The sequence below is a fragment of the Cornus florida genome, unplaced genomic scaffold (genome assembly GCF_030987335.1).
Source record: "Cornus florida cultivar Cherokee Brave unplaced genomic scaffold, ASM3098733v1 CherokeeBrave_3.0.0_Hap2_Chr09, whole genome shotgun sequence".
NCBI classification, from domain to species: Eukaryota; Viridiplantae; Streptophyta; class Magnoliopsida; order Cornales; family Cornaceae; genus Cornus; species Cornus florida.
Genome location: NW_026775579.1, coordinates 89,771,509 through 89,843,597, shown reverse-complemented (window position 1 = coordinate 89,843,597; position 72,089 = coordinate 89,771,509). Strand labels below are relative to the sequence as shown.

General features: G+C 35.4%; 2 protein-coding genes and 2 pseudogenes across 2 annotated transcripts; all 4 read left to right on the top strand.

Annotated features, from left to right (window-relative positions):
- Positions 1–11,628: 11,628 nt before the first annotated feature.
- On the top strand, positions 11,629–16,290 carry LOC132275036 (cellulose synthase A catalytic subunit 7 [UDP-forming]-like; annotated as a pseudogene).
- Positions 16,291–19,492: 3,202 nt separating this feature from the next.
- LOC132273124 (cellulose synthase-like protein G2) lies at positions 19,493–31,785 on the top strand (annotated as a pseudogene).
- Positions 31,786–32,203: 418 nt separating this feature from the next.
- LOC132275035 (cellulose synthase-like protein G2) lies at positions 32,204–36,589 on the top strand. The gene is made up of 8 exons (XM_059776411.1): positions 32,204–32,844; positions 33,196–33,300; positions 33,714–33,842; positions 33,938–34,150; positions 34,247–34,346; positions 35,238–35,416; positions 35,517–35,864; positions 36,016–36,589. Exons 1-8 carry the CDS (start codon positions 32,245–32,247, stop codon positions 36,568–36,570), a joined length of 2,229 nt encoding a protein of 742 aa, XP_059632394.1. The 5' UTR covers positions 32,204–32,244; the 3' UTR covers positions 36,571–36,589.
- Positions 36,590–40,893: 4,304 nt separating this feature from the next.
- On the top strand, positions 40,894–46,422 carry LOC132275033 (cellulose synthase A catalytic subunit 4 [UDP-forming]-like). Its single transcript, XM_059776410.1, has 8 exons — positions 40,894–41,885; positions 42,992–43,078; positions 44,170–44,298; positions 44,412–44,624; positions 44,764–44,863; positions 44,993–45,171; positions 45,272–45,619; positions 45,732–46,422. Exons 1-8 carry the CDS (start codon positions 41,286–41,288, stop codon positions 46,287–46,289), a joined length of 2,214 nt encoding a protein of 737 aa, XP_059632393.1. The 5' UTR covers positions 40,894–41,285; the 3' UTR covers positions 46,290–46,422.
- Positions 46,423–72,089: the final 25,667 nt, after the last annotated feature.

The following is a 72,089-nucleotide window of genomic DNA, read 5'->3' as shown; positions in this document are numbered from 1 at the left end:
TGTTCGGACTGAAGGTTGTGTTTTGCGAGTCGGACCTGGCCCATGTCATCCGGGGCCTCCTCAACTGCCCCCATAATTGCCCCTTATTTAATAAGGGGTAATTATTGATGGCGTCTCATCATGACGCTGACGGCTCGAGATAACCACGTGGGGGAGCGAACGGTCAGATCCAGAATCAATGTTCCGGGGCTCGAGGGATTTCTTGCCTTCCTGACGCTTCGGCCCTCGGGCCCCCTTGCCTTTATAATGCTCTAGAATTCCACTTCACTTCCCTTTACCGTCTCCATCATCAGCCAAATCTCCCTCTTTCTAGAACTGTGCTAAGCCTTTTCCGGTGAAATCCTTCGAGAGTCATTCTCCCAGCGATCTTGCAGTCCTTCGAGGTTAGTTTCGTTCTTTTTACTTTCGGCAGGCTTCCATTTTTCCTCTTTTAGATTCTTCTTGCACTTCCACCATGGTTGTAGATCTGGGTGTTCTTCGTATGAGACTTAGACTTCCTGACAACATCGAAGTTAGGGTTTGCCCCCAAGACGTTAATATTACGACCGGCGCCGGCCTCCTGCCCGGCGAAGTCTTATTCACGAACCTTCAACTGAATGTTGTTAGGTTCCCTCTGCACCCTTTCTTTAGTTACGTCTTCAATAGATTGGGGATATCCCCTCTGCAGGTCAACCCCAACTTCTTTAGGATTATATCTGTTATGCTCTTATTGATGCGTGACAGAAATCTGGACCTTGACCTCATAGACCTCCTTCTGTGCTATAAGGTCAGTAAGATCCGTACTAACGAGCCCTTCTACCACCTCTACCCGTTCGAGAAGATGTCCATATGCACTGACACAATAAAATCTGAAAAGGGTTGGAGGGATAGCATAGTGGGCATTAGTGGGGCTTGGTCTTCGCCAGCTGCAGAGGATTACCCAATCCCGAGCGCCTTTGGTGTCTGCTCTGTCTCCTCCTATAAAAAATTCAAATCCCATAAACATGACTGCCCCTGTGAAACATGCGTTCCTCGTTTTTGCACTTACTTATGCCGCTCCTTGGGAATACCTTGTGATGACTTGAGCTACAGTGTTTGCAGGGATAGGAGTAACTACTTGAAGAGATACGTTCTGAACGATATTCCTTCCTGCTCAGACCTCCTCACTTCAGACAACCTCTTTGCGCTCTCATCACTCGGCTACAATATGAGCAGACTGCAGATTCCCTCTTTTGGCAGGAGGAAAAATACTCCCCCAGCTATTCCTGCTGCTGGGGCGACCTCCTCTCCAGCGTCGGCTTCTTCTTCAGCCACCATATTTGACACTGTCCCGAGCGCAGTGGCTACTAACCCTGTTGCCAGCGCCCCTGCTGCCAACCAGAACGCGCCCTCCCCAGCTACCATAGCTCCTGCTGCTGCGGGGGGCGGTCGGGACAAAGAGCGAGGCAAAAGGCCTCATCCTGACAGTGAAATCGATCCTGAGGAGGAGCCTCTCATTAGAAGGACCCGAGTCTCTGGGCCGGGTACTCTCTTGCACCGAGCGATCAGAGCTCCTTCTCCCTCTGGGCCTCCTGCAGCTGGTGGCTCTGCTTCTGCTTCAGGCCCCCCTTCTATCCCCAGCTTACCGCCATGGGCCCCTCGGTACACCCGAACGGATGGGACGTTCGTGAAACCGAACGAGACCATGCTGAAGGATGGCCAGACCGCTATGGCCTACTACAGGAGCATGTGGACTCCGAAGGACATTGAGGCGGCAAAGGGCCTTTCCCAGAAGGACGTGTTCAGTCGCTTTCCCCAATCTGCTATGGAGGTGACTTTTATTTTCTAACTCATGAATTCTCTTATATTACTTGGTCTTGCCTTCGCCCGTTCTGACTATTGGTTTAACCGTTCTTATTGTGCACCTATGCAGACATTGTTCTGGATGATGGCCATGCAGAAGCAGGTGGAAATGGGGAACGCCAGGGCCCGAAAGTATTCTGACAGCCTGGAGGTGGCTAATAAAGAAAACGACCTCCTTGCCATGAAGAATACCGAGGTGCTGGTTCGGCTTGACAAAGCCGAGCAAGAGAGAGATGTCCTGAAAAAGGAGAATGATTCCCTTCAGGATGAGAAGGACGCCCTCCAGCTTGAGAAGAGCGTCTGGCAGACTGAGCAGGAATCACTCAGAGAAGAGAAGGCAGAACTCCAACGCCTTCTAGCTGATGAACAGTCTGCTCGGATGGCTTTTGAAAAAAGAGCTCTGGACGAGCGTACCGCTCTGATCGACGCTATCAGCAGAGTGGGTGGTGGGATGCTGGCCCTTCACGCTCGGTTCTCCAGGGTCGGTGCTCTTCGGTATGCTCAAGGATTCCGGGAAGGTTTCGCCGACCGGGTTCCGGATGAGGGACAGACCAGCTTCACTCCGGATGAGGTAGACAAGGATCTGGGGATCGAACCTCTGGGGGTCTATGTCGACCCAGAACCCACCGAAGCGGAACGTATATTTGATGAGTGCCAGGACATCGCATCCTCAAGGATCATCACAGTTCCTCCTACCGCTCTGCCACTGACCGCTCCCCAATCGTCAACCGTGGCTCCCTCTGTAGCCACTGCTGACGCTGAACCCCAGCCGAACGACTCAGTTATTCACCTGGATTCCCCACCTCATGAAGGTGAGGCGGCTGATGGGGCCGCGGAGGCGAGTCGGCAAGACCAGGATGCTGTTGGTACTGAGGCGTCTAGCTAGGGCTCCTTCGAATTCTTCCAGTTCATATCTTCTTGTAATGATGGACATCTCTCTTTTGTAAACTAAATGTTCAATATTAATGAAATGGCCGAACTCTTTTTCTCTATGTGTTGTGCTCTGTTCAACTTATCTTCAGTACATATATATCTTTTCTCTCTTTTTCTTTTTATATTAGCTTCGCTGTGTGTTTGTACGGCAAGTGCCTGGCGCTCGGCTAGAATGCCACTTGCCACTTGGCTTTAAATTTTTAGCAAGTGTCTGGCGTTCGGCTTATAGTGCCAGCTGCCACTTATCTTGCTTAAGTGCCTGGCGCTCGGCTAGAATGCCACTTGCCACTTGGCTTTAAATTTTTAGCAAGTGTCTGGCGTTCGGCTTATAGTGCCAGCTGCCACTTATCTTGCTTAAGTGCCTGGCGCTCGGCTAGAATGCCACTTGCCACTTGGCTTTAAATTTTTAGCAAGTGTCTGGCGTTCGGCTTATAGTGCCAGCTGCCACTTATCTTGCTTAAGTGCCTGGCGCTCGGCTAGAATGCCACTTGCCACTTGGCTTTAAATTTTTAGCAAGTGTCTGGCGTTCGGCTTATAGTGCCAGCTGCCACTTATCTTGCTTAAGTGCCTGGCGCTCGGCTAGAATGCCACTTGCCACTTGGCTTTAAATTTTTATAGTCGACCATTGGAAAAGAAAATTCTTTTTTTTGTAAATTCCAGTAACTTGCTCATTCATACGTATTTGATTGACAACAAATAACATCCAATTAAAGCCAGAACTTAGCTTCTATTGGTAGTACCTCTTCAGAGACGTGGCGTTCCAGGGCTTGCTGACCAACTTTCCCGCCATGGTTTCCAACGTATATGCCCCTTTGCCAATGACTTCTGCAATTCTGTATGGGCCTTCCCAGGGTGGCATCATTTTTTTGACCATCCCCACCTTTCTTTTCAGAACCAGATCGCCCGGGGCAAAATCCCTGTGTTTTACTCTCTTATTGTGACTATTCGCCAGCACTTGCTGATACGATGCTAGCCTTATAGCCGCTGCGTCCCTCCTTTCGTCTATCATGTCGAGGTTCAATCTTAACATCTTGTCGTTCTGATCCCGACTCCATGCTAAGCTTCTGATAGTGGGGACTAAATGCTCAACCGGTATAACTGCTTCGGTACCATACGCCATTGCGAACGGGCTCTCCCCAGTCGGCCGCCTTGGGGTGGTTCTGTAAGCCCATAGAACGTTCGGGAGTTCATCCAACCACTTCCCCTTATGATCTTCCAGCTTCTTCTTAATGCAGGCGAAAATGGTTCTGTTTGTGATTTCTGCTTGTCCGTTAGCCTGAGGATGACTTACTGCAGCCAACTTCTGGTTGATTCCATACTCCTCCAGCAGCTTTCTTACTTGCCTGCTGTCGAGTGTGCCATTGTCCATGACTATTGTTCTGGGAACACCGAAGCGGCAGATAATGTTGTTCCAGATAAATCGTCTCACCTGAGTCTGAGTCACATTAGGATACGGTTCTGTCTCCACCCATTTAGTGAAATAATCCGTGGCCAGTAACACATACTTGTTCTGAGCTCTTGCAGTTGGCAGAGGACCGACCACATCCATCCCCCATTGCGCGAAAGGCCAAGGCGAGGCCATTACGTGCAATTCCTCAGGTGGTTGGTGGATCATTGGTCCATATCGTTGGCACTTATCGCACCTTCGAGAGAACTCCTCCGCATCTCTTGACATGTTTGGCCAGAAATACCCTTGTGTCATTGCTTTATGCGCTAACGATCTTCCCCCAGAATGATTGCCACACACACCCTCATGAATAGCTTGCAATACCTGCTGCGACTCCGCGGGGGTGACACATTTCAAGTACGGGCCAGAATAGGACCTTCTGTACAGCTGGTTCCGCACGATGGCGTACTTGGCAGCATTCTTTTTGAGTTTCCTAGCTTCATCCCTTTGCATAGGCAAAACGCCATCTCGAATATAGGTAATGATTGGGTCAATCCAACTCGGTTCATACGGTATGACGTTGACTTGCCAAGGGTCCGAGTCCATCGGTTCTTCGAAAATGGACGGCTGGGTCACTATTCCCACTGGAATCACCCTCGCCAATGTTTCACCGCAACTCGAAGCACTGCATGCTAAACGGTCTGCATCTGCATTCTGTTCCCTCGGCAACTGTATGAATTCAATCTTTGCAAAGTCCTTGGCTCTACGCAGAACGGCAGAACGATATGCCCCCATCATGTCATCCTTGGTTGCGTACTCACCATTTACCTGTCGAACAATCAGCTGCGAGTCACTATACACTGTCAAACTTTCGATCTGTAGCTCTCTGGCCAACTTTAATCCATTTAGCAACGCCTCGTATTCCGCTTCATTATTGGTGGCTCGGAACTCAAGTCTGAGTGCTTGGCTCAAGGAAGTACCCTCTGGGGTTTGCAGTTTGATCCCAATCCCAGCCCCCATCTGGTTAGAGGAGCCATCCACAAAAAGTTTCCAAGAGCCACTTCTAAGGTCCTCTTCCGTATCTTCGGCATCACATTCTAGTAGGAAATCGGCCACCGCTTGCCCTTTAATAGCTGTTCTCGGCTCGTACGTTATGTCAAATGAACTCAACTCTATGGCCCACTTTGTCATTCTGCCCGAGAGCTCTGGCTTGTGCATGAGCGTTCTGATTGGGAAAGTTGTTAGAACAGCTATGGGGTGGGATTCAAAATAATGCCTTAACTTTCTTTTTGCATTTACAAGTGCAAGTACCACCCGTTCGGCCTTTGAGTATCTTTTTTCTGCCTCCATCAGTGTTTTGCTTACATAAAATACCGGGTATTGCACCCCTTCCTTGCAACGAATCAGAATGGCACTCGTCGCGACACCAGATACTCCAAGATATAGAAATAACTTTTCTTCCGGTTCTGGGGCTGACAGGACTGGTGGATTCTGCATATATTGCTTCAAATGAGTCAATGCCTGTCGTTGCTCATCCCCCCAGACCTGCCTTCCATGGCTCCGAATCGTGTCAAAGAATGGTTTGCAGTGGTCTGACAACTTTGAAATAAATCGACTTAATGCAGCTATTCGTCCTGTTAGGGCTTGCACCTCTCTGATCGTCTTTGGCTCGGCATTCTTAATCAAAGCCTCTGCTTGAGCGGGGCTAACTTCGATGCCCCTGCGGTTGACCACGTGTCCCAGAAACTGCCCGGAACTCACACCGAACGAGCACTTGGTCGGATTGAGCCTCATCCCATATCGCTTTAGTACATCAAATACCTCTTGCAGATGCTTCAGATGATCATCCTTTTTCCTACTCTTTACCACCATATCATCAATATAGGCTTCGACAGTCTTACCCATTTGATTCTTAAAAACTTTGCTAACAAGTCGTTGATAAGTTGCTCCCGCATTCTTTAATCCAAAAGGCATAACTTTGTAGCAGTATGTTCCTCGCTCGGTGACAAAAGAAGTTTTTTCTTCATCTGCGGGGTCCATAGGAATCTGATTATAACCTGAATATGCGTCCAGAAAGGTTAAACGCTCATACCCGGTGGTGGCATCCACCATTTGATCAATCTTAGGCAACGGGAAGCTGTCCTTCGGACAGGCTTTGTTCAAATTGGTGAAATCAATGCATACTCGCCATTTCCCATTTTTCTTCTGGACCACAACGACGTTGGACAACCACTCAGGGTAGTGCACCTCTCTGATAAATCCCGCATCAAGCAGCCTATCGACTTCTTCCGTTATGATCTGATTACGTTCTGGAGCAAATCTTCGCTGCTTCTGTTTCACTGGTTTGAAATTAGGATTGACATTCAGGGAATGACAGGATACGGAAGGACTAATTCCAGGCATGTCGAGGTGACTCCATGCAAATACGTCGACATTGTGGGACAAGAAATCCACTAGCTCTTGCTGCTCTTCTCTGGTCAGTCTTATACCCACTCTGGTAGTTCGTTCTGGCCTGGACTGATCGATCTGCACATCCAGAAGGGGCTCCTCGGTCAAGTCGGCTGACTCATCCACCCTATTCTGCTCGAGTGGAGGTTCCTGTAATTGCTATCTGGGGCTTGTCGACCGGACTGGCGCCTTTCCTTTCCCAGCATGCTTTAGTGTGACGGAATAACACTCTTTGGCTGCGACCTGATCCCCCCGAATGTCTATCACTTTATCTCCATCGGGCCCGAGGCACCTCATGACCTGATGCAGAGTTGAGGGTACACCTCGGACTCTGTGAATCCATCCTCTTCCCATCAGGAGATTATACGAGGGGTGAATTTCCACAACCACAAAAGTTTCCATAAGAGCTCGCTCTGCAGCTTGAACTTCTACTTCCACCATCCCGACGGGTTCCACCCTCTTCCCATCGAACCCTAATAAGGGATTTCCGGTGGGCTTGAGCCTCTCTGGTTTAATGTCGAGCCTGTCAAATGTGTCCCTCGGCATAACATTCGCACTGCTCCCAGGATCGATCAAAACTCTGCGCACCAAGCAATCTGCCACTGTCAAACTGACTACCAACGGGTCGTCATGAGGCAGTTGAACACGCTGCAGGTCTGTCCAGTCGAACTTTATCTGCATTGACGGGCTCTGTTGGTGTAGAGTGGTCACATTGCCGACCCTTTTCTTCATCTGCGCCTGCCGCAGGCGCACCCGTAGCAGCTCATCTGGCTCTTCACTAGGCTCGGGTCGACCATGGATAGCATTGATTATACGAACTGGTTGCGAATTGTGGGAGCTTTGTTTATGACTCCTTTTTATTTGTTCCACTGGTCGATTCTGCTCCATCGCCGAGCCTTGAACATAACTCGCAAACTCCCCTCTAGCTATCAACATCTCCACTTGCCTCCTCAGGTTCCTGCATTCGTTAGTCTGATGTCCGAAATCAGAATGAAAAGCACAATGTTTAGTTTGATCCCTCTGTTCGAGGGGTTGTCTAATTGGCAGTGGTGGATGAAACTTGTCCTTGTTCTCCTGATACAACCTCGCCAGAGTGACCTTCAGCGGAGTAATCAACTCTTCCTCCCTGGACCTTTTTTCGGCCTTCCAAGTGGTCTGACGTTGCGGCTGAGCCTGCTTCTGCCTGATCTTTGCCTTGGACTTTTCCTCGGTCGACACAAGCGACGTTGTCCGAGCATTAGCTGCCTCCTCTTCTTCGAGGCGCACAAAGCCATCGGCTCTCTCATTGAGTTCATCCATGGTAGCTGGCGTATTCACTACCAGACTGGTGTGAAACGGAGTTCCGCGTGTCATGGCTAACTTGAAGGCTTGAACTGCCGTAGAGGGATGGCATTCGATTACCATACTCTTAGTGAGATTAAACCTGGTAAGAAAGGCCTGGAGCCGTTCGTCCTTGTGTTGCCGCATCGTGAACAGGCTCGAGATGTCCTTCGGCGGGCGTTTGTTCCCATAGTACTGGCTTATGAACCGATCGCACAGGTCCCTGAAACTGCCAATGGAGCTCCTAGGCAAGTTTTTGAACCAGCTGAGCGCCGGTCCGGCCAGGCTTGTAGGGAAGCATTTGCACATTAAAGAGTCGTTTTCCGTATTCAGGGCCATTTTCAACTGGATATGATACACATGATCGATCGGATCGGTTGTTCCGTCAAACAGAATAAAGACTGGCATAGCAAACTTCCTTGGATGCGGCGCATTCAAGATCTCGTCGGTGAATGGTGAATCCACCGTCCGAGCTGCGGATCGGAGAGCTTCATTCTCTCTCTGGAGTCCAGCGGTAGCTCTGTGAGTTACGGTTCTGCCCTCCGAACCGTGATGAGTGACAGTAACCATGGAGGGCCGGTAAGACGGATCGAACGACCGTTCCTCTATGAACTCTCTCTGCCAAGGCGACGCTACTCGACGGCGATCTACCTCCATCACTTCCTCTCGGTCAAACCTTTCCCGCTGCGGATCAACGTGAGTCGAGCCTTCGTGATCTTCAACTCGACGAACATTTGGCGGCAAATTGTCCATCATCCTTTCATCACGGTGGTGAGCTGACTGATTGTTCTCGTTCTGATCGCCTTGATGCGCGATACTAGATGGAACACCTCCTTCTCCGACCGGAAGCGGATGCGAAACTGCGGGTATTTGCCGATGCTGCAGTCCAGCTTTCAATTCTGCATTTTCTTTTCTGAGAGCTTCAATCAAGTTCATCAACTCTTCAAGCTTTGTTTGCTGGACAGCCTCCATCGGATTGGAGCTTTCACCTATCAATATTCCCGAACGGAGTAAAGGCATTAATCTCAAGTTCGCGAGTAGATCTGAGCTTCGTGAGTAGGAATTTTTAGATCTGGCTTCTAATTCTCCGAATTATGCTCACTGTTTACAAGATCTGAATTGTCTGAACTCTAAATCCGTCAGATCCTGCCACAATCGAGCAACTCGTGGTTGCGTAGATCTGAAGTCACTCCTGCCAAAGCTTCAAGCATCGTAATTCCTCCAGAGTAGGTCACAATCGCTCAGATCTGGATTCAAATCCGCAAGATCGAGTCTCGATCAACCGAATTGGTTTGAATCCATTCGATACTCCTCATTGATCAACCAAACTTTCATGCGTTTCCCACAGACGGCGCCAATTGAAGATGCAAGAAACTCCTTCTATTCTTTCTCTCTCTAGAATTCTTACACCTCAACCCCCCAAAAAGATCCCCCTCCTCTTCATTCCAACTCCTATTTATAGATACTTACAAGATATTTACAAGATATTTACAAGATATTTACTAATTGCTGGACCTGGGCCTATTCCTCTGTAAGCCCTGGTCACCCTTGATGGGCTTACTCCCGCTCGGTCCATATGGCAGTGTCTTTCTATGGGCTGACCCAGCTGTTCAGACTGAAGGTTGTGTTTTGCGAGTCGGACCTGGCCCATGTCATCCGGGGCCTCCTCAGCCACCAAGGAAGATATGAGAGGAAGCCACAATTTTTTTTATCACTACCTCTGTCGGTTACTTTTCTTTCAGTTGAACAGGTCTGTTAAAAGGTCCCAAAATGGCTTTTCACATGTGGATGGAACGGATTTCAATCTCAATTCCATTCTAGTCTGTGAATCCAACAACTCGGATGCAATTTAACAATTTGTTAGCAATCCAAATTTAATCATTGGTTAACTAAATAAACCTAAAGCCGATAATAAATTGATCTCATATACTAAATATATAATACTCTATAAATATATAGTATTATCTAATACTTTAATATATACAAATTATTAAAATATTTTTTATTATTCTTTTTTTCATATTTTCCTTCTATTGTTTTTCTTTAATAAAAAAGTCAAATACAAAATTTCTACTTTTCTTTTATTTACATTTTATTTTTCTTCTCCAACTCCTCCTTTTTTCCCTAGTCATTTGCTAATCTAATTTAACATTAAATTTTTAATAAAAAATGACTTCTTTGGGGGATTGAATTATGGGATCAGATATCCTGTTAATAGGAGTATACATATATGGATTTATATTGAATCCGATCTGATATTTTTACAGTTCTACATATATTGATTGTATTCATCAAAAATATTTCACTCTTCTTCTTATATTTTCTAACCAGTAACACCTAACCAGTGTTTATATATATATATATATATATATATATATATATATATTAGTAAAAGGTACATGTCATGCACGTGACGAATGTTTTCTAATTTATATAATTTTTATTTTTATATATTTTTTTAATTGTTTATAGTTTTATAAAAAAAATAGACAAAACAGTTTCAGGCCTAGAGTAATAATTGTCACACTTGATCTTAGCCAAAATGCCCAGAAATGTGTGATTATTATTTCTTTAGATCTATATTTTATAGGAGGCTTCTATGTAATCATTTTTACTTAAAACCAATGTGGGACAAGAAAAATAAATTTTATTAGGTAATTTGTAATTTGAATTAAACTCTTTAAATTAATTTTTATAAATTTTATTAGGTAATTTGTAATTTGAATTAAATATTTTAAAATAATTTTTAGGTAATTTTTTGTTTATAAAGACTCTTTTTTTATATTAATAAATAAATACTGAAAGTCAAAAGGCCAAGAAAGTAGTATTACACTCGATCTTAGCCAAAAGACCAAGAAAGGTTAGCCAAAAGACAGACCCAAAAAAATTTAGTATTACACTTGATCTTAACCAAAAGGTTGAGAAAGGTGTGATTATTATTTCTTTAGGTCTATAGTTTTATAAGAGGCTTACATGTAATCCTTTTTATTTAAAACCAATGTAGGACAAGAAAAATAAATTTTATTAGGTAATTTGTAATTTGAATTAAACTCTTTAAAGAAGTACTACACTTGATCTTATAAAAAAATTTAGTACTATATTTGATCATAGCTAAAAGGCCGAAAAATGTGTAAATACTGAAAGTCAAAAGGCCAAGAAAATAGTACTACACTTGATCTTAGCCAAAATACCTTTTTGCCAAAAGACTGACCCAAAAAAATTTAGTACTACACTTGATCTTAATCAAAAGGCCGAGAAATGTGTGATTATTATTTCTTTAGGTCTATAGTTTTATAAGAGACTTCCATGTAATCTTTTTTACTTACAACCAATGTGGGACAAGAAAAATGAATTTTATTTGATAATTTGTAATTTGAATTAAATTCTTTAAATTAATTTTTATAAATTTTATTAGGTAATTTATAATTTGAATTAAACTCTTTAAATAATTTTTAGGTAATTTTTTTTTTTATAAAAACTCTTTTTTTATATTAATAAATAAATACTGAAATACTAAAGAAATCCTTTGCATATTTAATAATTGTATAGATATAAATATAAATATAGATATAGATATGTAATATGTGCAAGACCGAGAGCTAAGAGTTTATTGCAGGGAACCTATTTTACCTATGATAAAATACTTTATCTTTTATCTTTTCCAAACAAACCTCAAGAAAATGGGGTCACAACTTATAACATGGGCGAAACAAAACTTGGGCAACAACATTCCAAGGCCTGCCTCAGTCCCTAATAAATCTGCGTACTATATATAAGAAAATTTGTATAAAGTAAGATTAGTAAATAAGTTGTTAATTATTTTCTGCGGTATTGAAAACCAAAACAAATGGAGCCTCTGCCTCTCCACCACTGCAGTGTCCACAAATCAACCACCATCATCAACCGATCACACGCCTTCTTTCACTGCATGGCTTTAATAGCCATGATTTACTACAGAGTTCTTCATTTCTGTACCCTGAAAACACCCAAACACTACACTTACCCTTCTTGCCATGGCTTCTGCTCTTTTCTTCAGAGCTGCTTCTCTCCTTTTTTTGGCTCCTCAGACAAGCTTTTTTTTGGCAGCCCGTTACCAGAACCGTCTTCGCTGAGAGGTTGCCCGGTGACGAAGAACTTCCAGAGCTCAATGTGTTTATATGCACTGCAGACCCCAAGAAGGAGCCACCCGTGGGAGTTATGAACACTGTTTTATCAGCCATGGCTCTTGACTACCCACCAGACAAGCTTTCTGTATACCTTTCTGATGATGGTGGTGCTTTAGTGACTTTGTACGCCATGAGGGAGGCTTGGGGTTTCGCGAGGTTGTGGTTACCATTCTGTAGGAGGTATGGAACCAAGACGAGGTGCCCAGAGGCTTATTTTTCATCGGTAGTACTTGATGATGATAATCATGGTGGTGACATTGAGTTTAATAAACACAGAGACAAGATTGAGGTTTGTTCATTGACCAACTATATATATATATTTTCATCTTTTCCTTGGAAAACTTCATAAAAAGTAATTAATTTGTTCACCATACTTGTCACCAAAATTTATGTCACTCCCACTACTACCCACCTCAAGGTTCGAAATATTTCTATATCAATAGGAGTAATTTCTTTTAAGAAAGTCTTCTTAAATTTAATCGAAAGAACCATGTGATGAAACTAAATATTTAACTTCAATTGTTTTACAAGTTTCATACCATGAATCATGAAGGGAAAAAAAAAAGTTACGACAAAAGCTGCGAAATAAAAACATTGGGCGCATCTGTCCCAAAACTCTATCTCGATTTCTCTTTAAAACCGGCTTTGGATAAGCGTCTCTCATTACATACCTAAATACTACATGCCCTTATATATGTATGTATATACATACACTGAGTTACAAGAGAGTCTACATCCAACGTCCATGAAGAGAAAAAAATGAATAAAAAAACATTGGATCCACAACTTACTTTTTTAAGAAAAAGTCATTTTGCACCTATAATATAGACAAACCATATATAAGTTTCTTTGGAATTCATAGTTTTTTTTTTTTTTGGTAAAAAACACTGAACCTGAGATAGTGCAAATAATATTTATGTTACATGTGATAATTACTTGCGTGTAGCTCTAGGTCACTTTTAGCCATACATGTGATGCATATATATATATATGATGATGGTGTTTTTTAGGTGCTAGTTTTGTAATAGTAAGTAAAATTTATGGTATTTATGAGAAATTGGAAATAATAAATGGAAAGGAGAAATTTGTATATGCAGAGGAAGTATAAGGAGTTCAAGGAACGCGTGAGATTAGCTGGACAAAACGTTGCCAATAATGCTCAAAGTCACCCACCAATTATTGAGGTAATATGTTCTTTTTGGAATTTGATATATAGTGTGTGTACATACATATATTAGCCCATAAAGTAAAAATAAAATGATTCTTATAGTCATTTCTAAATGAATGCATGCATAGATATTATTTGGCATTTTACTATTTTCAGCTTTGATCCCTTTGACTGGTTGTTGGCTGTCGTTTTGAGGGAGGCCCACCGTCATCATTTGATGAATCTCTCCTGTACCTCAGAACACATTATTTTTATTTTTATTTTTTATCACAGCAACATGTCTCAATGAATCTCTATTATTATCATACCAAGGGCCTGCCCTCTGGGCCCATGCTGCTTGGCTCCGTCCTGATCACGTCTCCCTCCCTAGTTTGCAACCAGAAAAAAAACAAAAACAAAAAACAAAAAATCATTGTTGGTGGGACCCATGTCGATCCCCACTCACATGAACAAAATAACACTGTTGAACTCCATAGGACCGTATCATGGTCACGACTCTTATAATTATAACCATATTTTTATTTTTTATTTTTTTATGGACTTCAAATTGTCTTAAGATTGGCTTTTTATGTAGTCTAATAAATTATAAAAAATAAAAAAAAAAGCTTTTAGAACATTGCCTTTGCATTTCTTTGGTGACAGTCCTCAATTGAACAGTGGGGTCAAAGATATATAGTAGCTCTAAATTAAAGGACGGGTTTGTATACAACATTAATTTTGATTTATGTTGTATATAATATTTTCAGAATTATTTAATATTTGGGTCACTTTTTTTTTTTAGTTGAATATTTGGGTCACTTTTTCGCAGGTTATAGGCCACAATAATGTTAAAGTAGTGGAGTCTGATCAAGCTGAGATGCCTCTTCTTGTATACGTTTCTCGTGAGAAAAAGCCTTCCCATCCTCATCATTTCAAAGCTGGAGCCCTTAATGTTCTTGTATTTCTCTCTTTCCCTCTCTAGTCATATGTATCTATATGCAAATAGTTATATATGTCTATATATATATATATATAAACACAGAAATCATATATTATTACAAAATGTTGCATGCAGCTGCGGGTCTCTGGCATCATAAGTAATGCCCCATACATATTGATATTAGATTGTGACATGTACTCCAACAATCCAAAATCTGCTCGTCAGGCGATGTGCTTCCATCTTGATCCCAAACTATCTCCCTCGCTTGCATTCGTTCAATTCCATCAGAAATTCCACAATGTCAGTCAGAATGACATCTATGATAGCGAGTTGAGATCAACATTCATGGTAATATATAATAAATGAAGGATTATATTATAAAATTGTTGTTTTATGTGGTTTGTGTTACAGTAATGTGCAATGTTTAGTAGTTAGAGGAGTTACTTGCAGAATTATGATAGTTTTTGTGTTAAATATTTCAGATATTGTGGCAAGGTATGGATGGGCTTAGGGGACCGTTACTTTCTGGTACATGCTTTTACATAAAAAGAAAAGCATTATATGGGAGTGATATACACAACGGTACGTTCAATACTATTTTGTCATGTTAAAATGTGAATACTATTAATACGCCTAGTCACTCTCATATAGTATTTCTAAAATCGAAGCTTAGAGCAAATCAAGCATGAAGTTTAGAAAGAGTCACAAGTGTTTATACATATTGTTTCGGTTATGTTATTGTTTATGCAGGTGTGGATATCCCTCAACTAAGACAATCTTTGGGTCCTTCAAATGAGTTCATGGGGACACTTGGAAAGAGACAAGCATATAAACATCAACGATGAAGACTTATCAAATAAATTGGTACAACATGCCCAATTTCTAACCTCTTGCGCATACGAGAAAGAAACACAATGGGGTAAACAGGCAAGCACTATTTTAACTAAACATTGCGTATCCATGAACGTTCAATTAGGCGAATTAAGAAATTTAACACTTCGGAATGATCTTGTTGGCTCAATGGCAGATTGGTTTCTTGTACAATTCTGTGGTAGAAGATTACTTTACAGGGTTCATGTTGCACTGCAAAGGGTGGACTTCTGTTTACTGCGATCCTTCGAATCCAGCATTTTTGGGCACCGCCACAACGAATTTGAATGACACATTAGTTCAGGGCACCAGATGGATATCTGGGCTGCTAGAAGTTGCATTCTCAAGGTTCTGCCCCCTTATATATGGACTATCGCGAATGTCCATCCTCGAGAACATGTGTTATGGATTTCTTGCATTCTCGCCCCTCTATTGCATCCCCCTGTGGTGTTTAGCTACTATACCACAACTGTGTCTCTTGAGTGGCATCCCAGTATACCCCAAGGTACAAACAAATTAAATGCTCTCTCTCTCTCTCTCTCTGCGCACTTGGTCAATTTATGATTTTATTTTGTGCTAAGAATATGTTCTAAAATTACTTCATATTCTCTAGCAGGTTTCAAGTTCGTGGTTCATTATATTTTCACTCATTTTCTTTTCCTCCCACTTAAAACTTTTCTGGGATTTCTACTCCATAGGAGGATCAATTCAGAGATGCTTGAATGAATGGCGTATTTGGATGATAAAATCTGTTACAACCAATTTATATGGAAGTTTGGATGCTATCTTCGAGTTAATTGGTATGAGAGAAGCTAATTTCATAACAACGAATAAAGTTGCTAGTGACGAGCAAGTTAAATTATATCAAATGGGGATATTTGATTTCCGAACATCAACTATGTTTTTGGTACCAATGGTCAACTTGGTAATCCTCAATATGGTTTCTTTCACTTGGGGAATGGCTAGAGCAACCTTTGAAGGAGAATGGAATCAGAATTTTGCACAAGTTTTCCTCTCACTTTTTATCTTAATTGTGAATTACCCTATAGTTGAAGGGATGATTTGGAGGAAAGATAAGGGAGGCATTCCCCCATCCATCACATTATTATCAGTCACATTTGCTTTGATTTTCTTATTCTTTGGTACAATTGCTCTTACGTATGTAAGATGAATTTGAAGTTTAGATGGTGTTGAAATATGGTTTTGGACTTTATTTTTAAACATGAATTTTATAAACCACTGTAACATTACTGTGTCACATTTTCTTTGATCTTATTGTTCTTTAGAACAATTGCTTTAATGTCCGTTAGATGAATTTTTAGTTCGGATGGTGTTAAGATATGTATAAGACATCTTTTTTGAATTTGAATGGTACGAACTAATTAAGGTTGTATTTTAAATATAACTCTCTTTTGCTCAAAAGTATCATATTTGGGTACCAGCAAGAGGAAAATATAAATAGTGTGACTCGACTCGCCAAGTGGGATGTGGGGACCTCTAGTGTTAAAAATGGTTGAAAAATCAATCTATCTGATTTGATAGATTGTAATTATCAATTGCCCATGGCAACTAATTAGGAATACCAAAACTTATTGCTCAACAATTTTACTTGTGAAGTGCATTTCAATTTCACTTTAGTTATAACTCCAAATTCTTGAATTCAAAATAATTACCAAATAAATAATTGGAAAAATACTGAAAAGATAATCTTGGATAGACATGTCTCATCCAAACATTTATTCGCACATTTTGTTTATATGTGCTTCCCATTGCCAAATCTGGGAATTTTTTTTTTTTTAAAAATGTATATGCACAACAACCATCCCAAATATTCAGGCCAATGTCCAAAAGATGAGGAAACCATGTCACTGCCTTTTATAAAACTATGAGGGTTCGTTTGGTTAGCTGGAAATTGATGATGAAAAGTAAAAGGAAAAAAAAGTGAAGTAAAAGAAAAGAAAACTATGTTTCTATCATGCATTTGGTTAGCATGATTTTTTGGTAAAAAATTTGTGAGAAAATGTTGTTTCATTAGTTTGGTTAGCAAGAAAGTGAAAAGAAAATAATTTATATACCAAAATTACCCTCATGAATTCAATACTAAGTAAAATACATCATGTAACAAGGATAAAAAAAAATGTAAATAATTGTTTTATGAATAAAAATATGTGCGTGCATATATATATATATATATATATATATGTATGTATATGTATATATATATATAGTCCTAATTTAAAAAGTCAGAAAATTGTAACTTAATTAGGAGTCCTAATTTATCAAAAAGAAGTCACTCCTGAGTCTAAAAAGAAGGAAGAGAAATAACTACCGAGGGTATAATTGGAAACTAACACATGATGATACAACTTTCACGCGAAACTGAAATTTTCGCGTGTTTTATAGAGGAAACATTTTAAGGAAAATCAACCAGTTGTGGGAATATTACTTTCCTGAAAATTTTCCCTTTCTCGCTAACCAAACTACCAAATAATTTAAAAAAATTCCGTTTCTTTTCCTTTCTATCTAGTTGACACTAACCAAACTAATCCTGAGTGGTTACTTACCCCGGAAAAAGAAAAATAAAAAATTACGAGTGGTAAAACCAAAAAAAAATTAGTGTTCATTACAATAACCATTAATGAACACTAATTTTTCTGGTGAAATATATATGTATATTATATATCATCCCAATTCCAAATTATAAGACCATTTCCAAAAAGCTTCTCCAAGCCCATGAAGATTTAGTTTCGAAGAAAGTTGAATGAGAAAAGTATTTTTTTAAAAAAAAGTAATTGTCAGTTTGCCCAAGCAGCCTCCATCCTTGCTCACCAAGCATTCCTCCTTGTAAAAGTTAAAAGTTTAATGGGGTTAAGTGCAAAAAAAACACCCTTCAAGATTTGTAAGAAACACTTTCATACTAAAAAAAAAGGTGCATAGAACCCCCCTGTATTATTCATCTTTGAGCAAATTATCCTCTAATCATCAATTTTGATATCTTTAAGCAAATTGCCCCAAATCATTAATTTTGATCAAATATTTTTATAAAAATTTCAAAATACCCTTGAGCAATAATTTTATTTTATTTTTTCTTTCCATCCTTTCTCTCTCTTCAAAACCGTCAATGTCCACTCAAAAAAGGAGAACTCGGTCGGCGATGAAGCTTGCAGTTGGAGTTCAGAACTTAACCATCATCGGATTAGCCGAAATCGCGACACCGGTTCGCCATCATCGGATTAGAAGCCATTTGCAGCCGGAATATCCCGAGTTTTTCGGTCGATTCGGAAAACGGTCACCAAGCTCATCATCACTGCAGCTTCACCGTCGATAACTTCAATCCATACTTTCCCGTTGTTCGTCATCGGTTCTGTCCTCGCATATTTGCCAGAGTTCATCCTAGCTGTTATTCCCTGCCACCGCTTTAAGCTCACTGTTCTCCATGTTTGCCGGTAAGAACATTCTATATTCTCACCGGTAAACTCAATTGACGGAACTGTTTGTGCGCTCGCCGAAATGAGCTTGCTAAACTTGGATACTTCTCGTCACTTGAAGGTTTTGCAGTCACCGGAGATTCAATGGAACTCTTTGTTTCTTTAGAGCTTCACTGTCACTGAACAGTAACTCAACGGAGTGTTGACACCCATTTTGGTAAATTTTGAATCGATGACGTGGCAATAGAGAAGGGTGATATTTCACGTAGATTGAAGTTGAAATTGCATGCAAAGATAGGAAGAGTATTTTAAATAAGTTGTGGATAAAGATAATTGTTTTAAGACTTATCTTTTAGTTAGTTTTAGTTGCATAATTATGTTATCCATATAATTAGTTTATTTTGAATTAATAGTTGATTAAGTGATAGAGTTGTAATGCAAGTAAAATACTTACAAATAGGAGTTTGTTTTACGTAGTTTTCTATAAATAATGCTATAGGCATGCTTTGTAAGAGGTCCAGCACTCTCATAATCAATTTATTTATTTATTTGCTTTTTCAAGCACTTTCCCTAAATAACATCCTTGCTATCTCTATCTTTCTCTTTATTTCAGTCTCGTTCTATTTCTCTCCCTATATCTCAGTCTCTCTATCTCTTCTCCCTATCACCTTCTATATCTGTTTTTCTCCCATTTCTATTCTCATATTGTTACTATAATTTATTCACTGGTAAAGTCCTTTTAACTAAGGCAATATTGAACTCATTTAGGAGTTTATTTGTTCTCTATCTCCTATAATCGCCTGAAGTCAACATTCCTTAAGAGACTATAAGTTGACAATTTACAATCGAACCACCCAAGTGGTTCTAGCACGCCCGCAACTCATTAATTTAAGATCGGCTCTAGCCAGCCGATTTTAGGGTCAACATTTTTGGCGCGCCCGGTGGGACCCCACTAGGTGAGTGATTTATAGTAAAAATATGTAGTCGACTTCTCAACCGACATACAAATATTCTGATTAGTCAAATCAGCCGATGTACCAATATTCTAATCAGCCATATAGTTGGCCAGACAATTATCAGCAATCAGTCGCCGATTATCGGCATGTTCCAGAAGTCGCTGATTATCGGCATCTTACAGAAGTCACTGATTATCGGCATGTTCCAGAAGTCGCTGATTATCGGCATGTTCTAGAAGTCGCTGATTATCGGCATGTTCCAGAAGTCACTGATTATCGGCATATTCCAGCAACCGATTATCGGCAGACGCCAACAGTCGCTGATTATCGGCATGTTCCAGCAATTAATTATCGACATGTTCCAGCAGCCGCCGATTATCGACATGTTCCAACAGTCGATTATCAGCAGACGCCTACAGCCGCTGATTATCGGTATGTTCCAACAGTTAATTATCGGCATGTTCCAATAACTGATTATCGGCATGTTCCAGAAGTCGATTATCGGCAGAAGCCAACAACCGCCGATTATCGGTATCTTCCAGTAGCCGATTATCGAAATCTTCCAGTAGCCGATTATCAAAATCTTCCTTTGTCCTGTGTTCTGTGCATACCTAGATGTCTCTAGGATTTTAATTGAATTTTAATCTAATCTGGCATGCGAAATACATGTCAAGTTGATTATCAGTATGTATATGGTTGTTTAAAATAATTCTTGAATGACTTGTGTTTGGTTTATTTTAAGCTTACAGATTGGTTCTGTTTTAATGAATGATTTAATTCGTATTGTTATAAACAAGGGATTGGGATGTCATGGAATATATATAGGATGGTTAAGATCAGTTTTGATTATCTGTATATATTCTAGTATTACCTGTAGTTATGTCTACAAATCGAAGATCAAGTTGTATGTTAACGTATAAGGAATCGGTAGAGGTTTTAAATCACTGTAATAAATTTCAATTGTCGAAATAAACCATTGGGATGCTATTTGGTATTAATAAGATCCTTAGGATCAGTTTTAGAAACCAACTGAAGGGTAGAAAGTGCCTGGGGTCGAAGCAGATCATCAGAAACGAAGAAGGAAGCGGAACAGTGGGGGCTTTCCCTTTTTGGAGGCGGCTCCAAACACTTTGAGCCTGCTCTATTTTTTTTTAGAGCAGGCTCTTTCCATTTTGATGCGTACTGTAAGTTTTCAGAAACTGTTTAGGCTCTTGGGGTTTCTGAACAGTTTTAAAACTTTAATGGGGGTTTCAATAATTAATTTAGGATGTAATTAGGGTCTTGTATTACATAAAATACCCTCTTTGTATTAATGGAATTAACAGTGCGCTATTTAACAACTTGTGCGCGGTTAACTACTGGAAGGAAATTAAATTGTCTAATTTTAATTCGACAATTTAGGGTGCTATAATATGATTCTAAATTAAATTTTAGATGTATGAGGGAGTCTTTTAATTAAAAAATTGGACTTGTAGCATATTTTATGGCTCGGTGCTAAAACAATAAAATAGTATGCAAAGATGCAACCTAGCATGCAATTGATGGATAAAAGGAACTGAATTGCTAGAATTAATTTTAGCAATTTCTTGGACAATATTATGATTTTAAAACTTATTTATATGCATGATAGAGTTATTGATTTATTAAAACTGATCTATTCATGCTCTGGATGTTAGTCGTTGAACTGTTAAATAATACATGGTTTAACTCTTAGATTTAAATTGCTGAACCTTTAAACATCTTTCTGCAATTATTTGGGTTATAGTTTGGACTTAGATTGCTGAACTAATACTTATGTTCTGTTAATCCTAGAATTAATTGAAGAATTAATTATATATATTTTCTGTCAATTACTTGGATGGATGCTGGATAATTAACTTGATGAACTATTAAACCTTGTCTTGTTAGTTACGTGGATGGATTTTGGATTATAGATGATGAACTATTTAAATTCTGTTTATTATCTATTTGGATTATATGGATGTGTTTGATGTACTGCATAAAATGTTGCATCATTTACGGATCATTTGCATGTATGTACCGGTATGGGACGGTGACATACAGAGGGACGGATTAGATCAAAACGCTAATTCCAACCCAATCATACATACGGAATGGATTAACTAAAATAGTTAAATCCTACATGGATGCATGTCCTGTCAACTAAAACAGTTGAACGATATAACGGATGGTTGTTTATATTTTCTGTTAGTAGAATGGATTGGGATTTAATTAAAATATTTAAATCCTAATTTTATGTCGTGTCATGGCAACGAACTGTTGAGCGGCACTACGTTGGTTTGGATGGAATTTATATATATAAATTATGATACCGCGATCTGAGCTTGAGTCTCATAGTCGACGGTTAGGGTGCATATATGCAGTAGGATGCGTAACTAGCTATGTTGGTTGAGGTATACCCTGTTAGGCTCAGGTAGTCATGCCCACTCAGGTGCGTATTGCATGTTACCTTCTATTCAGGTTGAGACCCTCAGCATAGTTCAGTGAGAGTCCTGTAGTGTGGATATATATTTATCTATTACGGACTATATAGATATGGTTGAGACATCTAGGATGTATCTGCGTATCGGGTCTCTGTTTGGATTGTAGTTAGGATAGAACTTGTTCGTGGGCCTGACCCACTATTATTTTTCAGGTAACGGACGGTTCCAGGTCTTATATCTTGTTCATGCTGAGCAGAGACAGCTTCTTATTCTTTCGACGATGTAGGAGCTTCTTCATGTTTTAGCAGTGGAGTTTTTCAGTTGATGATTTCAGTGTTGGAGTTTGTAGGGGTCCACCAGATGGATTCCCAAGTTGTATTAGAAATGGAGAATTTGGATGTATCAGAATAATTCTTTATTAATTTAGTTTTATTCTGAGGTTTCAATATTTGGATTATCATTCTAATTTCTTTTCAGCAAATTTTTATTTATTCCTATTTCCTTATTTGTATTATGTGTTCGTTTATTGCTAATTGGTTTGATATCCCCGGGTAATCGGGCGTGGGCCTGGCTAACCCGCATCCGAAAATCCGGGGGTATCATATGTGATTACAAACCCCCAACAAAAGTTAGTTGATTCATACCTTCTTCTTCAGCCTGCCGATTATAGTGAGATCATGTTTGCCGATCAATGGACTTTTAGGCATAATTCAATCCTGCCGATTGAGCTGAAGGCAAAATCGGCTGAAAGACAATCGGCTGAAATGAAATCAGCTGGAAGGAAATCAGCTAAGACAACTCCTTACTGGCACAATGTCATTCATCTAGTAGAAATAATAGGCAGATCGGCTAGAATAACGCTTCACAATAATTTAATTCATGCCGATCATGATCATGATTTGTTATTGGAGTTAGAAAACGTATGGTAGGCAAGTCCTTCCTGGGTTTTTGGGCAAATGATATCGGTAAACTTTCTGAGAACCTAGCAAGAAGCCTAAATCGGCAGATGTTGCTAAATAAAGATCATCTTAGGGGTGATTCAGAAGGAATAAAGTTTTGGAGCTCGTTGATTTGCAATCTTATTCCAATTGATTAACTTAAAATTTCCTTCCAATGTATTTTAAAATTTCAAATATCTTATCGGCTTGGGCGACCGACAGCTGATAAGACATTTAAAATGGGGGGCATTGTTGACACCCATTTTGGTAAATTTTGAATCGATGACGTGGCAATAGAGAAGGGTGATATTTCACGTAGATTGAAGTTGAAATTGCATGTAAAGATGGAAAGAGTACTTTAAATAAGTTGTAGATAAAAATAATTGTTTTAAGACTTATCTTTTAGTTAGTTTTAGTTGCATAATTATGTTATCTATAGGATTAGTTTATTTTGAATTAATAGTTGATTAAGTGATAGTGTTGCAATGCAAGTAAAATACTTGCATATTGGAGTTTGTTTTACGTAGTTTTCTATAAATAATGCTATAGGCATGCTTTGTAAGAGGTCCAGCACCCTCAGAATTAATTTATTTATTTGTTTGCTTTTTCAAGCACTTTTCCTAAATAGCATCCTTACTATCTCTATCTCTCTCTCTATTTCAGTCTCGTTCTATTTCTCTCCCTATATCTCAGTCTCTTTATCTCTTCTCCCTATCACCTTCTATATCTGTTTTTTTCCTATTTCTATTATCATATTGTTACTATAATTTATTCACCGGTAAAGTCCTTTTAACTAAGGCAATATTGAACTCATTTAGGAGTTTATTTGTTCTCTATCTCCTATAATCGCCTGAAGTCAACATTCCCTAAGAGACTATAAGTTGACAATTCATAATCGAACCACCCAAGTGGTTCTGGCACGCCCGCAACTCATCAATTTAAGATAGGCTTTAGCCAGCCGATTTTAGGGTTAACACGGAGCAGTACTGTAATTTTTTGAAATGGTGCTCGCCGGTGCAAACTAGTTTTGCCGAAGCTTGGAGCTCACAGAATTGGGTCTCTAATGTTTTCTTCGGTGCCGTTGGTTTTTCTTCGCCGTTTGGATCATCTATGTGGACATGGGTGTCGCCGGAACTTGGAGTGCTGACGCAAGCGTGTGAGCTTGTAGTTGCCGAAGCTTCAAGCTTGGAGGTTGGAGTTGTTGTTGGTTGTCTTTGCCATTTGGATTAGCTAGGTGGGCATGGGTCTCATGTAGAGCTTAGAAGCTCACTGTTGGTTATCTTCCGAAATGGTGATTGATTAATAGATCGGAACTGGAACTGAAGCTTTGCTGAAGTGGGTTTAGTTTTTTATTTTCCTATGAAGTGGGTTTAGTTTACTCAAGGCTTCGCGCGGTTCAGGTTGTTCCACTCTCTCTCTCTGGTGGTGGTAGTTGTCGGTAAATATGAAAGTGACCGGAAAAAATGTTCCCGGAAAGAGAGGGATACAGGGAGAGAAATGGAAGAGAGATAAAACATTTTGTATATTTATTATTGTTTTGCTTATTTCTTTTTGGGGGTTTTTTAGACATTTCAGTTGTTAAATTGATATAATATTCTTATTTGCACAAATTAAAATAATAAGGGGTTTCTTGCACATCTTGTATTGAGATGTTTTTTTTGCACTTAAACAAGTAATTAAATTTAACATTTTACTATTGTTAGCTCTCCAAGTCTTTTTATTGTATTCCTCTAAAATATTTCATTCCTTTCTCATGCGGCTCTCTCTCTCTCTCTCTATATATAATATTATCTGTATACTATAAAAATCTGTCCTTGTAAAGGAAAATATGTATGTTGGGTCCGTTTCGAAATATATGATGGTTTTGAAAACTGTGACTCATATTTTTGTAATTCATAATTTCCAAAGCAATCATCAAATTTGGGGCAGAGGAGTAGTTTGTTATGTTTCAGTGTTGAAATCCCAATTACATACCAATAACAAATGCCAAAAGAAATGGAGCCTCTGCCTCTCCACCACTGCATGCACTGTCCACAAATCAACCACCATCATCAACCGATCACACGCCTCTTTAATAGCCATGATTTACTACAGAGCTTCTTCATTTCTGTACCCTCAAAACACTCCAACACTACCCTTCTTTTGGTCTTTGCTGCAGAGCTGCTTCTCTCCTTCCTTTGGCTCCTCAGACAAGCTTTCCAATGGCGACCGGTTTCCCGAACCGTCTTCCTGAAAGGTTACCGCCTGACGAGCAACTTCCAGCTGTCGATGTGTTTATATGCACTGCAGACCCCAAGAAGGAGCCACCTGTGGACGTTATGAACACTTTTTTTTATCAGCCATGGCACTTGACTACCCACCAGACAAGCTTTCTGTATATCTTTCCGATGATGGTGTTGCTCCGTTGACTTTGTACGCCATGAAGGAGGCTTGGGGTTTCGCAAGGTTGTGGATACCATTCTGTAGGAGGTTTGGAACCACGACGAGGTGCCCAGAGGCTTTTTTTTTCATCCGTACAGGATGATGAAAATCGTGGTGGCCACATTGAATTTACTAAAGACACAAAGAAAATTGAGGTAAAAAATATATATATATATATATATATATATATTGTTACAGTGGGTTATACTCGTCCCAAATTAAATATCCCAATTAAAAAGTCAAATTATTATTTTTTATAATAGTAATTTGACTATTTAATTTTTTTTGCTGGAATAGTGGGAGTAAATTTTTTTAAAGTGTCCTTAATTTCAACCCTGCTAAATATACAAGGTCGTATTCAGACCATGGATTCTGAAAAAAATTTCATTTATGCACCAATAAAAATACTATTAAATTCTTTTTCTTTTTATTCTTCTTCTCCATTTTTTTTTATTATCTTCAAAAAAAAAAAAAAAAAAAAAATTACATTTTCTTTCTTCAATTAAACTAACTTTTTTTACTTCAAATTTTTTTTTTATATTTTTTTCTTTTTAATGAAAAATTTATTCTATCATATATTAATATGTCCCCTGAACCAATGTCCCAGCTTCAATAAATGAGGTCATTCCTGTTTATAATTAGAATTTGGAATCAATGGAAAGGAGAAATTTGTATGTGCAGAAAAAGTAAATGGTGCCATTAAAGATGGTACCATGATTGGTCAAACTCCACCATCAATAATTGAGGTACACTGCTGCTCTTTTTCGGAATTCCATAAATAAAATTATTTTTAAGCTACGTATTCTGCATAAAATTATTACATGAAATTTATTTTTAAAATTAAAAATTTAAAATTAGAATTGATAAAAAAAAAAAAAAATTTAAAAATTTAAACCAATTTCATCAATTCCAATTTCTAAAGATAGTTAAGTAAATAAGTTCATTTGGATCGGTGGCTGTTGTCATGAAGGGGCTTCCCATTACTGTTTGATTAGCCCTGGATCCAAATCCAAATAAACCATTTTGATATATGTTCGAGTCCAATTGTTGGAATCAATTTCAAAATGAGACCGTTCAATTTATTTTTGTAATTATCTATTATTATTATTATTTTTTTGTGTGTGCAGGTGATAGGCAATAATAATGTTGACACAGTGCAGTCTTGCCATGAGATGCCTCTTCTTGTATACATTTCTCAAGAGAAAAAACCTTCCCATCCTCATCATTTCAAAGCCGGAGCCCTTAACGTTCTTGTAATTCTCTTTTCCCCTATCTATACGTATTTGTATGCAAGCAGTTATATATGTTTTATGGGTTAAATTCCAAAATGAAGCCATGAAATTGGCAGTCGCCGTGTTGGCGGCGACAGCTATGGAGGATGGTGATTGGAGGTTTAGTAACTTTAGTTTCTTGGAGGTGGGTTGTCATTTCGGAGCTATGAAACACCGAGCAGTGGACACGTGTCTGATATGTGATAACTGGCGTCCTAATTGTTTTTATATATTATTTTGATCGGACACCTCTGGGCCACGCCCGAGGACACGGCTCAGCCCAATAAAACTTGAAAAAAAAAAAAAAAAAAAAAAAATCCATAGACTTGTAATTTTTTTCAATAAACCCTTGTCTATTTTTTTTTATCAGAAAACCCTCCTTAACTATCCGGGGGTATAAAGTGAATACTTCAACCAAAATGTTCTTTTATTTCAATCATAATTTGTACGAACTTAAAAAATTCATATATCACAAATTGTACATTAAAAAATTATAAATAATATATGCATATAAATCTTATGAAATAAGGATTACAGAAATATAAAATTTGTGCAACAAATCTTCATAATCAGAGTGAAATAAGCAATCTAAAAATATGCTCTGACAATCTTATTTTACTTTAAAAAAATAAAATACTTCCGGATATTTGCAAAAAAAAATTTAGACTTATTCATTTACATATGGAGCATAACATATAAAAAATTTAGCTCAAACTGAAATCGATTACATGAGATATTATATTGTGCGTCAAAATATTTTTACTTTTTTTTATAGACTCACCATTTAAAATACAAATTAAAATGAAAATTCATTCTCTTTTGGGGTTAATTTTTTTATATATGTTATGCTCCATATGTAAATGAATAAGTCTGAAAATTTTTTTTTTTTCCCAAAAATCCTAAATAGTTTTAAAAAAAATAAATAAAATAAGATTGTTGGAGTATATTTTTAGATTGTCTATTTCTCTCTGGTTATGGAGGTTTGTTGCACAAATCTTATATTTTTAAAATCCTTATTTCATAAACTTTTCTTGCATATATTATTTATAATTTTTAAATGTATGGATTATGAGATATAAAATTTTGAAGTTTGAACAAGTTAGAATTTAAATAAAAGAGCATTTTGGTCTAAGTTTTGTCTCTTTTACCCCTCATATAGTTTGATCATGGGAAAAAAAATAGATAAATGGGGTTTATTAGAAAAGTCTACAAGTCAATAGGGGTTTTCTGTACTTTGCCCAAAAAAGAAAGTGAATGTAATTTAACTATTCACATGGGTCAATCATAAGTCAAAGGGCAAGTATGTACTTTTGTCATAGTTGGGATGTCTTTATTCAGTTTACCAAACCTAGGGGGTGTCATTATCCAAAAAGTACTTAAGTTGTAGATGAGTATCTTTAACCTAAACCTAAGGGGGTGTCAGTTCTATATACCCTAAATTTTATTATTTTGGAGGATTTTATGTTAGTAAAGGGGGCTATTTGATGTTTTAAGATAGTATTTTTTTATAGGGTAAAGTGCAAAAATCTCCCTGAACTATGTTGGAATTTGCAAATAACCCCCTCTGAAGTATATTTTGTGCATAAAACCCCTTGAAGTAGCACATTTAGTTGCAAAATGTCTCAATACCTTGAATATTTTTTCTTATTGAAATAAATTATGAAAAAAAAAATTATACTAATTTGATGACATATTCTCCATTAAATTTGCATAAATTTATCTTTAATTTTTAATAAAAATCTTAAATAGATTATTTTAAAATAATTTAAGTAATTTTTTTAGTTTTTCACTAATATATAGCATAAAAAAATTTATTTTTTATTTAGGTAATTTATTATTTTTTCATGAATATATTAAATGAAAATGAAGATATTTTTATAGTAAATTTTTTATAGTGAGTATAATAAGTTTTATTTTAAATAGCAAAGTTTTAATAATAAATTAAACATTTTATAAAATAGTAGTTACAAAAATATATTTATTTATTTTGTTGATAAACTGATAATAATAATAAAATTAAGATAAGTGATATAATTAATATTTAAATAAGAGAAAGAATAATAAAAATAGTTTACTAAGAAATGATAAATGTAATGAGAAAGGGTAAAATAAATTTTTGTGATAAATTTGTCCTCATTTACAACAAATCAATAATTTGGAAGGGGTAATTTTTTACACTTTACTCTTTTTTTTATATATACATAAATAATTTATTATCAAATGTGGCATGCAGCTGCGGGTCTGTAGCATCATAAGCAATGCCCCATACATATTGATGTTAGACTGTGACATGTACTCCAATGACCCAAAATCTGCCCATCAGGCAATGTGCTTTTATGTTGATCCCAAGCTCTCTCCCCCGCTAGCGTTGGTTCAATTCCCTCAAAAGTTTCACAATCTTAGAATGACATCTACGATGGCGACTTGATATCAGCATTCAAGATAGAATGAACCAAAAATTATATTATATAATTAATTTTTATTTTTTTTAAAATTTATGTGCCTTGTGTTACTGTGTTGTGCGCACCACTTTCAGTATTATGATGGTGTGTTAGGGCATCTCCAACCCACCTGGCATGTGAGTTACCAATTCAAAATATAACAGATGGGTTAAAATTGGACTTTCTAATGGGCTGCTATATCACCTGCTAAAATTTGCATTTGTCATTTTTGGTGCCAAATCTAGCAAAACAAATAGCAATAACTATTTGTCAAAATCTGCAACCCACCGTCTCTCTCTCTCTCTCTCTGTGCCAAAATCTGCAACCCATTGTCTCTCTCTTGCTCTGCCAAAGACCGTCTCTCTCTCTCATCCATCTGCAACGACTGGCGATTATCGACGGCGACCGGCTCTTCTATTATTTGATTTTTGTATTCTCTCTTTCCCTACAGACCTTGATTAGCAATTGCAGATAGAGATGGGGGCAAGCTTGAGAGTTGAGAGATGACGGCTGAAACTTGCAAACGGCGAACCCGAACTGAAACAGCGGGTGAAACAACGGGTGATGGAAACTGAAAAATATGGGTTTTGATTTTTTGAACAATCTTAAATGATACACCGATCTGGGTTTTTATATAGGTAATAGGTTTTGAACTTTGGATTCTTACAGACAGATAGATAAACTGAAATATATGGATTTTGAACTTTTGATTATTGTAGATTTTGTAGTTTGCAGTTGCAGAGAGAGAGAGAGAGAGAGAGAGGGTGGGCAAGTTCTCAGAGTTCAGAACGAGATGGAGGCGATTGGGGAGGCTAAAATGATTTGCCCTAAAAATATATATAGTTTTAACGATTATATAATCAAATATATATAATATACATATACATATATATATATATATAATATAAATATCCGAAAAAGAAAAAAAAAATTATATAAAAAAATTAATTCACAAATAGTGGAAAAAAAATTATAAATTTTTTTTTTTTTTTCTTTGGGTCCTTTTTTGACTAAATATTTTAGATATTTGCATCTTTTTAATTAGGTTTAATTTTAATTTTATTTTAATGTCTACAACTTGACTTGGAACGTGCCTAATATTAATATTACTAATGCAAATATGAATGGTCGGAATGATAGTTGAAAAAGAATGGTGATTGTGTCAAAAAATAACATTTTGCATGGAATGCACCATTAAAGTCGAATTGTTAAAATGTGACATTTTGACACTATAATACCTGTCAAAATATAAATTTGGCATTCGAATTTAACTTTTAGCATTGAAGATGCTCTTAATTATTTCATATATCGTGGCTTGGCGGTGATGGGCTCAGGGGACCGGTACTTTCTGGTACTTGTTTTTACATAAAAAGAAAGGCATTATATGGAGTGACATGCATAATGGTAAGTTGTATACTTGTTCATCAACTGTTTTTGATCCGCTTGCTACTCTAATCGTTCTCGTCACCTCATATGGTATTCTATAATCAAATAGAGAGAAAAAAACTCACACGATTTACTTGGTTCGATAATTTTGCCTATATTCACCAGAAATTTCATCTGTTGACAATAATAGGTCTAGATATCCCTCAACTCAGACAATCTTTAAGTTCTTCAAATGAGTTCATCAAAAAGACACTTGGAAAGAGTTACAAACGAATAAACATCAACGATGAAGACTTGTCAAATACATTGTTACAACACGCCCAATTCTTAGCCTCTTGCACCTACGAGAAAGAAACACAATGGGGTCAACAGGGCAAGCACTATTTTAACTAAACATTGAACATTACATTATGCTGGTTAAGAATTTTAACATTTCGGGATGATCTTGTCGGCTCTAACGGCAGATTGGTTTCTGGTACAATTCTGTGGTGGAAGATTACTTTACCGGGTTCATGTTGCACTGCAAAGGGCGGACTTCTGTTTATTGTGATCTTTCTAGGCCAGCATTTTTGGGCAGCGCCACAACAATTTTGAATGACGCATTAATTCAGAACTCAAGATGGATGTCTGGGTTGCTAGAAGTTGCATACTCTAAGGTTTTGTCCACTTGTATATGGGCTACTCAGAATGTCCATTCTTCAGAGCATGTGTTATGGACCCTTTGCAATTATGCCCCTATACTGCATCCCCCTGTGGTGTTTTGCTACTATACCTCAGTCGTGTCTCTTGAATGGCATCCCAATATACCCTGAGGTATAATAATCAAATTAAATGCTCTCTCAAAAATTATTATTTAATTTTGTGCTAAAAATATGGAACACACTAGTTAAAATTACTTTATATTTTCTCACAGGTTTCAAGTTCGTGGTTCATTATATTGTCGTTCATTTTCTTCTCCTCCCACTTGAAACAATTATGGGATTTCTTCTGCATAGGAGGTTCAATTCAGTCATGTTTGAACGAATGGCCTTTTTGGTTGATAAAATGTGTTATAGCCTATTTTTATGGAGGTTTGGACGCTATCTTGAAGATAATTGGTGCGAGTGAAGCTAGTTTCATAACAACGAACAAAGTTACCAGTGATGAACAAGTTAGATTATATCAAATGGGAACATTTGATTTCCGAATATCAAATATGTTTTTGGCACCAATGGTCACCTTAGCAATTCTCAATATGGTTTCTTTCTTTGGGGGAATAGCTAGAGCAACCTTTGAAGGAGGATGGAACCAGAATTTTGCATAAGTTTTCCTCTCACTTTATATCTTAATTGTGAATTACCAAATAATTGAAGGGATAATTTGGAGGAAGGACAAGGGACGCATTCCACAATCCGTCACATTATTATCTATAACATTCTCTTCAATTTTCTTGTCTTTTGGTACAATTGTTCTTAATTTTGTACCGTAAGAATTAGTCATGATTTTATTTTACTGTATTTTATTTTATCTATCACGATTCTATTTTATTTCATGATTTTATAATTTTATTTCATGATTCTATTTTGGCTTTATAATATTATATTTGAGTATCAACAGAACTGTTCAAAAAAAAGATAAAAAGTCTGCATGACAAATGTAGAGATTTTTATCCTAAAGTCTTTCATGGTCCCACATTATACTAACTCTGTAGGTTGTGTTTAAGTTAGTGAAACATGGTGATGCAACTAAAACGAAGACAATTATTGCCGTTTCTCATGTCATATCATATGTTTCACTCTCACCGTATCCAATTTTTCTACGTATAACTACGTGTCTATCCAATTGTATCCAATGCTTTCTACATAGATATCTATTTATGTGTCTATATATATATTGGAGAGGTCTTTTTAGTATTGAAATCTCAATTACATACCCATAACAAAAACAAATGGAGCCTCTGCCTCTCCACCACTGCACTGTCCACAAATCAAAGGCCATCATCAACCGATCACACGTCTTCTTTCACTCCATCGCTATAACAGCCCTGATTTACTACAGAGTTTCTTCATTTCTCTCCTCTGTAAGCACCCAAACATTGCCAATCTTACCATGGCTTCTGGTCTTCGCTGCAGAGATGCTTCTCTCCTTCCTTTGGCTCCTTAGCCAAGCTTTTCAATGGCGACCAGTTTCCCGAACCGTATTTCCGGAGAGGTTGCCGGGTGACGAGGAACTTCCGTCTATTGATGTGTTGATATGCACTGCAGACCCCAAGAAGGAACCACCTGTGGAGGTCATGAACACAGTTATATCGGCTATGGCTCTTGACTACCCACCAGACAAGCTTTCTATATATCTTTCTGATGATGCTTCTTCTTCGGTGACTTTGTACGCCATGAGGGAGGCTTGGGGATTTGCAAGGTTGTGGATACCATTTTGTAGGAGGTATGATATCAAGACAAGATGCCCGAAGGCTTATTTTTCCACACTGGATGCGGATGGTGATGTTGGAGGTGGCCTAGAGTTTGCCAAAGACACAGATAGGATTGAGGTTTGCTTATTTATGCATCAGTAATAAATTATATTAAAACTAAAGAAAGTTTAACTTAGAGTTTAATTATTCCCTCTAATATTGAGGTATGCTTTTCACATTGAGTGAGCCAAAGAAAGCACACATATATAACTCGATGATGTTGGACTTGGTTGTGTGACAACCAACAGCTGAGTTTTTTCTATGTCAGGGTTTATACCATACTTTTTTTTTTTTCATTTACTTGAGTAAATGGTTCATTTATTCCTTGTTAATCACTTCAATTACCAACAAAACGACGAAGATTATGATAATTTAATGGGATACCTTATAATTGGGAACTAATGAAGGAGGTTTTTTTTGTTTGTACAGAGGAAGTACGATGAATTTAAGGAACGCCTGAGAAGAGCCGGAGAAAAAGGTGGAATTAATGATAAAAATTCCAAGCTTGATCAAATTCGCCCTCAAGTTATTGAGGTACTTACCTCTCTTTGGACTTTGTCAAAGTTTGGTAGGACAGATATATCAATCATAGTGCAGAGAAGTCTTTGATTGTTTTTAGCAAGACTTATAAAAAATAAAAAAAAATAGTGCTTCAGTGAGATTTCAAAGGTACTCAAAAGAGGTTAACTGAATTCAGACTTAAATTTTGACATTATTTGTACAACGTTCTGCTTTAATGATTCAAATCGACAATCTCAAGCTTAAAGTCACTAGAGCACTAAGCAATGACTCCTCAGTCAATAATCCAAATCTTTCAATGATGTTTCACTGCATTTTCTGAAAGAAATGAAAATGTCTTAATTAGTTGAACTGTTTAGTATAACTAAATGTTCAATTTATATGGTTCATATTCTGTATAAGCTGGTCTTTGGTAAAAAAATTTGCAGGTGATACGAGATAACAATGTTAATCTCGAAGAGTCTGGCCATGCTGAAATGCCTCTTCTTGTGTACATTTCTCGTGAGAAAAGACCTTCCCATCCTCATCATTTCAAAGCCGGAGCCCTCAATGTTCTTGTATCTTTCTACCTCTTCTTTCTAGACATCTATATGCAAGGAATTATGTATATCTATCTATACACATAACTATCTATGATTAATGTTGCATGCAGTTGCGGGTCTCTGGGATCATAAGCAATGCTCCATATATACTGATATTAGACTGTGACATGTACTCCAATGACCCAACATCTGCCCGTCAGGCAATGTGCTTCCATCTTGATTCCAAGCTCTCTCCCTCGCTAGCTTTCGTTCAATTCCCTCAGAAATGCGACAATCTCACAAAGAATGACATCTACGACAGTGGGTTGAGATTAGTATACATGGTAATGTAAACGAAGGCCTAATCGTTGTTTATGTTCTATGTTTATTTTTGGAGAAGACACTTGCAATGTTGTGTTAGTTCTTGTGTTAAATTTCAGATGATGTGGCATGGTATGGATGGGCTTAGGGGACCGATTGTTTCTGGGACATGCTTGTACATCAAAAGGAAGGCATTATACGGAAGTGATAAACAAAATGGTATGTTCTGTACTTCAAATGAATCCAAAGGTTCATGAAGAAAGATTGTTTATTACTTCATTTGCTATTTTCATGTGACACAAGCAAAAACATCATAAGTAAGATGTATGAGTTTCAAAGGCTAACAAGGTAAAAATTTAAGTTATGATCCCTGAATAAGTAACTCTCTATCAATATGATTCGTAATCAGATAGGATACAGTAAGTGTATCAACTGTTGAAAATATAAGCTTCAAATCTTCAATCAATCACTTTACCAAACAAATTTTAATAAATAAATAAAAATAATTTTAAAAAATAGAGAGCAGTTGGTTTATGAATAATGGAAGGAGGCACAAGGTCAAAAAGCATAACAAACATGTGTTGACTTACTAGGCAGGTTGACGAGATGGGAATTTTATCCAAACATTACCTTGCTGACGCCATACGCATTGCCACTGTGATCATTGCCATCATCATCATGGTTATCTGCTCTCCACTATCATTTCTAACCATAATGTTAAATGCAAATTCCAGGAAAAATAAAATAAAATGGAAGGCCTAAAAATCATCGTATTAGGAATTACATTATAAAGCTTTATCTATATTAAAATTTGAAGTGCGTTGACAAATGATCTTTTAAAATAGGGAATAATACTAATAGTTCTATTCATTTCACTCTTCACCCATATTGTGCTCCAACTTCAAAGCTTAGAGCAAAACAAGGATAAACAAAAATAAAACACATTCAGATTTTAAAAATGTTATTGATTAAAGGAGTAAACACCCTTATACACCCTATATATTCATGGAATTTATTTTACTTTTTCCCTCTCTGTTTTGGGTCTGGCTTCCTGCACTTTAGAGACTAAAGCAACTAACCAATGACTATTTCCGGTTATTGTTTATCAAGGTATGGATCTCCCCCAACTCAGACAATCTTTGGGTCCTTCAAATGAGTTCATCAAGACACTTAGCAGGAGTTACAAACGTATAGTCAATGAAAAGGACGACATATCAAAAACATTGCTAGAACAAGCTAAATATTTATCCTCTTGCACCTATGAGGAAGAAACACAATGGGGTCAACAGGCAAGCGTTGAACTTCCTAAACATCCCACGTCCTTGAATATTATATGTATGCTAATTAAGGGTATGTTAACATTTTAAAATTTTGTTCACTCAATGGCAGGTTGGTTTCTCGTATAAATCTGTGGTGGAAGATTACTTTACAGGGTTCATCTTACACTGTAAAGGGTGGAATTCTGTTTATTGCAATCCTTCTAGGCCAGCATTTTTGGGCTGTGCCACAACGAATTTGAATGACTCATTAATTCAAACCACAAGATGGAACTCGGGATTGCTAGACGTTGGATTCTCAAGGTTTTGCCCCCTTATATACGGACTATCGAGAATTTCCATTCTTGAGAGCATGTGTTATGGATACTTTGCATTGCAGCCCCTCTATTGCCTCCCCCTGTGGTGTTTAGCTACTATACCTCAGCTGTGTCTCTTGAATGGCATCCCAATATACCCCAAGGTAACAACAAATTAGATTCTCTATCTCTGACCAAGTATTTATTCATGATTTCTTTTGCGAAAACAATATGGAGCATATGGAGATGAAAGTGGAGAATAACATGTGCAGGCCAATTTATGTCTTCTGACATTGCATCATATTTCTATCACAGGTTTCAAGTCCATGGTTCATTATATTGTCGTTTATTTTCTTGTCCTCCCACTTGAAACATTTATGGGATGTCTTGTCCATTGGAGGATCAATTCAAATATGGTGGAATCAATGTCGTATTTGGATGATAAAATCTGTTACAGCCTATTTCTATGGAACCTTGGATGTTATCTTGAAGGTAATTGGTATGAGAGAAGCTAGTTTTATGCCAACAAATAAAGTTGCCAGCGATGAACAGGTTAGATTATATCAAATGGATAAGTTTGATTTTCGAACATCAACAATGTTTCTGGCACCAATGGTCACTTTAGTAATTCTGAACATGGTTTCTTTCGCTTGGGGAATAGCTAGAGTGATCTTGAAAGGAGAATGGGACGAAATCTTTGCACAAGTTTTCCTCTCATTTTACATCTCAATTATGAATTACCCGATAATTGAAGGAATGATATTGAGGAAGGACAAGGGACGTATTTCACTTTCTATGACATTATTATTACCTGTTGTAACTTCTTTGATCTTGTTGTTTGGTTCAAATGTTTTTATGTACATTAAATGAAATTGAAGTTCATGTGTAACATCGTATGTCAGTTCAATCCTTTCAAGCTCGCCCATTGAGCTCATTCCACAAACTCATGCCTAGTACAATACGTCTGCAATTATTCAATGAAATGTCATGCTGTAATTTCACATTCTTCAGTTATATCAGTTAAAATTCCACATCTTTGCTTTCACATTGATTACAAGATAAAAAACTAAATACATATAAAAAATACAGACCTTATCATAACTTCTCATTCAAACATTATTTCCAATACCGCTTTCTTTGTAGCATAAAAGCTAGCATAAGTCCAAGCAAAATTTCCAAGCAGCCTGCCTATATAGCATATATGAACTCTAGTTTCTGTCAACAATCAGAGCATATGGGCATCTTGGGTTCATTATCGGTTAATTAGAAGGAAAAGCTTATGGGAGATCAACATATATACCTCAAAATAGCTCATGGGTATGGAGAACTTTGCTTCAGCTGAGAGGTTCTGCTAGGCATTTTATCGAGCATGTTGAGAGGAAAGATAGGTCCACCAACCTTTGGCATGCTAACTGATTGCCTAATGGTCACCTGTTCCCCAGAATTGCCCAATATGCAGCCAACAAAGCCTTGACGATGCACGATTCAAAGCTCAGAAGGTTTATCTCAGGTCACTCTTGGACTTACTCTAGAGCAATTGCTTCCCTTATTACAGAGATTAACCAAATGCACCCCTCAGCATACGATCAGTGGTTTATCTCCCATCTCCCCTGATTTGCATTGTACCCACATGGTCTGATCTCCCATCTCCATTTCAAAATGATCCCCGTCTCTCCGGCAAAATCTCTAGATTCTCCACTCCCAAAACCATGCCCTTTCCCCACCATCACCGCTGCCTGCTCACTCCACCACCGCTCCCTTCTCCTCACCACCACCGCTGCTCCCCACCCTCCTTATCTCTCTAGTACCCTAATCGATGGTAGTTGGTAGTGGTGTTTTGGGTGTTGCATAGATATGTGGAGGACAAAGAGGTGATGGGTGAATGAAACCACTCACCAGAATCAATCAATAGTAATATGTCAACGAATTATTGGAAGTCTAAAATCCTAGAAAACCATTCTTAATAAGTACTGTATGCCTATGTAAAGATAGAGATCATGTGACCTAAAAATAAATAAAAAATACTCTCGTTCAGGAAGCCCTGTGTCCTCTTCATCTTTCAAAAGTAAATATTTCTATAGGTTGTACACGGTCACGTTCGATCTGAATTGTTAGGGGAGAGATGATACATTTGATAGTGACTCCAATAAACACTGTGCTGCACTGGTGGCGCGAAGATGTTTTGTTCTGTTTTGTTTGTTTATTTCATCTTTCTTTGTTAGGCTGCTAGGAAAAAGCAAAGGAATGGAAATATTAATTCTTAAAGATTTTTTTCTGTTAGTTACCAAAGACTCTTTGGACATGAAAAAAATTGTGAAAATTTTCAGGTGTCAATTTCTCTGCCATTTTATTATATTGTTGGCTTGTTTATATATATATATATATATATATATATATATATATTGGCCCTTCTATGTTAATTGCAAAACCAATGAGAGGAATTTTTCATATTGGTTTAGATGAGACCCAACTAAAAACGAATTTATTCTTGTTATTTTTTAATGATATTTTAAGTACTCCCTCTGTTCTAATATAATTGTTCACATGCTAAATTGTGACTCACAATTTTGTAAACAATTATATTGGGACAACTGTCACTCTTTTATTGGGTCACATCACTACTAAGTTTGTCTTTTTAGAAGAGGACCCAAGTATCCTAGCAAATTAGGTGAAGAGGTAGGGACGGTAACGAGACGGATTTGGTTAAATCCTACTTCGTCTCATTAAAAAATTCATTATACCAATTTCGCTCATATATCATCCCCACCTCTACTCCGGTAGATAAAATACCGACTTCGACTCCGATTCACCTACTTCGTTTAATTGCGAGATGGGGGCGGGTTATACCATTTTTATTATGTAGTTAAAAATAATAATAATAATAATAATTAGCCGAAATTGGGCTAATAAATAAGTTGGCTTGACACTTCCAGCAAAGTAATAAGATTCTTAAGAACATTATATATATATATAATTTAAAGGTACATATATAATTGGAAGTGGAGATGGTACTAAATCCGCCCGCACTCCAAACCCGCTTCGGGTTTTCAATTATTTTACTATAACCGTCCCAAAAATCATTTAGGGTGTACCAAATCCACTCCATTGGGGACGGGACAAGGGAAATTGCCATCCCTAAGAAGGGGACTCGAATACGGGCACGCCTACTTAAAAAATTAGACGTTTTATTAATTAGGCCACTAGACAATGCCCCTTTAAACAACTTTCCAATTCAGTTCGATCAAATTTGGCAGTCAAACATCATGGACATATAAGCAATCAAATTACAATGGAAGGCATGCAAGAGAAGTGAATATACATCACAACTAGCGGTGGCAATTGGAAGGTTTTGGGCCAGTAAGTAATGGATGGACAGTAACCTATTATCAATCTATTTATGGCAAGTTATAAACGGGTTGGATGTTAAATGAGCAAATCAACCCACACCTAATCCGATGACTCGAATATTTTTAAACACAAATTGTCAAATTATTTTAGTTGTCAAATTATTTTAGTTGCCAAACAATTTGATCAATTCATACATGCCACAACAATCAAAATATGAGCCGCCCCGAACCTAAATAAAAAAACATAATCAGTAGAAAAACCTAATAATTTAAAATATTTTGTCATTTTCATCTAACCTTACAAAATTGTATTATATATACATTGATATAATCTCGAACTTAACCATCTAACAATCATGTCATTTTTATTTGGATTATGGAGTGCGGGATACCACCCTTGTCCACCCCAAAAAAGACAATAACTCTTAGAGAGTGAAGTTGACAGAGGAGACCTGAAAACAAATATGTTCCACACTTCCACAATAGGGTAAGGCGCACCCAAAAAAAAACACTTGCTATATAAAAATTGTGTAAATTAAACACTCCAGCAAATTAGTATGTCATATATATGAATTCCTGAGGTTTAAAAATATGTGTAAATTGTCCCATAATATTTGTTTACAATAAATTTTGGCCAATTTTAATAAAATTCCTAAAATACCCTTAATAAGAGTCGAGAGAAATGAATTTGCCGTCAAGACTGAAAGCCCCGCTATGATTGCTTTTAGGATTGATTTGCATAAGGCCTATGACTATATTTCCTGTAAATTCTTGGCCTCTACTACGCAGTGATTGATTGGTTAGGGAATTCAATGTATATTTTCTGTGAGTGCTTGTAAATGGAGTTCTCGCAGTACTCTTTGCTTTTGGCAAAGGCATCAGATGGGGCTACCGAATTCTAAAAATAATATCTTTGTATTTGAAAAAACGAATAAAGATAAGATATGGGGTTTTCCCTTTCTTTTTAGTATATTTTATCATTTTTGGGGTGAGGATTCTTATTTTCCCCATCGACCCGCTTGTCACAATCACAATAATAAAAAATAAAAACGTTTTATTTCTTTCTATATTTGGAAAAGGGCAAAAATGTAAGATCTTTATTAAAAATGAAAGGGTATCCACTCTCCCTTCTACCTTTTGTTTTGGTGACTTTGTGTTTTTTCCCCTCTCAACTCATGAATGTTAAATTTTGCTCTAAGAACATTTTAGATATTTCGGTCTTTAAATTAATAAATTTTTTTATTTACTCAATTTAAAAAATGTAAGTTTTTTTTAGAACAACTTGAATTTTTATTTATTTATTTATTATTATTATTATTATTATTTTACACTTTACCCTCCACAATAACCATTATTGATAATTTACCAAATCAATTATCCTCGCCCTGAAATGACTGTCATTGGTAAATCCCCAAATCAATTTATCCCAGCTGTTCTGCCGGGGATATCTGCTGAGGACATTCTGAAAAAACACAATTTTCCTTTCTTGAGAAAAAACACCCATGCATGTATCTATCAGTACCAATCAATTAAGAGTACGAAAAAAAATTGGCGTCTTGAAGACCCACCACCCATGCATCTATCTATCAGTATCAATCAATGAAGAGTACGAAAAAAATTTGGCATCTTGAAGACCCACCACCCATGTATCTATCATCCCTAATCCGAATTCTAAGACCATTTCCTAGCATCCAAAAAGCAAGCTCCTCCAAGTCCAAGAAGCTAGAAATATCTTCCAAACAAAGTTGATTGAGAAAAGTATTTTTTCTTTGAAATTTCAAAGTAAAATGAAAGTTTGTCACTCTCCCTAAGCAGCCTCCATCCTCGCCTTGCAAGCATATATTGCCTCAATGAAAAAGTTCAAAAATATGGTGACAAATTCTCAAAAGTCGTGTGTTGATTGTATTCCTCTAAACTATAATTCACTCACACTCAATCTACAATACTTTGTCTATTAAGCTTCCTATTTGCATGAACTACATTCTCTTCACTAATATGACACAATAATAATAAAATGTCATGTGTCTATTTACATTTAAAAAAAAAAAAAGATTTCTAATTTTTTCTCCCTTATATTTTAGATTTAAAATTGTACCTATGTCTATCTATTATTGTGTCATTTTAGTGGTGAGAAAGAGCGTCCTACACTCCTACTCCATAAGCAAGTATTGTCTATATAAGTTGTCATTTTTCTGTATTGAAATCACAATTACATACCAATAACAAAAACTAAAACAAATGGAGTCTCTGCCTCTCCATCACTGCACTGTCCAAAAGTTATCGGCCATCATCAACCGATCACACGTATTCCTTCACTGCATGGTTTTAATAGCCATGATTTACTACAGAGCTTCTTCATTTCTTTACCCTGAAAACACCCAAACACTACCCTTCTTGCCATGGCTTCTGGTCTTTTCTTCAGAACTGATTCTCTCCTTTATTTGGCTCCTCAAACAAGGTTTTTTTTGGCAGCCCGTTACCAGAACCGTCTTCCCTGAGAGGTTGCCCGGTGACGAAGAACTTCCAGCTGTCGATGTGTTTATATGCACTGCAGACCCCAAGAAGGAGCCACCCGTGGGAGTTATGAACACTGTTTTATCAGCCATGGCTCTTGACTACCCACCAGACAAGCTTTCTGTATACCTTTCTGATGATGGTGGTGCTTCAGTGACTTTGTACGCCATGAGGGAGGCTTGGGGTTTCGCGAGGTTGTGGTTACCATTCTGTAGGAGGTATGGAACCAAGACGAGGTGCCCAGAGGCTTATTTTTCATCGGTACTTGATGATGATAATCATGGTGGTGACACTGAGTTTACTAAACACAGAGACAATATTGAGGTTTGTTCATTAAGCAACTATATATGTTTTCATTTTTTCCTTGGAAAACTTCATACAAATTAATTAATTTGTTGATCATACTTGTCGCGAAAATTTATGTCACTCTCACTGCTACCCACCTCAAATGTTCGAAATATTTCTATATTGATATAATTTCTTTTAAAAAGTCTTCTTAAATTTAATCGTACCATCCATGTGAGAAACTAAATATATATATATTGTCATTATCTTCATTTGTATTGCTAAAAGTGAACTAGAGCTATAGACAAGTAGTTATCTCATTTATTCAAGTCAGGTCACATGTAACATAAATATTATTGGCACTCTCTCAGTTCAGTGTTTCTTACCCAAAAAAAAAAAATCTAAATTAAACCATATATAAGTTTCTTTGGAAATTAGTTTTTTTTTTTTTTTTGGGTAAGGAACACTGAACATGAATGCGAATAATATTTATGTTACATGTGATATCTGAGGATTTATACACCTGACTTGAATAAATGAGATAATTACTTGTGTACTGATATATCACATGTAACATAAATATTATTGACATTATCTCAGGTTTAGTTCCTTACCCGAAAAAAAAACTAAATTCCAAAGAAACTTAAAGTAAGTTGTGGTCCCAATTTTTTTTGGATCCATTTTTTTTCATCATGGAAAGTAAGTTGTGGTTCCAATATTTAACTTCGATTGAGTCATTTTGCACCTATAATATATGGACAAACCATATATAAGTTTCCTTGAAATTTAGTTTTATTTATATTTTTATTTATATTTTTTTTTGGGTAAGGAACACCGAACATGAGTGCGAATAATATTTATGTTACATGTGATATCTAGTTCACGTTTAGCAATACAAATGAAGATGCGAATAATTTTTTTTTTTGTATGCTTGACTTAAATAAATGAGATAATTACTTGTGCATGGTTCACTTTTAGCAATACAAATGAAGATAATGACAAAATACATACATACATACATATATATATATATATATATAATGATGGTGTTTTGTACGTGCTAGTTTTGTAATAGTGGAGTAATATTTATGGTATATATGAGAAATTGGAAATAATAAATGGAAAGGAGAAATTTGTATATGCAGAGGAAGTATGAGGAGTTCAAGGAACGCGTGAGCTTAGCTGGACAAAACGTTGCCAATAATGCTCAAAGTCACCCACCAAGTATTGAGGTAACGTGATCTTTTTGGAATGTTATATATATTCTCTTTGTTTCATATTAGTACTTTATTTCTTTTTTTAAAATGTCTCAAATTAAATATTTATTTTAAAAAATCAAACAAAATAAATATTATCTTTTTATAGTTACTCTTTTAACATTTTAAAAATTTTATAACTTAGTGTTATATATATTTAATGTTTTAAAAATAATTTAACAATTTAAAAAAAAAAATAATACATTAATTATATGTTCTTTTAAAAAATTATAAAACAAAAAATTATAAAGTAAAAGTAAAATGATTCTGATAGTCATTTCTTAATGAATGCATCCGTATACTAGTAGTAATGATATCTTCACAATGAACCGTCCTGTGGCGAAGACTGTCGCGTTAAAGATGCAGACTGGTTGCTGATTTAAGGGTTGGTAGCTGTTGTTTTCAGGGAGGCCCACCGTCATCGTTGGAAGAATCTCTTCTGTACCTCATAAAAAAACAAGGGGAGAAAAACAAAAACAAAAAACCAAAATACAATAGTTCAAACTTGACGAGAACTAACTTCTAATTAATATAGGTAATTAATTAGAAATCTGAAGACACGTTAGTATCAAGGCGGTGCTAATAATTTGGTTTGCTGGGGCATATTTTTTATTTTTATTTTTAACAAGAAATACACACACTTATTTTATCTTTTTAAGAACTTGAACTTTCATTATTTATTTTGAAAGGTAATGAAGATGTTATTGGATCACAATACCTTGATTTAGAGGGGTCAGTCCTCTAGGCCTATGTTGCTAGGCTCCATCCATGATCATGGCTGGTATTAGCGGAAAAATCCCTAGTTTGCAACCAAAAAAAAAAAAACTTCAGATTGTCTTAAAAAATTGGCTTTTTATGTAAGTCTAATAACATTTAAAAAAAAAAAAAAAAAACTTTTAGAACATTGCCTTTGCATTTCTTTGGTGACAGTCCTCAATTGAACAGTGGGGGTCAAAGATATATAGTAGCTCTAAATTGAAGGACGGGCTTGTATATAACATTAATTTTGATTTATGTTGTATATAACATTTTCAGAATTATTTAATATTTGGGTCACTTTTTCGCAGGTGATAGGCCGCAATAATGTTAAGGCAGTGGAGTCTGACCAAGCTGAGATGCCTCTTCTTGTATACATTTCTCGTGAGAAAAAGCCTTCCCATCCTCATCATTTCAAAGCCGGAGCCCTTAATGTTCTTGTATTTCTCTCTTTCCCTCTCTATTCATATCTATCTGTATGCAACCAGTTATATATGTCTATATATATATATAAACACAGAAATCATATACTACTACAAAATGTTGCATGCAGCTGCGGGTCTCTGGTATCATAAGCAATGCCCCATATATATTGATATTAGATTGTGACATGTACTCCAACGATCCAAAATCTGCTCGGCAAGCGATGTGCTTCCATCTTGATCCCAAACTCTCTCCCTCGCTTGCGTTCGTTCAATTCCCTCAGAAATTCCACAATGTCAGTCAGAATGACATCTACGATGGCGAGTTGAAATCAACATTCATGGTAATATATAATAAATGAAAGATTATACTATAAAATTGTTGTTTAATTTTATGTGGTTTATGTTACAGTAATGTGCAATGTTTAGTTGTTAGAGGAGTCACTTGCAGAATTATGATAGTTTTTGTGCTAAATATTTCAGATAATGTGGCAAGGTACGGATGGGCTTAGTGGACCACTAATTTCTGGTACATGCTTCTACATAAAAAGAAAGGCATTATATGGGAGTAATATACATAACGGTACGTACAACACTAGTCAATCTCATATGGTATTTCTAAAATCAAAGCTCAGCCCAAAATAAGCATGAAGTTTAGAAAGAGTCACAAGCGTTTATACATATTGTTTCGGTTCTGTTATGGTTTATGCAGGTGTGGATATCCCTCAACTAAGACAATCTTTGGGTCCTTCAAATGAGTTCATGGGGACACTTGGAAAGAGTTACAAGCGCATAAACATCGACGATGAAGACTTATCAAATAAATTGTTACAACATGCCCAATTTTTAGCCTCTTGCGCATACGAGAAACAAACAAAATGGGGTCAACAGGCAAGCACTATTTTAACTAAACATTGCGTATCCATGAACGTTCAATTAGGCGAATTAAGAAATTTAACATTTCAGAATGATCTTGTTGGCTCAATGGCAGATTGGTTTCTTGTACAATTCTGTGGTAGAAGATTACTTTACAGGGTTCATGTTGCACTGCAAAGGGTGGACTTCTGTTTACTGTGATCCTTCGAGGCCAGCATTTTTGGGCAGCGCGACAACGAATTTGAATGACACATTAGTTCAGGGCACCAGATGGATGGCTGGGCTGCTAGAAGTTGCATTCTCAACGTTCTGCCCCCTTATATATGGACTATCGCGAATGTCCATCCTCGAGACCATGTGTTATGGATATCTTGCATTCATTCCCCTCTATTGCATCCCCCTATGGTGTTTGGCTACTATACCACAACTGTGTCTCTTGAATGGCATCCCAGTATACCCTGAGGTACAAACAAATTAAATGCTTCTCTCTCTCTGTGTGCGCGGGCACTTGGTCAATTTATGATTTTATTTTGTGCTAACAGTATGTTCTAAAATTACTTCATATTCTCTCGCAGGTTTCAAGTTCGTGGTTCATTATATTTTCACTCATTTTCTTTTCCTCCCACTTAAAACTTTTCTGGGATTTCTACTCCATAGGAGATGGATCAATTCAGAGATGTTTGAATGAATGGCGTATTTGGATGATAAAATCTGTTACAGCCTATTTATATGGAAGTTTGGATGCTATCTTCGAGTTAATTGGTATGAGAGAGGCAAGTTTCATAGCAACGAATAAAGTTACTAGCGATGAAGAAGTTAAATTATATCAAATGGGGATATTTGATTTCCGAACATCAACTATGTTTTTGGTACCAATGGTCAGCTTGGTAATCCTCAATATGGTTTCTTTCACTGGGGGAATAGCTCGAGCAACCTTTGAAGGGGGATGGAATCAGAATTTTGCACAAGTTTTCCTCTCACTTTTTATCTTAATTGTGAATTACCCTATAATTGAAGGGATGATTTGGAGGAAAGACAAGGGAGGCATTCCCCTTTCCATCACGTTATTATCAGTCACATTTGCTTTGATCTTCTTATTTTTTGGTACAATTGCTCTTATGTATGTGAGATGAATTTGAAGTTTAGATGGTGCTAAGCTATAGTCTCGGACTTCATTTTTAACAGGAATATTATCTGTCACATTTTCTTTGATCTTATTGTTCTTTGGTATAATTATTTTAATGTCCGTTAGATGAATTTTTAGTACGAATGGTGTTAAGATATGGTCTACGATATCTCTTTTGAATTTGAATTGTACGAACTAGTCGTGGTTGTATTTTAAATATAACTATTTTTTGCTCAAAAGTATGATATTTGAGTAACAGCAAGAGGAAAAGATAAAATGTATCATTATCAATTGCCCATGGCTACTAATTAGGAATACTAAAGCTTATTATTCAACAATTTTACTTATGAAGTGCAATTCAATTTCACTTTAGTTATAACTCCAAATTCTTGAATTCAGAATAATTACCAAATAAATAATTGGATAAATACTGCAAAAGGTAATCTTAGTCCGACATGTCTTATCCAAAACATTTATTCCCACATTTTGTTTATATGTGCTTCTGATTGCCAAATCTGATTATTTATTTTTGAAATATATATGCACAACAACCATCCCAAATGAAGAGGAAATGCCCCCACCTCCCAAAAAAAAAAAAAAAAAACAAAACGTATGAGTGGTAAAACCAAAAAAGTTAGTGTTCATTACAATAACCCTTATTGACAAATCCCCAAATCAATTTATCTTGTGAGACAAATATGTATGTTATATAAGGACAAGTGCAGAAAACAACCCTAAAGTATGTTTTGCATAACATTTTTATCCTTTATTTGAAAAAGTGTGCAAAAAACATCCATATTCTTTTCACATTGTGCAAAAATACCTCATCTGACATAAATTAGTGTTGTAATACCCGTTTTGCCCTTTTACACTTCCGAAAATGCCCAAAAGTGTATATATGTATGCTACTAATCTCATAGTATAGGAGTGTTATGTGTACATTACCTTTTATATATATATATATTTTAAACTTTTTTCTCTATAAATATCTCTATACTTTTTTTTATTCTTTTTCTTTTTTTAAACTTTGAGAATTTGTTAAACAATGATTTGAATTTTTTGAGATTTTAATTTACTATTGTTTATTATTATTTTTTCTTTATTTTAATTTTTTTCATACCCACACGGTTAAACAAAAACAAAAAAAGGGAGAAAAATATCCCAATATGAGTGTGCACTGATTTTTAAAGTTTGAAGCAAATTTGTTTTGTTTAGTTTGCACTTTATTTCTTTTTTTTTTTTTTTTTTTATTTCTTTATATCCTTTTCAAAGTTTGAGCGTGTAACATTGGACTTTGATTACTTGCATAAAAATAAAAAATAAAAACATTGGAGTTTTTATTAGACTTTGTTATTTCTTACGTAGTATTTAATTAATTAATACAAGAAAAAGACATCCAGAGATGGAAAACTTCACTAAATTATTGAGAATTTTGTCCAAAAGTAATCATAGCGGGAGTTGGCGCCGTTTGATTTCAGAAAAGACAAAGCTTTCGTAAGACCAAACATCCACAAAATCCAAAGACAATTACCAATAAACAAAAAAAGATCCAAAGACAAAACACTGACTGACAGATATAAAAGAGCTGAAACAGATGGGTGCTCTATTACTATTTATTATTATTATTATTTTTCATTGATGGGTTTGGCTCAACTGTTTTGCCACACTATTCCATGACTTTAGCAACCTCATTTGTATTTAATGTATTAACAATAATTTACTATATTTTAAAAAATAAAAATTAATAAAAAAATAAAAAAATTGATGGAATTGATTAATATGTAAACTGAAAAATAGATATAGCCTTTTTGAGAAAATGAGAACCATAATTTGATGATTTAATTGATAGAATGCTCGATGCGTATTAGATATTCAGGTAAAGACAGACAGACATCTCTAACTTTTCCTCTGTTCTCTCTCTTTCTTTTCTCTCTCTCTCTCTCAGCCGCTCCTCCCCTTTCAATGTGCTCCTCCCCTTTCGATGTGCTCCCTGCTCCCTTCTATAGGAGTGGGGAGGTGAACTTGTTTGCCTCCATAGGTTAATAATTTCGGCGTGTCAATAAATTTGTCATGTGAGAGATTTTTTTTTTTTTTCTTTTTTTTTTTTTTTTTTTGTGGCTAGATCTGCTCTTGTTTGGTTTGTTTCCAGCTAGACAAGATAGATCTGTTGTGTTCCCTTTGGCTAGATCTCTGATATAAGTTGATTTTTGTTTTCCCTGACTTGATTTGATCTTGTTTGGGGTTGGGTGTGTGGAAGCGCCTTGTGAATGCAGCTTCGAAGTTATTACCTTGATGATGGTCTGATCTTTAGTCACTCCAGTTGCTGCTCTTTTCCCTATGTGGTTTTCGTTCTAGTGCGGTGGCTCTTTCTCAACAAATCTGGAACATGTTCTTCATTTTATTATTTTGCTTTATGATTTGTATGTCTTTATCTGACTTGGCTTATGTCTCTCTACTGCCACTTGGCTTGGCCTTTGTGCCTTTCAAATGATAAAAAATAATAATAATAATAAATAAATAAATAAAATAAAATAAATAAAAAATTCGGGTAAAGACTAGTAAAAAGAAGTCAAAATAACAATTTTTTTATTTGATTTTAGATAGTCAAATGACTTTTATGCCTTTCATTTATGTGGTTTTTATTGTTTATATAAGGGGAAAAAATCACATAACCCTCCTGTACTATCATTTTCGTTCAAAAAGCCCTCACTAAAATTAGACACTCCCCGGAACTATAAAACGTCATCAAGTTACCTCAATTTGGGAAAATACCCATGCCTTCTTCCTTCATGCCTTCTTCCTTCAACACCTACAATCACAGACAACATTAAAGAGAGCCTTTTTTTATAGTGAGTTTGTGTGTGTGTGTGTATATATAAATTTCTACACATATATACAGACATTTCTGTAATCTGGGCAATCTAAAACCAACTACTCCACACAGGGGCTTTACATGTCTCCTTCCACCACAACAAGGTATCAGGGGCGGCTCAATATTATGTGAAGCCTTAGGCAAAAAAAATAAAGTGGCTTTTTAATTAAATCTACCCATATATTTATGTCAGTATTATGCTAATTATTTATTTTGTGATTTTTAAGCTTATCACTAAATTTTTTCCAAACCCTAGTTTCATTGTTAATTAATTGGCCACGTGCTTTCTAATAGTTACATTTAACAATATAAATAAAAATTATAAACAAAATATATAATTTTATGATAACAAAAATTAATAAAACTATAAACTAATTTAAGTTATAGAATAATAGAAACTGATTTGGAATAATTTGGTATAATACTCCAATAAATTCTTTAATAGAATATAAGTGAATTCAAAATCTTATTACAGAGTGAGATTGTGAGATTGTAAATTGTAACAGTGGAGAAGATGAATAAAAAAATTTATAATGAGAGAAGAGAAAAAATATATAAGGAGTAAGAAAAAAAAATATATATATATAAGTTAATAGGAGTCTTAAAAAAATATAAAAAGTTTCACCAATTTTCACTTAAATATATATTTAATATTTAGTGTGTGTATGATGTAATGAGGGTGAGAGAGCAATATATATATATATATATATATATATATATATATATATATATATATATACAAGGATAGAAATATTTTGGGCACACTTTGTATTTGTTGAGGTTTAATAATATAAGAAAATAAAATATTTTGGTAAGTTATAATATATAAAGAAAAAAATTTTGGGGGCCCCTAAAAAAAAAACATAAAGAATAGAAATCTTTTAGGTTAACTGTCAAATTTTTCTATACGTTAAAGTTTAATAATTAAAGGAAACATTAAAGTTTAATAATTAAAGAAAATACTATAATTGTTTTTAGAAAAGTTATAATATATAAAGAAATAAAAAATTATGGGGCCTTTTTATTGGATGGGGGCCTTAGGCAACCGCCTAACTCGTCTAAGGCTCCAGCCGCCCCTGAAAGTATATTCATGTGGTTTGTCATGTCCAATTTATTGAAACTAGTCAAGCCGTACACGTGGATAACAAACATGTTTTAGAGATAACCACAACCAATTACCAGTGGATGCACAGATTCAGAGAGAGAGAGAGGGGTTGAGTACAAACAAAAGAGTTTTTTCTGGAAAGAAAACAAACAAGATGAATAAATAAGAACATTAGAGTTCAAGGATATAGCCCATGCGATGCACATAAATTTAATAAATTACAAGACACCCATCAAAGTTCACAATCAAAACAAAATCTGAATACAACCAAAATTTGGCCATTTCTTTATTGGTACTATATATATATATATATATATATATATATATATACTAGGAAAAGGCACATGCGATGCACGTGGTGAATATTTTGTAACTTATAAAATTTTTGGCTTCATATTGATTAATAAAAATTTATTTTATATTAATAAATAAATACTGAAATATTTTGAAATTGGTGATAGAGTTTAAGTTTCATACATTAATAAATTCTTTTATGTTTTTATATTAATACTGAAATATGTTTATTTTATTTTTTATTAAATAATAATTTTTTATTTTAATAGTGAAATATTTGAGTTTTGCAAAGTAACAAATTTTTTTAGGTAATTTGAATTTTATTAGGTAATTTGTAATTTGAATTTTATTAGATAATTTGAAATTTAGTATAATTTTTAATTTACAATAGAAATTCAATTATATTAATTTTTAAATAAATTTTAAAATAGAAATTCAATTATACTAATTATACATTAGATTGAAATTGATATAAAAATTTATTATATGGAGTTTGTGGTTTTTGGAAGATGCTAGGTTATATTTTATTTTCTTTAAATAGTAATTTGTGGTAGAATTTTATAGAAATTATTTTATTTTATTTAGATATATCTTTGTAAAATTAGATTTTCTTTTATTAAAAAACTCATAAAAATTAGATAAATACAAGGGTTATATACTTATATGTGATAGAGTTCTCTTTTTGTATTAATTAATAAATATTTTTTATATTAAAAAATAAATACTGAAATGTTCAAATTCTTTAACATTTATATTTTATTTATATCTATTATTATATTATTATATATTTTCTTTAAATATATCCTTGTCTAATGTGATAGAGTTATAAAAATTGTTTTATTTTCTTTAAATATATCCTTATTTAATTAGTTTTAATTTTATTTAAAAAAAATCATAATAAATAGATAAATACAGATTATACGTGATAGAGTTTTAAAGAAAATAAAATACTTAATTTGTGGTAAAGTTTTGGTAATTTGTATTAGAGTTTTATAAAAACTATTTAAATATATCCTTATCTAATGTGATAGAGTTTCATTAAAAATAAAATAGGTAATTTGTGGTAGAATTTTATATAAATTATTTATTTTCTTTAAATATATATATCCTTGTCTAATTAGATTTTTTTTATTATTAAAAAACTCATAATAAAAGATAATTTGTGGTAGAGTTTTAGAAAAATTATTTTATTTTTTATACCAATTACTAAATATTTTTTATATTAATAATTCTTGTATAGTTATATTATATTTTATTAAAAAATTCATAATAAATACATAAATAGGTAATTTTTATTAAAATTTTATATAAACTCTTTTAAAAAAAATATTTTATTTTCTTTAAATATATCGTTGTCTAATTAGATTTCCTTCATAAAAAAACTCACAATAAATAGATAAAAACAAGTTATATGTGATAGAGTTTTAAAGAAAATAAAATAGATAATTTGTGGTAGAGTTTTATAGAAATTATTACATTTTCTGGAAATCTATTTATAATAAATAAATAAGTAATTTGTGTTACAGTTTAATAGAAATTCTATAAAAAAACACTCTTTATATCAATTGATAAATATTTTTTTATATTACTAATTCTTGTCTAATTAGATTTGCTTTTATTAAAAAACTCATAATAAATAGATAAATAGGTAATTTGTGTTAGAGTTTTATAGAAACTCTTTTCAAACCTCTTTTTATATTAATTAGTAAATATTTTTTTATCTTAATAATGTTTGTCTAATTAGATTTTCTTTTATTACAAAAACTCATAATAAATAGCTAAATAGGTAATTTGTGATATAGTTTATAGAAACTTTTTAAAAAACTCTTTTTAGATCAATTAATAAATAAGTATTTATTTTAATAATACTTGTCTAATTAGATCTCCTTTTATTAAATAACACTTAATAAATATATAAATAGAAAATTTGAGTTAAAATTTTATAGAAACGCTTTAAATATTATATCTTTGTCTACTGTGAAAGAGATTTGTTGAAAATAAAATTTGTGATTTGTGATAGAGTTTTACAAAAATTATTTTATTTTCTTTAAATATATCATTGTTTAATTAGATTTAATTTTATTAAGAAACTCATAATAAAAGTTAATTTTTGGTAGAGTTTTAGAAAAATTATTTCATTTTATATATCAATTAATAAATATTTTTTAAATTAATAATTCTAGTCAAATTAGATTTTATTTTATTAAAAAATTCATAATAATAAATAGAAAAATAGATTAACTTAAATTTTATTAGATAGAGTTTAGAGTTTGATTAACATTTTTTTTTTATTTTTTTTATAAAAACTCTTTGCATATCAATTAATAAATATTTTTTCATATAAAAATAGATAGTTAAATACTGAAACTCTTTGCACATGTAATTATACTATAGATAATTTTTTTTATATTAATTAATAAATATTTTTTTATATAAATAAATAAATACTTAAACTCCTTAGCACAACTTCTGTATTTTACTAAGAAAATTTGGTTTTCTTTTATTAAAAAATTCATAATAATAAATAGATTAATTTAAATTTTTTTAGGTAGATTTTAGAGTTTTATAGAAGTTTTTTTCTATAAAAACTCTTTTCATATCAATTAATAAATATTTTTTTATATAAATAAATAAATACTGAAATACTGAAACTCTTTCCACATTTAATAAATATTTTTTACATAAATAAGTAAAAACTGAAACTTTCGATTTACTTTTATTAAAAAATTCATAATAATAAATAGATAAATAGGTTAATTTGAATTTTATTAGGTAGATTTTATAGTTTTATAGAGTTGTTTTTTTTTTCTTTGATTTATTTATTTTTATAAAAACTTTTTTCCTATCAATTAATAAATATTTTTTATATAAATAAATAAATACTAAAACACTGAAACTCTTTGCACATTTAATATTTTATTTTCCTTAAATATATCCTTGTCTAATTAAATTTAATTTTATTAAGAAACTCATAATAAAAGTTAATTTGTGGTAGAGTTTTAGAAAAATTATTTTATTTTATATATCAATTAATAAGTATTTTTTATATTAATAATTCTTGTCTAATTTAATTTTCTTTTAATAAAAAATTCGTAATAATAAATAGATAAATATGTTAATTTAAATTTTATTAGATAGATTTTGGAGTTTGATAGAGTTTTTTTTTTTTTTTTTTTTTAAATATATACTTTTCATATCAATTAATAAATATATTTTTTTATAAATAGATACTTAAATACTGAAACTCTTTGCACATTTAACAGTAGTATATATAAAATCTTTTTTTGTATTAATTAATATATATTTTTTATTTAATTAAATAAATACTGAAACAGTTTGGTAGAACTTCTGTATTTTACTCTGAAAATTAGATTTTCTTTTATTAAAAAATTATAATTTGTAATACGTGTTAGAGTATGATAGAAAATATTTTAAAACTCTTTTTACATGAATTAATAAATATTTTTATATTTTAATAATTCCTATCTAATTAGATTAGCTTTTATTATAAAAAAAACTCATAATAAAAGGTAATTTATGAAAGAATTTTAGAAAAATTATTTTATTTTTTATATCAATTAAAAATATTTTTTATATTAATAATTCTTGTCTACTTAGATTTTCTTTTATTAAAAAACTTATAATAAATAAATAGGTAATTTGTTTTAGAGTTTAATATAAACTCTTTTAAAAACTCTTTTTATATCAATTAATAAATATTTTTTAATTTAATAATTGTTGTCTAATTACATTTAGTTTCATTAAAAAACTAATAATAAATAGATAAATAGGTAATTTTTGTTAGAGTTTTTTAAAAACTCTTTTAAAACCTCTTTTTGTATTAGTTGATAAATAATTTTTTATATTAATAATACTTATTTAATTAGGTTTCTTTTTATTAAAAAACTCATAATAAATAGATAAACAGGTAATTTGTGTTAGAGTTTTATAGAAACTCTGTTGATAGAGTTTTATGGAAAATAAAATAGGTAATTTGTAATAGAGTTTTATGGAAATTATTTTATTTTTTTTTAATTATATACTTGTCTAATTAGATTTAATTTTATTAAGAAACTCATAGTAGAGTTATATAAAAATTATTTTCTTTTATATATCAATTAATAAATATTTTTTATATTAATAATTCTTTTCTAATTAGATTTATTTTATTAAAAAATTGATAATAATAAATAGATAAATAGGTTAATTTAAATTTTATTATGTAGATTTTAGTGTTTTATCATATTATTTAGGAAATATTTTTTTATACTGAAACTTTTTACATATCTAATAATAGTATAGATAAAAACTCTTTTTTATATCAATTAATAAATAATTTTTTATATAAAGAAATAAATATTGAAATACTCAAACTCTTTGACAGAGTTTCTGTATTTTACTTTGGAATTCAACTCTTTTTATATCAATTAATAAATATTTTTTTATATAAATAAATAAATGCGGAAACTCTTTGCCTTATTTACTCAGGCGCGTGGATTGCTCGTGCTGACCAAGTCAGTGTCTCAAGGCGCGTGAGAAGCACGCACCAATTGAAAGCGCACCCCACACGCACGTGGGGGCGCGTGAGAGGCACATACAACTCCCTCCAGCGCGTGCAAGCGCGTAGGAGTGCATGGCAAGCGCTGGGAACCTTCCTGAGCGCGTTTGTGAGCGTGGGATGTGTTTTGAGGCGTCTAATTGTGTTTGGTGGCGCGTGGGGTCGGGTGAGTAATTAAATGTTAAAAGCTGAATCCAATGGCCATTTAAATTGCTTCTGTCTGTTATTTATTTATTTATCTGATGTATGGAATAATTAATTGTTTATTATTATTATTCATGTATTGGATCCATGATATTTATTTAAATGGCTTGATTTATATTAATTAAGTTATGAAAATTAATTGGATTTGATTACTAATTAATTAAAGGGCACTTATTGGGAAACGAAAAATTATTTTTGGAAATTATTTTTAAAGTGTGCTTTAAATTAAATATTAGTGAATCATTTAAAAGTCCAAATATTTTCTAAATTTAATTGGATTAAAATCAAGACGTTGTGCAAGCATTATATCATGTAAATAAATAAATATAAAACCCTAATTATTAATGCTTAAAAATTGAGTGGGAGCGGGGATTTTTATATATTACCTCATGGCCTTCGTTATTAAAACCATTGTAATTAGATCTTCAAAAATAAGGCCCCATGCATGATTTGAAGAGTCTTAATATTACAAGAATTGTTGTTTCATGAAAATAATAATATTAAATATTATTGTAATTAGATCTTTAAAAATAAGGTCCTACGCATGATTTAAAGAGTTTAGATTATAATGACAATATATTTAATGTTTTATTTTTTTATTAGAGTATTAATAACGTTATACACTCAATCTAAAATCAATAGTGTTAGCTCTCCAACGGAGTGGTCTACACTAGGTGATTTTAGAAAGGCTAAACATAATCGGGAATCATTTCATATAGATAGATAAGGCATTGTCTTAAGAGATATGGAGATGATGGGATTTGCCCGCCAATAGTAATAATGAACTTCGCCAACCGAATAAGTTATTGGCGTATTGGTTATCCGATTTTTCATGCAGTGGTTAAAGGACCCACATACTATTTTAATGGAAGTGCTCGCCTAATAGTAAATGAATCTCAACAATAGTAATAATGAACTCCTCCATCAGGATAAGTTATTGACATATTGATTGGTTGATTTATTGTGCTACAGAGTTGAGGGACCCGCATTAATTAAAAGGGATTGTTCACCAATAATGATAATGATCTCTTGTTCTATTGAGATTTATTATACTATTTGGTTGACAAACTCATTTTGATTTTAAATATGCATGATAGTATTAATAATTCACCTTGCACATTGTATGAATGCATTTTTATTCAGATTAATTATGTCTAATCCATGTTATCTGCCTGCTAACATATTCAATGTATGTAGACCTCATTTATAATGACTGGAAAAGGAGATTAGATATTTTATTCACAACGTAAGGGTACAAAATGTATTTAATTCTCCTATACCTAATTTATTTACTTTAAGATACTTAATGAGATGTTTTAGTGAGATTAGATATGACGTATGCTTATATACTATATCAGACTTGAACACCATCAAGATAGCCTAAGGAACTCCAGTATGAAATCGAATTTTGGAAAATGATAGTTTATTATTTAAAATTGAACTAGAGGTTAATAGGGCTGACTTGAATGGTAAGTTTCAAATTGACATGATTATTGTCTTGTTACCAAATTGGTTCGGTTTTTTAGAGTGAACTAAATAAGAAATCAGTTTGAATTTACACTCGCTAATATTCTTATAGAATTGGTAACAGATGAAGGGATAATCAAAAGTATATGCGTTCCTATTAATCTAACCTAGTCTATACTATCTTCTTCTAGGCCCAAGTGGAAGGGCAAAGTAAAGAAGAAGGATGAGAATAGGACTAGGCTAGCACAAAACATGGGTATCCAAAAGGTTAAAGGGAATAAGGCAGTGTATGTTGAGGGCGAAGGAAATTGTTTCTTTTGCCGCTAACTAAGACACTCAATGACGGACTGTTTAAGCAATGACGTGGCATAGGAAAATATATATTTAATCATTGAGCCATGTTATGTGGTTGTATCTATTAATTCCTGATGGATAGATTCTGGAGCTACTAAACATGTTTGCAATTCGTTGCAAGGATTTCAGGAATCCAGAAGCCTCGATGATATAAAATATATTTGTATTTGACATGATGTCAAGGTTGTAGCTAAGTCAGTGGGAGTATTACATATGAAATTAGAGAGTATAAGGATATTAGTATTAGAAAATTATCTTTATGCACAGAAGTTAGACGCAATCTAATTCTTGTTTCACTTGTGGTTTATAAAAACTATATTGTTATTTTGTAAAACTGGTTTTATAAAATTGAATAGATATGCGATTGTTTTTGGTGCATTGAAAGATGGTTAATGTACTATACTTACAAACTCTTAAGATTTGCAGGATATAGAAACTAATGTTGCATCTTCTAGATTGAATGTTAAGAGAAAAATTGTTATTTCTGACCCATTGTATTTTTAGTGTCTATTTTTGGGTTGTAATCAGTCAAAATGAGATTCAAAGATTGGTCAAAGAAGGTTAATTACCTAGTGAGGCAGAGGAGCTTAATCCAAACTTGTGAATCCTGTTTTGAAGGATAGATAACTCTAAGGGCTTAATCAGCCAAATGAAATAGACATAAAGAACAATTGAAGTCGGTACACACAGACACGTGTGGTCTGATGAACATCCAAGCAAGATTACTTACGTTTTGGATAAATTTATCTGATGCGACACGAGTCTTAAATTTTTGGTATATTCCAAAAGTGTCATGACTGACGTGGAGCACAGATTAGGTAAACTTATCAAAACACTTCGATCTGATTGTAGATATGAGTATTTCTTGGGATAGTGTAAAGACTATATAGTCAATGAGGGTATTGTGTACCAATTTTCCATAATTAACACTCAATGGATTGAGGTGTCAAATAGGAATAACAGAATTTCTGCTTAACATGGTTAGATCTATAAACAGTTATGCTACATTATCTCTTTCATTTAAGAGTTTAGCGTTAATGATATCGATGCGCATTATGAACTGTATTCCATCTTAGTCTGTCTCAAGGATACCGTTTGAGCTGTGTTTTTGACTAAATATTAGTTTGAATCACGTGCACATATGGGGTAGTCTTGCACATGTGCGCTAGTTATGGACAAATAAGTTGGAAGCAGATCATAGGCATGCTAGATTTGATAGCTACTCTAAAGTCACTAGGATGGATTATTTTATGATCTCAAAGATAAAAGTTGATTATTTACACTCACTGTTTATCTATTGGAGAATCATATTATGAATCACATACCTAGTAGCATAATGTTAGAGAATATGGTATGAGTACCAGATGTACCACATGTGAACACACTTATTATAGAGATTGAGAATAATATATGAATTCCCTATTGATGCGTCAGCATCATCAAATACACAGATTTCTGCATCGGTACATTATTGTAGTGGGAGGATTATCATCCAATCCGACAGAATCATGTTTTTAGGTGGGACCGTTATGGACATCCCTGTTAAACATGAGTTGGACCCAGTAAGCTACACGGAAGCATGAACCGATATGGATACAGATCGTTTTGGCAAGTTACTATGAAATCAGAGTTGGAATCTGTGTATTCTAATAAAATCTGGGATCTTGTAGAACTTTCTAATAGGGTGATACCTATGGAAGGCAAGTTAATCTACAAAAGGATACCAGAAGATTTCTTAGTAATTAAATCATGAGTGTATAAGGGAATGTCATTATTTTTCCTAATTCTATATATTGATGACATTCTACTCATTTATAATGACGTGGAAGTTTTGTCATCAATAAAAGGTAGTTGTTCAATTACTTTTAAATGAAGGATTTTCAAGATGTAAGCTATATTCCTAGGATCAAGCTTTTGCAAGATCAGGTTAAAAGGAAAATAGGCTTATCTTAATAATCCTACATTGATAAAGTTTTGATCAGGTTTGGTATGCATAACTCAAAGAATGAGTTCTTGCTTTATGGATATGGATTACTCTCTCTAGTAAGTAGTTTTCCAAGACTAGCAGAGGAGATTGAGCAAATGAGACTGGAACTATATGCTTTGGCATATGGGAGTCTCATATATGCCATGGTCTATACCGAACAGGACATCCGCTACATTGTAGGGATAGTCAGATGATATCAGTCCAATCCTGGACTTGATAACTGGTCTGTTGTGAAAAATATCATTAAGTACCTAAGGAGAACCAATGATATCATACTCATTTATGGATGTGATGATATGGTCCTAGTCAGGTATGCTAAATCTGATTTTCAATCAGAAATAGATACTATGAGGTTCATGACTTAGTGTATGTTCATTTAATGGAAGGGAAATCAGTTGGTAGATTGTTAAGCAGATTTCAACTGCTGACTCAAACCTGCAGGTGGAATATATTGCAGCCTTAAAGGCGGAAAAAGAAGACTATTGGTTTGATCTCACTGATTTAGAGGTTGTGGAGTATACTAGCCTGCCTATTGAGCTATGTTGTGACAATAGTACAGAAGTAGTCCAAACCAATGACCCAAGGTTCTATAGAGGAACAAGATACACTGAGAGGAAGTATCATGTTCTACATGATATTGTCCGGCAAGAAAATGTACTTGTAGCTAGAACATTGCATTCGAAACACAACTTTGTTGATCAATTATCAAAGGTGTCATTGGTCAATAATTTTGATCATCATCTGGATAACATTGGAGTTAGGTGCAATTTGAATTGGCTATGAGGGCAAGTAGGAGCTGTTGGGATTTATATGCCATGGCATAGCAAATTCCTGTTTGGATTAAGTGACATATGTTCCTGACGTTTCTGAAAGATTTATGTTTTATACAATTGGTGAATTCAATGTATTATATTTCGATTCATTATAGAATTGATAGTGTCCATTTGATTACAAGAGATATTTATATATATGTATGTGATGGCAATCAATGCATGATATATAAATTGTAATCATAAATTGTTCATAGTCAGTAATTATGGATGGACTCATAATTAATTAAGACTTGAACTGGATCCGCGTTACGTTGAGATATATTACGAGAGCCGTCGTATGCAATTGCTCCCTATCACCGTCATGACATTTAACTCTTAAGCATGAGAAAAGTGTAAACTCTTTTATTAATTAATAATTACTTTGATTTGTTCGGCGGATTCTTCGGGATCCTTTGACCGACACTTTGGGTAGTTATGTAATTAATAGTTAGAGGGTTATATTTTCAATATTTGCATCATTACTACTTGTATTTATTTTGTATTGATTATGGTTGATCACAAAGTAAATTCGAAGGCCTTCGTGTGTTTTTAGATAAAATGATTTATTATATATTTATTTATATAAATTATTATTTTTGTCAAACAAATGTTTTATGGTGATCGAGCCAGAAATAATCAAAGGTACCAAAATAAATATATTAATTAAGTAGTCGGATTGATGGCTTTATTTATTCGATAACTAATTATGCATAGAGGGGTCAAAGTGTAATATTGACTTAGAGGTTATTTATTATTTAATTGGAGTTCAATTAATTTCTTTTAGTGGAGTAGAAATTAATTTATGAATTAATTGAATTGGGTCCATGGACCGGGCCAATTATTAATTCATTGTAGCCAATAAAATAATAGGCCCAATGGATTCTCACTTATAGCCCAACTTAATATTGGAATCATATTAGATTTGAGACATGTGAATTAGAGATTGAGAAGGATTTGTTGTTTCCTTTTCTTTATCTTTATGTTGCCTATAAATATACATGGTCTATGTATATTTTAGGGATGACTTTTGGAAGAAGGAAAAATGAATCTATTTTCTCTTTCTAGAAAATTAGGGTTTATGTTCTCATCTAATGGAGGCTCCCACAAGCCTAATTTTTCAAGGTCATTCATGGAGGCTTATAAGTGATTCCTAAAGGCAAAACAAGTACCAAGAAGATGGAGATCCAAGGAGAAGGCATCTTGCTAAGGGATCTACAATAAGTGAGAACATTCACTTTAGAGGAAAGTTTTAAAGGTTTACTCAGACCTTTTGAGATACCCCTCGGATTCGAGACACGGGTTGATCAAGCCCAGGCCCAAACCCGAGGGGATATCAAACAATTAATATTTTATAACGAACACGGAATACAAAATAAATTAAAAAATGAAATTAAAGCTGGAAGGAACTAAAAATAGAATCCGCAAAATATTATAATTATTAAAATCCATCAAACCCAAACTCCAAAACTCCATCAGTTTACAACTTGGGAATCCATCTCTAGTGGATCCCTATTAAACATCCAAACGGAAGATAGAACAACTGTAATAAACGTCCAGAAATAAAACTATAGAGAGAGCCCTACATCGTCGGAAGAGTGAATAGAGACCTCTGCTCAGCACGAACACGTCTAAGCCTGGAACTATCGTGTACCTGAAAAATAGAAGTGGGTCAGGCCCACGCGTAGTTCTATACTACTACAATCCAAACAGAGGCCCGATACGCATGTACATCCTAAACAATTCAACAATAGCTAATAGTCCGTAAATATATATATAGTCACACTAAAGGACTCTCACTGGACTACAGGCCGGTCTCAACCTGAATAGAGGTAACATGCTAAAACGCACACGAAGTGGGCATATGTACCTATACCTAAACAGGGTACACCTCCAACCATCGTAGCCAGCTACACATCCCGATGCATATACGCTCCCTAGCCATCGGTCCTGTGGCTCAAGCTCATACCGAGGCACCATAACAGTACATATATAAAATCCATCCAAAATCCCTGGTATTGCCGCTCAACAAGTAGTTGCCATGACAATACAAATCCACGAGACTTAACTTTTAGTTAATCCCATCCTTATTTCAAGTAGGTGGGTAATGGTATTGTTTTAAAAACCAAACCCATCCTTAGTATGCCACCGTCCCATACCGGTGCCTACTTTCCAATCCTCCAGTAGTCAATAATACCAATAAATCAAGTATGTATCAACTAAATTCCAACATCCAATATTCAATGTTAGCAGTGATAAAATAAGCATTGATAAACAGGGTCACAACAACAATATATACATGCCCAATTTAAGTTGTTCCCTTTAGTCTGATATAAAGACAGAATTAATTAAAACTTCCATTTAACACCTTACAAATGACATACAGATATGTAGGGTATGTATCACAAAATCCTAACCTCCACAGTTGATACAAACTGTGATAATGTAAGCATCAAAACAATATTCACAGTATGTATGTAGACATGCTCAAATTATAGTGTTCCACAAAACCGATCTAGTGTTAAACTCAAATCCTCCTAGTATTTAAGTTCCAACAGTTGCTATTACAGAAGTCAAGATAGCTATCATCTAGACCCATCCTTCCAATAATTTATACTAGCAGTGGTAAGAAAAAACGTGAACCACAGAACCACAATGCATCCACAAACATGCTTAGTCTAGGTTGAACAAGTATACAACACTACTGTAACTACCAGTTTCATAGCAAAACAGATATCATTTTAGTTTGGTTTAATCTTCATTAATCCTGAAATCATTTAAGAGTGCAAAGAGTATGAAGCCTAAGGGAAAGAGTAAGGATAGAATCTTGCCTCAGAAACTTTTGTTCAAAGTTTCAACGTCGTCTTCTTAAAAAAATCCCGGCGAGTTCCAAAACCCGGTTACTACGAAACACTATTCCCGAGGTCAAACTCCGATCTCCACCGTTCAGATTGTGCGTCACTGAGTCATGAACCTCTACTCCAAAATACAGCTCGATCGGACCACGGACGAAGCGAGATCGGATGTTTAATGAAATCTGGGCAGAATGGAAAAAACCTGTGCGACCCAGTTACTGTTCATGAGTACGAATCACTGTTCCCGAGGTCAAACTCTGATCTCCACCATTCAGATTGTGCGTCACTGAGTCGTGAACCTCTCTTCCAAAATTCAGCTTAATCGGACCACGGACGAAGCGGGATCGGAGCTTTGATGAAACCTTGGCAGAATATGAAAAACTGCGTTTTTTCCTTCTCCACTTCCACAAAACGTGTGCTTTGTTTAAAAAAACCCTACACAGACGTCTACCTTATACTTATAGAGTTTTCCTAAATCCTATGTTCATTTATGTCCAACTCACAATCCTAACCGGCCCATCCAATTAACGTAGAAACCTATGACGGCTATAATATAAAACCCTAATTTATACTGTAATTAAAACCCTAGTTAGATGTATTTACCTAATTACCCTATTCACCATATACTTAACAAATAATCTAATTGAATAAAATAATAATTAGTAAACCCAATTAAACCAAATAAGACACACAAAAAATAAGACACGCATAGAATAATTAAACCAATTACACTTAAACCATTAATGTCAATTAAATAATTAAATCACTAACAGGTAATTCCAATCAAATAATTAAACCAATTATTCTTAAACCATTAATGCCAATTAAATAATTAAAACACTAACAAGTAATTCCAATCAAATAACTAAAAATAAATATCATTTAAATAAATTAAATCACCACAAAAGAAAACAATTAAGCACCTAATAATAAAAATAATGACACATAATCAAATAAAATGCACTTAAATAATAAATTAAATACCATTAAATACCAGGAATATCCTTTTTAAAATTAGGGATATTACATTCTTCCCCCCTAATAAAAGGAATTCCGTCCTCGGAATTCACTTTTACCTTCTTCCAATATTTCAGGAAACCGTGAGCGAATGACATCCTCTCGTTCCTAAGTGGACTCAGACTCATTGTGATGACTCCACTGAATACGAACCAAAGGAATAACTTTATTACGAAGAATCTGATCTCGTCGGTCGACAATACGACACGGTGGCTCTAAATAAGTTGCATCCGGCTGCAACGCAATCTCCCCAACATCGATATGCTGATACCGATCCTCATCTCGAAGAAATTTCCGCAACATGGAAACATGAAACACGTTGTGGACGCGATCCAAAGTATCCGGAAGTGCCAACCGATAAGCAACAGCTCCAATGCGATCCGTAATCATGAATGGACCAACAAATCGCGGTGACAACTTCCCTTTCTTCCCAAAGCGCATAACACCCTTCATAGGAGACACTTTGAGTAGAACCTGATCCCCAACCTGAAACTCCAAAGCCCGAGTACGATGATCAGCATAGCTCTTTTGCCTACTTTGGGCAGTACGCATGCGATCTCGAATAAGAGTAATCTTTTCAGAGGTATCCTTGATGAACTCAGGACCTAAGAATCGATTCTCTCCAACCTCCATCCAACAAACAGGTGACCGACACGGTCGACCGTACAATGCCTCAAATGGTGCCATACCAATAGTCTTCTGGAAACTATTGTTATAAGCAAACTCCACAAGTGGTAAATATTCCTCCCAGTGGCCCTTGAAATCCAGAACACACGACCGAAGCATATCTTCCATAATCTGATTCACCCTCTCAGTCTGTCCGTCAGTCTGAGGATGATAAGCAGTACTAAGGTGTAACTCCGTACCTAAAGCCTGCTGAAAACTCTTCCAAAATCCAGATACAAAGCTCGAATCTCTGTCCGATATAATAGACAATGGAATGCCATGTAGCTTCACAATCTCTGAAATGTAAAGCCTCGCCAACTGCTCCGAAGTGTAGTCAGTGCAAATAGGCAAGAAATGAGCTAACTTGGTCAACTTATCCACAATGACCCATATGGAATTATGCCCCTTGAAAGAATTTGGCAACCCTTCCACAAAATCCATAGATATGCTCTCCCATTTCCACTCCGAAATTGGTAGTGGCTGTAGAGCTCCTGGCGACCTCTGATAATCAATCTTAACCATCTGACAAGTACTACATTGAGAAACAAAAAGAGCAATGTCCCTCTTCATACCTGCCCACCAAAACTGCCGCTTCATATCTTGATACATCTTATCGCCTCCTAGATTAACAGAGAACTCAGAGTGATGAGTCTCAGTCATCACATCCTTCCTTAAATTATCAGCAGAAGGTACCACTAACCATCCCTTGTACCTTAAACCTCCATCAGCCCCAACATAGTAGAATGGAACCTCTCCGGAAGCTATCTCTGCGACCTTGTCGACACACTGCTGATCGGTGAGTTATGCTTGTAAAACCTTGCGAATGATGGAAGGTGTAACCACCATCCAAGCCATAAAAGCATCCGATAACTCATCCACACTCTTTAAAGCATTCCACTCAGTAGTAAATAGAGTAGAAAGACTACCAACAGGTCGGCGACTGAGTGCATCCGCCACTACATTCGCTTTCCCTAGATGGTACTGTATAGAAAAATGATAGTCTTTTACAAACTCCAACCACCTGCGCTATCTCATATTTAGCTCCCGCTGAGTGAACAAGTACTACAGACTCTTGTGATCACTGAATAATCTGAAGGACTCACCCAACAGATAATGCCTCCAAATACGCAAGGCAAAGACCACTGCTGCCAACTCCAAATCATGTGTTGGATAATTAAGCTCATGAGGCTTAAGTTTCCGAGATCCATAAGAAATCGATCGCTCCTCCTGCATCAATACACATCCAAGACCCTACAACGAAGCATCCGTGTAAACAAGATACTCTATCCCGCTCTGCGGAGTAGCCAGAACCGGTGCAGAAGTCAGCTTCCTTTTCAGCTCATCAAAAGCTCGCTGACAGTGTTCATCCCACACGAACTGTACACCAGTCTTGGTCAGATGAGTGAGTGGTCCTGCTATCTTGGAGAACCCCTGGATGAATCTCCTGTAATATCCTGCCAGATCGAGAAAACTCCGAATCTCAGTAGGTGATGTAGGCTGTCCCCACTCAACCACCGCTGAAACCTTGGCCGGATCCACTGCTATCCCCTTTTCTGACACCACGTGACCCAGAAATTTCACCTCCCGCTGCCAAAATTCACACTTCTCGAACTTGGTATATAACTGGTGCTCACGAAGCGTCTGCAAGATTATGCGAAGATGTCTAGCATGATCGTCCTCCAACCGAGAATAGATCAAGATGTCATCAATAAAGACAATAACAAACTGATCCAAATAAGCCCGGAAGACTCTATTCATTAAGTCCATGAATACTGCAAGTGCATTAGTCATCCCAAACGGCATAACTCGAAACTCATAAGAACCATATCGCGTGAGAAATGTTGTTTTAGGAATATCCTGCTCCCTGACCCTCAGCTGATGATACCCAGAACGCAGATTAATCTTGGAGAAATATGCGGCTCCCCTTAACTGATCAAACGAGTCATCAATCCTGGGCAAAGGATACTTGTTACGAATCGTAACCTTATTCAACTCCCTGTAATCTATACACAGACGAAGCGAACCATTCTTCTTCTTTACAAACAGAACCAATGTAATACCCCTAATTTTCAAAAGGATAGTCTCGATATTTTGTTTAATTGTTTTCTGTTCATTAATTGTTTTGAATTATGTTTTAATTGACTTTTTAATTATTTGACTTGCTTAACTTATTTATGTTATTTGAATTGTGTTTTAATTGACTTTTTAATTATTTGACTTGCTGACTTATTTGTGTTATTTGAATTAATTAGTTGGTTTATTTGTTTTCTTTGGTTTAATTAATTATTTGAATTATTTACATTAATTGTGATAATTGTGATTAGTTAAGTTAATTGTTTTAATTATTTATTTGGCTTTAATTTTCTGTAAATTGTGTGTTATTTCTGTTTTACGTTAACTTGGAATTTTATTATTTCTTTAAATGAATTAGTAATTAAATGTTTTAATTAATGACTAGGTATAAAAGTGTGGTTAGGGTTTTAGTTCTGTTTAGGTTTAATTTAATGAGCCGACAAGGTTTATAAACTAGGTTGTGTTTATGGGCCGCATTTCAGACTTTGGATATAATTGGACTTAGGGTTTTGGTTGCCTATAAATATATAAGATAAGTCTGCTTAGGGTTTAAAAAAAAAAATAAAACCAAAACACGTCTGTGGAAATAGAGACGAGGAACAGAGGAAGTTGTAGTAGGAATCGTCGGAGATCGTAGAAGACAACGTAGAGATTTTTAACAAAAATCTCAAAAGGCAAGTTCTATCCTTACTCTCTCCTGTAGGCTTCATGTTCTTTGCATTCCTAAACTGTTCCAGGATTAATTGTATCTTAAAACGTTTCTCTGTTCGTGCTTAAGTTTGATATGTGTTGCATGGTTATTAAACTGTTAAAACTTGATAGTTGTGTGCATAATTCTTGATTTAAGTTCATGATTAATAATGGTATAAGGACTTAAACATGGACTGGGAACACACTAGGGTTAGGTTACAGGTTTTGGAAGTCAGAACAGTGAGGCGTAGAGGCTGCAGAGTCCATCGGAGGAGGGAACGACGAAGCAGAGAGGGAGGGAGCCGGCTCTCCTTTGGAGGGAGCCGGCTCCCCTTAGTGTGGAGGCGGTTCCAAGAAACTGGAGCCTGCTCCAATGTTTAAAGGAGGTGGCTCTAATTTTTGGAGACGTCTCCTTGCTCAATTTTTCAATTTTTCTTCGTTTCTAGTTGGTTTTTCATGCAGTGGATGATTCTAGAACTTTTCAGATGAGGTTAGAACTGAATATGTAATGTTTATAAGAGCCTCATGTCTGGGTTAAGGTTCCAGAAGGAGTGTCAATTAATCTGTCCACTTGGAATAGCTTGGATAGTAAAGAACTTGAACAAATAATTATACTATGTTTGGGTTGATAGACTTGCAGTGGTTAGTTCTCTGTATTAGTTTTTCTGAGATGAACAATGGTTTCAGAACATGTTTCACCATATACCATGATCTTGTATTTGAATTATATATGGGTAGGATGCATTGAACTAATTTTTAAATTTAGCATCAATTGGATTTTGTGAAACAACAAAAACTAAGCATGTATATATACATACTGTAATTCTATCTTGATGCTTGCACTATTACTGCTAGTATCAACTGTTGGAGGAAATGAACTTGTTGATGGTTATATTAAATGTTTGTTATATCAACTGCTGGATGTGGATTCTACTGAGTCTGTGAAACATTAGAGATTAAGCATGCCTATGTATATGCTAAAGTTTTGTTTTGATGCTTTCATTAGTACTGCTAGTATCAATTTTTGGAGCATGGACCTGGTTGATATTTACCCCAAATGTCTGTGATATCAACTACTGGATGTGGAATACTATTAATATTTAAACTTAGTATTATATCGGTTTTTGTGTAACAGTATGTACTGACTATGTTTACTCTACTTATTGATGCTCACATCACTACTGTTGTTATCAATCATTGGATGTATGGAATTAGTTGATATTCGCTTCAGTTGCCGATATTATCAACTGCTGGATGGTTGGATAGTATACACCGATATGGGACGGTGGTATACTAAGGACGGTTTGGTTTCAAAATACCAAAACCAACCTATTCTGGATTAATGAATGGATTAACTAAAAGTTAAACCCTATGGATTTGTAGTGTCATGGCAACAACTAGTTGAACGGCACTACTATGGATTTTGAATGGATTTTAAATATATTACTACTATGGTACCTCGATATGAGCATGAGTCTCAGGATCGACGGTTAGGAAGCGTATATGCATTGGGATGCATAGCTGGATACGATGGTTAGAGGTGTACCCTGTTTAGGTATAGGTACATATGCCCACTTCGTGTGCGTTTTAGCATGTTACCTCTATTCAGGTTGAGACCGGCCTGTAGTCCAGTGAGAGTCCTTTAGTGTGACTATATATATATTTACGGACTATTAGCTATTACTGAATTGTTTAGGATGTACATGCGTATCGGGTCTCTGTTTGGATTGTAGTAGTATAGAACTTGCGCGTGGGCCTGACCCACTTCTATTTTTCAGGTACACGACAGTTCCAGGCTTAGACGTGTTCATGCTGAGCAGAGGTCTCTATTCACTCTTCCGACGATGTAGGGCTCTCTCTATAGTTTTATTTTTGGATGTTTATTATAGTTGTTTTATCTTTCATTTGGATGTTTAATAGGGGTCCACTAAAGATGGATTCCCGAGTTGTAAATTGATGGAGTTTTGGAGTTTGGGGTTTAATGGATTTTAATAATTATAATACTTTGCGGATTCTATTTTTAGTTCCTTTCAGCTTTAATTTCACTTTTTAATTCATTTTGTATTCTGTGTTCATTATAATATATTAATTGTTAGATATTCCCTCGGGTTTGGGGCCTGGGCCTGATCAACCCGTGTCTCTGATCCAAGGGGTATCATAACCGGTGCTCCCCAAGGTGATGTACTCCTACGAATAAAACCCTGGCTGAGTAACTGCTGAATCTGATCCCTCAGCTCTCTCATCTCTACCGGTGCCATCCTATAGGGTGCCCTAGCAATAGGCGCAGTGCCTGGAGCCAAGTCTATCACAAAATCGATCTCCCGACTAGGTGGCAACCCTGGAATCTCCTAAAATTCATCCGGAAAATCCTGTACAATCGGTATGTTATCCAATGACACAGTAATCCCCTCATCATTTTCCTCCTCTACATGGAACAAATAGGTGCTACCGTCCCCTTTAGAACGTGGCATAGCTACTACATACATATCCTGACCAGGTATGGTAAAAATAATAGAGCTATCAAAACAAACAACTTGGGCATGGTAGTGAGACAACCAATTCATCCCAAGTATCACATCATAAGTGTGCATGTCCAGAACCAATAGATTGGCTAGAAATCTGAGTCTGCCAATATCTAGTGTCACAGGCCAATCACTCTCATGTATAATAGCTCTATCACCCAATGGTGTAGAAATACCCTGAGGTCTAGTGCATACCCTCGTCCTCATCCCAGACAAAGCAACAAAAGTCCTAACTACAAATGAGTGTGTAGCACCCGTATCAAATAAAACACGTCCATGCAAACCATGAATAAGAAACTTACCCTCAATAGTCTGAGGTGCTTGAACATCCTGTGGCTTGGGGTTATACACCCTGCCATAGTGCAACTGCGGTGGTGCCTGTCCTTGAGTCGGCGGCGGTGCCGGTAAAGCCAGATGTGTCTGTCCCTGAATCCGTGGAACCTGTGGAGCTGGTAGAGGCACTGGCGCCCTCTGTCCCTGCTGCACATACTGTCTCTGTCCCTGTCCTTGTCCTGCTTTAGGACACTGCCGGACCATACTCTCCACAAGTGTAACAACTACCCTGGAAAGTACCAAATGGCCTCCTCCGTCGGTTAGCCTGTGGCTGACCCTGTCCTGCCTGTGGTCCCCCATTATGTTGCCTCTGAATAGGTGCCCCATGCCGGTGAGCATCTGAACCACCTTTGTGCTTCTTCCAAGGCTGTTGTCCTTGGAACTTGCCTTTGTCATTCTGCCGGTGACCATTGCCATTCCCCTTTTCAGCTGACTGATTAGTAGAGTCTTTATCTCCCCGCTTCTCACCACGAGCCTGTCTGATGTCCACAGTCAACTGATACTGTTGTAGCGCGGCGTCTACCACCTGAGCATAGGTAGTATAGGCTGGACTACCTGTAATAGCTCTCTTGATAGACCACATCAGTCCCTTGACAAAACTGTTGCACTTCTTCTCCTCTGTATCCACCTCCTCCGGTGCAAAGAGAGACAAGCGTGTGAACTGCTGCTCATACTCCGCCACTGTCATGTTTCCCTACTACAGACTTAGAAACTCAGTCTTTATAGCTGCCCTGACTGCATAGGGAAAATATTTCTCATCAAAGCGAGCACTGAACTCATCATAAGACAATGTTATCATCTCCTCTGAGGTGGTAACTGACTCCCACCACTGTAGTGCATCCCTTACTAGCTTGAAAGTAGCAAGCATCTGCTTCTGAACCTCCGTGTACTGAACCAAACGAAGATGACGCTTAATGTCCTGTTTCCACTGGTGAGCTGCTCTCGCATCGGTTGAGCCTGAGAACACAGGTGGACTCCCCTTTGTGAAAGAGCTCCTAGCCTTTCCCCAAGAATCCGTCTGAACCACTGGTGCTGGTACAGGTGCCGGCTGTACTTGAGGCTGATTTCAAAGTGCAGCTGTTACCCCAGCCTCTATAGCCCGAGCAACGAGGTCATTGAGGTGAGGAGGAATCTCTGGATCTCTGACCTGGTCCAGAGTCTGTTGAACATTCTCCTATTCCTCCTGAAACTGATCCATGTCATCTTGAAACCCAAGCCTTTGCTGCTCTTCCTCCATTTGCTGACGCCGTAGTAGATATTGTTGCCTACGTGCCGTTCTCCTTTCCTTCCTAGTTCCATGCATGTTGTGTCCATTTCTAGCGTTAACCATCTGTTAACACGAAAAGACAGACGTCAGTACCCTTTCTATACGAACCATAAGGAATACAATGAATCCTAACTTAAGCTCTATTCAAGAGAAAACGCTACGGGGAAGACTTAATACGAAAACATCCTAGAGACACTTGAACCTGGAGTGCTCTGATACCAACTGAGATACCCCTCGGATCCGAGACACGGGTTGATCAGGCCCAGACCCAAACCCGAGGGGATATCAAACAATTAATATTTTATAACGAACACGGAATACAAAATAAATTAAGAAATGAAATTAAAGCTGGAAGGAACTAAAAATAGAATCCGCAAAATATTATAATTATTAAAATCCATCAAACCCAAACTCCAAAACTCCATCAGTTTACAACTTGGGAATCCATCTCTAGTGGACCCCTATTAAACATCCAAACGGAAGATAGAACAACTGTAATAAACGTCCAGAAATAAAATTATAGAGAGAGCCCTACATCATCGGAAGAGTGAATAGAGACCTCTGCTCAGCACGAACACGTGTAAGCTTGGAACTGTTGTGTACCTGAAAAATAGAAGTGGGTCAGGCTCACGCGCAAGTTCTATACTACTACAATCCAAACAGAGGCCCGATACGCATGTACATCCTAAACAATTCAACAATAGCTAATAGTCCGTAAATATATATATATAGTC

Bases quoted from the DNA above. Each gene is read 5' to 3' on its own strand.
- LOC132275035 (XM_059776411.1), top strand. From the start codon at position 32,245: ATGGAGCCTCTGCCTCTCCACCACTGCACTGTCCACAAATCAAAGGCC. The intron at 33,843-33,937 runs GTATCTTTCTAC...TGTTGCATGCAG, and splicing joins CCGGAGCCCTCAATGTTCTT to TTGCGGGTCTCTGGGATCAT. The intron at 35,417-35,516 runs GCAAGCGTTGAA...ACTCAATGGCAG, and splicing joins AAACACAATGGGGTCAACAG to GTTGGTTTCTCGTATAAATC.
- LOC132275033 (XM_059776410.1), top strand. From the start codon at position 41,286: ATGGAGTCTCTGCCTCTCCATCACTGCACTGTCCAAAAGTTATCGGCC. The intron at 44,864-44,992 runs GTACGTACAACA...TGGTTTATGCAG, and splicing joins TGGGAGTAATATACATAACG to GTGTGGATATCCCTCAACTA. The intron at 45,620-45,731 runs GTACAAACAAAT...ATTCTCTCGCAG, and splicing joins GCATCCCAGTATACCCTGAG to GTTTCAAGTTCGTGGTTCAT.